Below are 72,089 nucleotides of genomic sequence, written 5' to 3' on the forward strand. Positions count from 1 at the left end.
CATTTCACCCTGGATACGGACTAAGGCAGCCTTACTTTAAACTTTCAAAGAGGTAGGAGCCAGACTTTCTTCCAAAACACTTTTGGTACCAGTTTGGCCGATAAAGTCAATCAGGCACTCCTCCATTCAGCAGGAAAAATTACTCAAATGTAGAAATAAACTAACTGATGAGGCCAACTAAAATAATTGACCTCATAGTCCCGTAGACATTCAATTCAAAGCTAAATTAAATATTTCTCAAATAACTTCATAACTTGATTATAGATCCAAATGCGTCCATCAATTTTGATAACTCAGGCCGGAAACTCAGTTATTTAAAAGCCGATGTTCTTCCCCTTGGACACAGCGATCATCCCATCTTCTGTTTTATGCTATATGGGGATACTTGTATCAACAGAATGAGCAACCTAGTGATTCCCATACTGCATCATTTATATATTATGTATTTATTTATTTAATCATTACATGTTTATTAAGCATCTATTATATGTGATTCTCATTCTGGGGACTGAGGATTAAATCATGGGCAGGATAAACAGAACCCTGCACACGACGTTTTCAGTCAGGCCAGGAAGATGGACAGCTCAGCAAATAGTAACCAGAACTGTAGTGAGGATTTTGATAATGAGTGTCAAGGTTGCAAAGGCGCACCCCGCACCCAGGCTGGGGTGGGGATGCTGGTAAGACGAGGCTCCCTGGAGGAAATGAAATTAAAGAGAGACTTGAAGGAGATTGTCAAGGACTGGGAGTGGGGAGCCTAGACAGAGCCCCTCGACTAACCGTTCTTTCTAGGTAGGATGTTCTGCATCCCAGAGTTTCCTACGTTCCGGAGATAACGTAACAAAGGTTAAAGCTCAGTCTCCCCACACCACATCCAGCCTTGATATAGGTCTGCTAGCCTACAATGACAGTTGTCATTATCAATCGTATTAACCACAACGTTGAAAAGTTAGGACATCGCACATCGAAATCCACAATTTTGCTTTCTTTTGAAAAACTGGAAACTCTGGAAATCACGAGCTTGCCTTCCCAAGTCATGGTTAATCTCCTCAGACTGTGTTTGAGCCGTCTGGTGCACCACAGCCCTGGCCATTCTTTATTAATCTTCAGTATTGAGACTGAGTGTCAACCAGTATTTCATTTTTCACCTCATCAGCTTCACTCATTTTAGGCCACTTTCCTGGCCTCTGTGGGCATTTTCGCTTGTGACCTACGCTTAAAGTTACTCCAGGTTTGGAGTCATGGAAACACCTAATATTTCATAGCCTTCTGGGTGTTTAGTTAAGCTGGTTCTTCTTTACTGCAAGGTGTATGTATGTGGATATAATACACAATATTTAATATTTAATTCTCATAACTAATACACAAGAAATATCACCCTGGATGTCTGTTTAGCACATTCCATTTTTCTTGCTTGTTCTTTGACCACATATTTACTTGGAATTTTGTTATTGTTCTCAACTGAACTGCACATAATTTGCTTAAACAAGACACACACTCAAATATACAAGGTGTCATTTTTAAGTCAAGGGACGTGCATGAATTATAAAGAAAATAAGATCTTTAAAAAGAAAGTAAAACATACTCAGGTTTCACCTGTTTGTACTTTGTGAATGACTCTCTTGATCCTGTCCAGGCAAGCCAGGTTCATTGAGGAATTTTGTGAGGCAGATAACAGAGACTCTCGGACTTGGATATTCAAATGAATATGCACTTCCACAATATGAAGGGCATCGCGCAAAGAGCAATTTGGTGAAGGCATCTGGACAACACCTAGGGGTACACACATATACAACCGAGCGAATCATAATACGGCGGTCTTAATGAACTCATTCACCATGCAGCACACTCTTTAGTGCCTTTTTGTGAGCCCTTAAACTGTGTGTCAGACGTTTGGAATTAAATTGAGAAGCACGGTGTGAGAGAGAAGAGGGACATTTCAAGTTTACACTTTCTCTTGATTGTTTAATAAAAGAGGAATGAGCGAGAGCGTTCCAAGGGAGAAAAACAGTTACTGGCTAGGAGCTCTGACTTCCTGATACAAAGCTGGTCTCTCCTAAGTGTCACGGACGATATTGGACTTGAGTACAAAGCACTATGAGCCACTAGACAGCAGTGAATGAGCAGCAAAGAGGAGTGAGTTGGGATTGAGGGGAAGAAGGTGGGGGTTTTGTCCTGCCGGCAGAGGTTGGGAGGAGGGCAGTTTTACCCACAGAGCACTCAGGGCGGGGCAGGGAGAGAAGTTTAGAAGGGAGGAGGCCAGATCTTCAGCCCTTGTGCTGGATAAGGTTGATAGACAGGCCGCAATCATTCCTGCCTCCTTTCTGTTTTCCTCCCTGTGCTGTGCTGCAGAGCTGAAAAGTTAAAACCTGCGTTTCCTGGAGTCTCTTGCAGCCAGGCTTCTGGCTAGGAGTTAGGTCTGCCTAATTAGATGTCTCTGCAAAAGACCCAAAAAGTAGAGGTGAGGCAGAGACTATCATCTCGATGTTGATTCTGACCCCGAGGAAGACCACGGAACGTGGGTCTTGAGAGACATTTGCAAAAGCCAATCTGAGCATTGTCATGGCTTCCTGATTCCTGCATTGCACCTGTTTTGTCTTAAATGGACTGATTCTAGAGCTGCCTTCTTGTTTCCTGCTCCTCCATTCTATTTCTGAAAGCCCCTTTTTGCTTAAAATACTGAGAGTGGTCTCTGTTTTCTGCACTGAGCTTAGACTGATACAATCGGACTTGCAGAATTTGCAGTTGACAGATGGAAGCCAGACAGTTTGATAGCTGCCTACAGAGGAGTAGGAAGGCTTTGGTCATTGTTTGGGATGATCTATCTATGAACAGCGTAATCCAGGTCTTTAGTTTACACGAGAATACTTCAGAAGAAAGGGCTGCCAGAAGTTGGATGCCACCCCAAATAAACAATCAGATACTGGAGATTGTGTCAGGGCAACAAAGAATTTGTAAAAAGGAAAAAAAAATAAGGAAAAATTACACTAAAGCTTCATGCACTTGGCTAAAATAATGGATTGGCAGTAAGGTAAAGGGAAATCTAAAACTGAGAAGCTTAAAAAAAAATTCCAAGCCCTAAGTTGAAGCTGGCAGAAGCTATTAGAGAACTAAATAAAAGCAATCTATAACAGTTAGGCTCTGGATTTCGTATCTAGAGGCATGACTTAAGTCTAGAGAAGTGAGTGATATGTGACCTGAGAGTAATAGGACTGACTCAAGAGTCAGAATCGTACTGAGATGACAGGTGGGAAAGTAATTCAGGGATCTGGCTCGTAACACATCCACTCTGACCTGTTACAGTGATCAGTCTGCAGAGACTGCCTGCAAGTCTGATATCACAGAAAGCGCTGACATGGTGCAGGCAGGGCAGGAGGTACGAAGACATTGAAAGGAGAGGGACCCTAGGAGAGGCCTTGAGGAACAGGAAGGGGAGAAGAAAGCTTGAGGGGAGAAGCATCACTTTTATTTCAAGAGAATTATTCAAATTTATAGCCAGAAGTCAACTAAAAGATTACAAAACTGAGTGACCTTACTCCCTCCAACAAGAGAGAATGTCCTCCTAAGCATTTATAAGGAGCTGAGGTAAATATTTTTAAAGGCTATAAGTCTGAGTTACAGCCATCAGATCTCATCCTCCCCACTGAGTTTAGGGATCTCAATTCCAAAGCGGCACCTCTGCCGCCAACCACAGGCCCTTTCCGTGAGCACAGCTGGCCGGTGGGTTTCCTGACCTTCTGGGGTGGGTCCGATCTACTGTGCCTGCCTTCCTGAGCACTATATTCCCACTTATTTTCTACAGACCAAAGTCATCTCCAAGCCTACAAGCAGCCATCCCATCAGTGAATTCAGACAGGCGTAGCTCTCCTTGTCAGCATGTGAAATTCTAAGTCACAGAAAGGTGCCCAATAATAAGACTGTCTCCTCTACCCGGCCTTACGTCATGGACCGCCTGTGTCAACACTTCATTCGCTGTCATCCATGTTCTTTCTGTTCCTACCAGTGCGTGCTACTGTGGTCATAAACCTGTGAATAATTCGGTGAATACTCCATTTCTCCCCACGTAGGAACAGTGCTTTCTTGTTTTCAGTCACGCTGAGAACTAATTCTAGTGTTGGTCTAGAAATAATAAGGAGAGATGGGGGCACGTCTTGAAGGAAAAGTGGTATTTTATGAAGCACCTGCTTGCTGTGAGCTCTTTGTATGGCTTCCATGCAGGGGCGCCGTTTCTAAGATTCAGGTGATCCTAGGGATACAAAAGTCTCAAGTGTGCGACCCACATGTCTTTATTTGGGGTCTCAAAGACCTTTCCTTCTCTGTTAGAGCCGACTTAACTATGAGAAACTTCCCAGCTCTGTAAATAGAGTGTCCTTGTTAACTACCATCGATGATCACATTGTGGGTCTGACTTCATTCTGGCCTGTTCCTCTAGGTGCAGGATAGGGGTCTCTTTAAACCTTGCCACGAGGTCCTCTGACTTTCACAGTATACTCTGCAGCGATAGTTGGATGAGTCTGTCATTACCTTTTGTCAAGGTTTTTGTAGCAATCAGCAAAATCCAGCCAACTCAGGAGCCTTCCAGTGACCGGCTGTCCAAGTGGTGCTTCCCCTTCTTCGGTACCTCATTGTATTCCGACAAGGCGAGCGCGCTTGTCACTGCGACACAGGTGTTCTCACCACCCTGCTTACACCACCAGGATCAGACTCCGCCGCTGTCCCGTCAGTGGGTGATCCAGTTCCAGGATGGCACCGCGAGGGACGGCTTTCTAGGCTGCTTTTCACTCTGTGTTCCTTCAGTGGCAGGTGCTAAGACGGGATTTTGGTCCACACAGTTATTTAGGGGGTGTCTCAGGGAGCATGGAGGTGTGATGAGGAAGTCAGGAAGAGAATGATGTGAGAATGAGGGGGTCCTCTTTGTCGGGAACTAAGCTCTGTGCCACCCCAGACCCTTTCAGATGATAAGTGGACCATGTCTCAGATACATCGCACAGAAGTGCAAGGAAGCCGGTGTATTTATCCACCAACTCCCATCTCTCATTTGTTCAGGGCTGCTCCTGGGACTTTAACTCCTTGAAACGTCTGGCTGTTTCCATAGCCAAAGAATGCAGGATGCCTCTGGCTTCGAACAGGACTATCTGTGCGTGCCTTTGAGGGTGCACTAAAGGGATGTGGGTGGGCTACTAATAATGTCTGCTCCTGCTAGGAAGCTCAGCATCAGTGAAGGAAAAGTTAGTCTCAGCCAGCTCATATTTATGAGCACTCTGGGGTCCTTCCCAGTATTTGGCAACACAAATGTTGCTTAGCTGATGGACTAAAATATTTAGCATAATTCTAGGAATCCCTACAGGGTCTTTCTTCACTACATGTACAACCTGAAGTATGGAGCAAATGAGCAGTAAATAGTCAGAAGGCATCTGCATCGGAGCTCTGAGTTACTCTCGGGCTGTGAGGATGGGCTCTTGCTTGGAGACTCTAGAGTCACTGAAAAATGGATGAGAGAAAGAGTAAATAAGTTCTTAGAGCAACAAAGAATGAATGCAAGTAAGAAGATGAAGGATTTTAATGCACTGTTTAAACTGCTACTGTCTTTAAAATATATGTTTCCATAGTATGCATGCGCATTTACCTGTGTATGTCAAATATATAAAATATATACATACATATATGATGCATACTTCTGTTACAAAATCATTTATGTATGTGATTTTATGCACCTTTCATAAATTAACTTTGTGTGCTTCTTATTAGACCCAGAGCATCTTGTTTAAGATTCAAAGCCCAAAATGTGATGATCTCAACTTTTTCACCTGCTGAAGATGTATGATCTACTAAATGGACTTAGATGGATAGATAAGTGGATAGATAGACAGACAGATGGATAGATAGACGTCATACAATTATATGTCATTAAAATATGAAAAGGTCTTATGGCGGTTCAGATGATAGTGAGATTACATGGATTTTAGCTGAGCATTAAGAGAACAATTAAAGATGGGAACAGGTTGGGGAGCAGATCCAGACCAAACGCTCCACGTGGAGCAAACAGCTTAGGCAGTGAGTTCGAAGAATATACCAACTAAAACAACCACCACCACGAGCCTCGTATTTCAGAATGTGCTGTCCTAGGAAACTGCACAAAATTGGAGCTGAAATAGGCCCCATGGTCGCATGCCTACCTCTGGTGTCTCTTTGAGGTTCACATGGGATAACAGATAATGTGTACAACTGTACATAATTACAGTAAAAGGTTAGTGCCAGTGAAATGGCCACAAGGGGTATTAAAATAACTAACGGCCGAGCGATGCTTCTTCGCCTCTTCTGCCTGGTGCCCCTTCTTAGCCGTTGGGGTGGAAAATCAGGAGCAAAGTGGGGTCCATCGCTGGTGGTTGTCCTTTCCTGGCTGATTTCCCTTCTGACCTTTTGGGGTTCAGGCTGTTCTCCGACGTCATTTGCATGCCCTTTTCTGCTCTCTCCTCGCTTTAGCACTCAGTGTTTCCACAGCAGATTAATGACAGCTAATAATATCTGATATATCTGGACATTGCCACCATAATGAGTTGCAGTCCCACTGGGTCCCAGAAGTGTCACCACTAACAAATTCGCCAGACCTGCACATAATTAGCATGTGAAGGGAGTGATCGCGCAGTAAATCTGTAGGGAAGATGGATAGCCCAGGAGAGGAAATAGAAAGGGGGGGGGTCCCCTCCTTATCACGCCTCACTAAATATATATTTCTTGGCAAGGATATTTTCTTGATAACAAACTGTGGCCGGGTTACCTTTACAGTAACATTATTCCTTCCATGGCTGATAGGCAGAATTTCATTATGTCACTGCTAATGTTTCACTATTTCTGCAAAATGTCACCATATGTAAATTAAGAAAGGTTAGGGTTTCCCTGGCAGTTTCCTATAAAGATGCACGGCCCCCTTTTCACAGCAGCCTCAGTGATCATTCCCACACTCTCTGACAGGCTGGAATACGGTGATGAATATGCGGAAACTTTGCCTTTAGGTCGGCAGGACTCAATGAACTGACATGCGTCCTCGCAGACGTAGCCTTAAAGGCTGCGAAGACTACATGTACTACCAGGTGAAACTGAAGAGAGAGAAGGGATCTGAAAAGCCGCCTTGTGCTTAGTCTAATTATCAACTTAGAGACCTGGTTCTCCTGTGACACTAGCGTTCACATCCATGTGAATTTCAGGATTTGTCTCAAACAGTCAGAGCAAAAATGGAAGTGTTTCAGGCTATGTGTGCTGTGCCCTGAGGGCTGCCCCTGATCTCTCCAACCCAGCCCGTGAGTCCACGCTAGGGGAAGGCTTCCTACTTGAAACATAAGAAGTATGGCTCTGGAAAGAAGCCTGGGGAGGGAGACACTTCTGGAACTTGGGTCAACCCTCTTCCTGCAAGAACATTGGTATGACCCTGAGTCCAAAGGCCAAGGTAGTTGCACAGAGAAGTTTTTAAAAAAAAACAAGTCACAGAAAAAGCATCCCTGCACGGTGCCTCCGGGAGACGTGCTCGTGGAGGTCTCCTCCTTCGCCTTTGATCTGGGGTGGGGGGCAGTCAGTCTTCTTGTTTCACATCTCACAGTGTTTCCAGCAGCCAGAGGGCTTTGGGGGAAGAGGGAGTCGCTCCTCAAGCTGGCGTTCTGGAAAGACCGTCCCAGGTACTCAGGAGAGGTTAGCAGGCAATCAGCATGTGTAACCGGATTGTTACCCTGTGAGGTGATGAGCAAGGACCCTGCGGACAGAGGCCCTCCTCCACCCCTCACCCCACCGAGCACCGTGACACTGGTGACCTCCTACCGGGTCACATGTAGGCTTTTTTTTGACTATCGTGTTCTGTTTCCACACATGGCTTCCACTTCCCTTCTACCTGCTAATTCTCAAATTCATATTGAATTCTCAAATTCTTCCAATTCGTGTATTAGTCATGAACTCAAGACCCATTTAAGCAACGGTCAATTGAATACCCGCTCCTGAATGGCACAATGGTGTCTTAGCCTTAATAGGTCTAAATCGAACATCCGATCTACCACTTTCAAGACATATCCTTCCTAGCCGAGAACGCAGACATGGAGCAAAGTAGAGTCGATAATAAAAAGATAAGAATTAATTAATTACATAATTAAACATAGATTTCATCCATTGCAGCCCCAACCCTGTTCCTCTTATATTGAAAAATGTGAAAATAACTCACAGCTTTCAGTGTCCAAAGCTCTTCTAGGTTCCATCTTTCCCCTCACCCTGGTATTCAGTCAATGGCATAATCTTATGTGGCAGGTGCTAAAAAATGTCAGAGCACAGAAAAAAGCAGATGACATTGGCCTGACCACAGCATCTGTCAGTAACTAAATTCTGGCCATGGCAAAGAGGTAGGGCTGAGGGGTAGGTTTCAGGACACCATAGGGTCCTCCTTAAGTATTGACATACACTAAGACAGAATGTTTTTATGTGTTTTCTAGAAAGTTTTCTTGCCTCAAATCACCAAGATAATTGAGTAATAAGCACTTTTATCTTCAATTCCCGTCCCCACCCACCATTCCCCTCACAGATGTAAACACTAGCATTGGCCAGCCTTCACAGCAAAAACAACGCTCTGTATATTGAGACGTCATTCTCCTGTTTGCCAGACAGGATGTTGTCTTCAGTTTTGTAGTGTGTTTAAGTCTTAGATGTCTTTGCAGGGCACGGACCAAAGCCGACCCACTGCATCAAGCCTCCCTCTGCGCTGCTGCCGCGACGGTTTCTTCCCCTTCTTGATTCTTTTTGTTTAAATGAAGTATAGTGGATTTACAATGTTGCGTTGGTTTCTGGTTTACAGCAGAGTGATTCAGTTATACACCTATACATATATACTCTTCTTCATACTGTCTTCCATTATAGGTTATTACAAGATATTGAATATGGTTCCCTATACACTAGGACCTTGTTGTTTATCCGTTTTATATATAGCAGTGTATATCTGTTCATCATAAACTCCTAATTTATCCTTCTGCCACTCTCCCCTTTGGTAACCATAACTATGTTTGCTATGTCTGTGAGAATGTTTCTATTCTGTAAATAAGTTCCTTTGTATCATTTTTTAGATTCCACATGTAAGTCATACCGTGTGATATTTGTCTTTCTTTCTGACTTACTCACTTAGTGTGAGCATCTCTAGGTCCATCCATGTCCTCTTCATTCTTTAGAGTAATAATGATTGTCTAGCTTGATGCTTTTATGCAAATTAAAAGAAAAGACAATAATACAAGAGGATCAACAATACAAGACAATCAAAGTCAGAAAGTATTCATGAGTCTGCTGTGAAACCATGCCGGCAGCCCCTGCAATGCCCTGCGTAAAGAGTTTTTGAGGAAATATAAAAACAATAATTCTTTGAAAATGTGTTTCCCTTTTAGTGTTCTGTTCAAATAAAAACATGATGCTTAAAATTATTCAAAAAAAGACAAGGACTTTTAAAAAAAATATGGATTAGAAAATAATTTATTTTCTTGCTGTAAATGGTAAGAATGGCAGATGCACAGGTAGACCGTTCAGTAAGTGCATCAACCGTAAGGTAAAATCACTGTTCCAAGTTCAGGAAAGAAGGCAAGTATCCATCATGTTCTTTCTGGTGAGGAAGGGAAACATCCACAGAAAGTGAACGAGCTAGATAAATTCTCAGCCCTTGAGACGATTTTGAATTCTTTGTAAATTGTTACCGATTATCTATTATTGTTATTATGTCGTCATAGTAATAGCTACCACTTACTCAGTGCTTGTTGGTGCCAAGTAGAATAATGATCACTTCATATTTTTTTAGCTTATTTATTCCCCTCACAGTCCTGTGAAGAGAGCTCTCCAGAAGCATATTTATACTTGCCAGTTTAATTTGAATCAGTTTCTCCAAACGAAAGTTTTTTAAAGATTCCCTATTCAGCCAGATTTCCATAATAGAAATTTGGGATCAAACTTGGCATCCTCCCCTACCTCATATCCCACCCAAGTCACCCCACCGCAAAGCCCTGTCACTTGCATTTGCTGTTTCTAGTATCTCTTCTGAATCTACCCCCCAGTGTTTCTACAACCACCACCCTGGTGCTGGCTGCCCCGGGATCTCACAGAACACCTTCCCCTTAAGTGTTCTTTTCACATGCACTCTCCACCGCTCTTCAGTGAAGCCTCAAATCAGCATCCCAAGTAGTCATTTTCCCCCAATCATGCATATGACCACGTAGCTCCCGTCTAACAGGGTGATGGAAGATGGGCGTTGGGAAGGTACCCAGTGGCTTGCATGATGGTCATTACCCTCACCATGCTCTTGACCACAGCCTCAAGAAGGCCACAGGATAGAGGTCGTTTTGAAGCAAACAACAACCCCCCAAAACCACACAAACAAAATGATAAAGAAAAGGTGCACAGTGTTACTCATCTCATCATGTAATGAGTGAACGTTCCCATGTTGAAAGCAATCACAGTGTTCATTGAACACTTGCAACGCATCAAGCCTTACGTGAATGAACTCATGTAAACTTTCCAACAACCATGTAAGGCAAGCCCTTTTATTAATCTTATTTTACAGGCGAGGTGAGCTTATTGTAGCTCTGACTTGTTAAGGGACCTGTCTAAGGTCACCTAGCCACTAAGTGACAGAACTGAATTCCAACCCAGAAATGTCCCTCACTCCAGAACCTGCGTATAGACGGTATGAGTGGTCCCTCAGCCCCGCCTGGCTCAGCATTTGATTTGATAAGGGTGACTTTGTCCTTCCTCCTTTACATCCTGACATGAAATTCACAGATACTATAAGCTGCCTAAAAAATGCAATGAAACGTTTAGTACAAAGCTACCAGTTTCATAGAAAGGAGTAATAAAGAGAAAGTATTTTATAGTAAAATAATATGCATTTTATTATGTGAATATTTGGGCACAACATTAGAAGACATAACAAAGAAGTCAGATGTTTACAGCTGAAATGCCGTGAATGCACCAGCTTCAAATGTAGAATGATCCAGATGGCCTGTGCTGGTGACTGAATGGTGAAGGTTCGCATTGCAGTCAGGTGACTTGATTTTCTAAAATGGCGAACAAATTATGGTCATTTTCCAGGGGAAGCAAAGTGACATCTTATCTCAACTTACGCAGCATTCAATGTAAATTAAAACTGAGTAAAAAAAAAAAAAAAAAAGAAACAAAACCCAACAGCAACAATAGCAATGACTTTTGTTCACATGTTACCTGTATAGCCTCCAGGTTCAGATGAACAGATTTCCATCTACATGAATTTCCAGCAAGACTAACAGAAGTCGCGTGATACACAGGCAGCTCCTCGTGGGCAGGACTGAACCGCACAGTGTGGTGATAACTACGTCTCCGGCTTCTACCCACTAAATGCTGCCAGCACTCCTCTGCTCACTGTGACGACTAGCAATGCCCCCACAGATACCCTCAGTGCCCCCAGGGGTGGTAACTGCCCCACTGAGAACCGCTGTCCTTCACAGCAGTCACTCTCACACAGACTCGTGGAACATGGGCCTCTTTTGATAAACATGAACCACATTTCTTATTTTCAACTTGCAATTCCAAGCTCATTAATGACACATACACAGCCATTGTATTATCTAAAATAATTAGCCTCTACTGTACAAATGGAACTCACAAGGAATTCAGCTTTAACTAAAAAATGATACTACAAAGGAAATGTACCTTTTATTCAGAAACCACCATTGCAGTTTGGATCCAAGATGCGTCAGTGGACTAGAATTGATAAAGTCTAATGATTCATAGATACACGCCACTAATAAAGATGGGCAGGTTACCTAGAACTTTTTGGATGTTTTAGGTTTCCAATTAAATATAGTTTTTAAACAAATGTGTAACTTGGAAAGGTTAATTATTTGCAGGGGCTCAGCCATGCTTGACTGAACCAATATCGTTCAGTTGGGTCCACAGAAAATTTCATTTAGCAAAGTCATTCTTTCATAGGTTACGTCTCTTTGTGTTTCTTACCCTGAAAAGCCATGAATCCATTGCCTTGAAAAGTAATGTTGTCTCTTGTTCCTGTTTCATATTTATAAATACATGTTTATATGTGTATGTATGCAATTACAGGCATGTGTAAGTACAACAAAAAGCCTTTGTAAATAATTGTGATTTTAGAGTACAGTGAAGGAATGCCAAGAGCTACTAAATGCTGAGAACTTTATATAATTGCTTCCTTCCATTCTTACCACAGCCCTAAAACGTGAGTATTAGTAACTCCATTCTGCAGATGGGGACACTGAGGCTCTGAGAAAGCACATCAGCCAGGAAGCAAGCAAACCACAGGGCCAAGCCAGGGACAGCCGACCTGACAGTCGGTCCTTTTCCTGCGAGACTCTGTTGTTGCGAAGGAACGCAGCAGTGCTTAGTGGGCCTTGGAATACGTCCCAGCTCATCTCACCACAGGTGAAATTAAAAGAAGTAGAACCCTAGCAGTGAACCCCCAAACCCAAAACCTGCATGGATGATGTCCAGCCTCACCCCCAAACGCCTGTAAAGCACCTCTGAAGAACCAGGATGCTCCAAGGGAGACAGTTTTCAATCTGGTGTTCTAGAGCCCAAAAGAGGATCTGAGATAAATGGGCCTGTCTTCAGAGTTCAAAACGGAAGATACTCACTTTTTAGAACTTTGAAAGCTTTGATTTAAAAATACAGAAAATGAAGAAAGCATTCAGATTCCAAGTTAAATGTACCCAATAATATATATAAAAGTTAAACTGAACGTGCCACAGAGTTTATGATTCAGTAACTGTTAGGAAAGCAGCTTTACTGAGCATCTACAAATGTTCCAGCTTCTGTTCATACTTTAAAACTGACTTACATCTCAGAGGAAGACTCAGAAGTTGGCGTGAGGTGGAACTGAAATCTACGTTTTTAGGTTGGCTAATTGGAAAAATGCAGATCTGTTTTACAAGTACTAACTAATAAATGCAAAGTTCTTAGAATAGCTCCTGGCGCATCGTAAGTGCTCATAACTGGTAGCTAAGGTTGCTGTTACAATTATGTAACGGGAGCTCAATCTGTGCCCCTTCTTGTTTTGGAAGATAACTTTTCCTGAGTTGAACACTTGTTGCTTATTTCTTCCCGTTTCAAGAATCCCTCTGTGTCCTAAAGAAAACAATGATCCTTTAAGAGACCCTAAATAGTCATACACTTTTAAACTCAAAAGCCAAACTTGGGGGAAAATTATGTCATAAAATTTAACTTATATTCTATAGACAAAATGACTGGCTGATTGGCAGGGGGCATTTCACAGAATTTTGGCAAGTTGTGAATTCTTTGAAAAGGATTTCAAGATGGCTCTGCCATCCCAGGGTCCGAAAATATAAAAGCACACAAAGTGGGTCTGTCTTCTGATGAAAGCCACACATAAGAAATAGACATAGGATAATATGCCTGGAATGTGACCTCATAGTGAAAATGCCTTCTTTTTCATCTCAAGTTTAATTTTGAAAAACAAAATGCATCATTTCCCAACAGGAAACCACTGGGGATGATGAGGGGCATGAAATATGTTCAGACAAATTAAGCGTGTTTAATCTGTTTGGACTCCTCCATTTTTGTTTTCTTCTCTCGAGCACACAGCCCTTTGTTCATAGCTGTTGCCCAGGAGGAAACGAGCACCTTATGTGCCTAAGAGATCCGTCATGTGATTACCTGGAGGAAATTAGCATGATACACAATGTAACAAGGCGAAAGGAATGTGCAGCAATTATTCAGGAAACCGGACTGGCCACCGTACAGGGCAGTAATTCCTTAGACATTCCACGCTCAGTGAGAGCTTGTTCTGCCCTCAGAGGCATGGAAAAAATTCCCTTCCGCGTAGAACCCCCGTGGGAAGTCCATGCAAATCAGTGTACTTCCTCTTCTTGTTCTGCATAAAGGACTTGAAGGGCGAGGAACGTGTGTCACGAGAGCACCCCAGGACCGTATCCGTGTTACTATGCACAGGAATAAATGGAACCTTTGCACCAGTAAGTAAATCATGGGAGGTATATGTTTTTTCTCAGCTTAAAAAAAATCATTAAGTATCAGGGCATTTTCTTGAGATTAATCACTAGCCCGAGTTTTGTTACTTTGATATGGAACACAGTCCAGTCATTAACTCTGAAGAAATTCTCTGCCTCTCGGTCATGGATACGGACCAACCAGTGGATGGTTGCTCCCTCTTGGATTCAGGGGTGGTGCTCCACAGACGCTGGTCTGGGCACAGAGTTGAAGACAAAAAACCAAAACAAAGCAAAACAAAAAACACCAGAAAATGAACTCCTAGCCTCACCTCGATTATTTATTGGAGTCAGAACTTAAGTAGAATTTACCAAGTAAATCTTTTATTAAGAATCTTACCGTGCTTTAGGTAGCTGCAAGTCCCCAACATTTTGTGAAGAGCAGATGTGCACCTGCCAAACTGCCCAGGCACCTTTTGCTTCAGCCGTCCCGGAATGATGCTCAGAGGATCAAAAGCAAACAGCATCACCTGGCTCTTTGCCAACTACGTAACCGCTGGGGGAAGAAAGATCTCTGTTAGGAAGGAGCTTATGACCAGTGACAGCCGTTCCCACAGGGGCGGACATACGTGTGTATGAGTATTTACTCATCAAAATACAGGTGCGGTGGAAGAGCTGTGATAACTTCAGTAGTAGCTAAATAGGAAGTTCAGTGAGAATATTGAATAGTCATTGAATCACATTAGGCATGGGGACTAAACATTAATGTTTCTATATCACAATTGCATTAGTTATTTTCTTTCTAATTACATATATCCACACTAGTAAAATTACTTAGACATTTTTCATCATTTTTAGATTAAGGATCAATGAATTAGCATTGTTTGATTTTTCTGCTGCACTGAAGAAACGGTTAATTTGGTTTGGGGGAGTATCGAACTACAAGATGAAGAGATAGATGTAAAGGAATCTTGACACAAATATGTTGATCTCACTTTAGAATCCGTGATTTCCCTCCCCGAATGCCACCAACCTATCTCCCATAGGACTTTCTCTTTTTGGACTAAAGTGTTCAGATGCAATTTCATACAAAGGGTCCAACTAATAATGAGAGTGGAGAAAAAGCTGAAATTGTAGGATTATTTCTCAACTGTCTTTACTAGAAATGACGGCTTCCAAAGGGTTCCTTCTGTTGCTTCCTTCATTGTTCAGGGTGCTCCTACTTAAGGCAAGAAAAATTAAAAATCCTCTCATTATTTCAGAGACAGTGTTACAAAAAAGAAAGTACATTTTCCATGAAATCTCTCTTGATTTTAGTGAGCTGCTCTAAAAAAAAATTGCTGATTGCACTAGCTTGGACTTGTATAGGATTTTATGGCTTCCAAACACTTTCTCATATGACCTCAAAAATCCTCATCCTCACTTTTCTGATGAGGACACTAAAACTAAGAAAAACGAAAGGGCTCTCCAACATCTGAAACCGTGGCAGACGATGGACTCAGTGTAGAGTGCAAAGCCGCTGAGATCTTTCCATGGAATCCTCTCACTAGACTAGGCTCCTCCTCTCGCCTTCAGGAAGACAGTGGTGGAGGACATGGTCTTTAAAAATCTCTCTTTAGAGTCTAAATCCTATGATGGACGCATAAAAGGAGAATAGGTCCACAAAAGCTGGAGGAAGAGAAAAATAGTTCAGTTTTTTTACACATTTTCAAAGAGAGTTGGGAGCAGACTTTTGGAAGAGTCATGTGAGAGCAAAACCGACAGACTCACAATTGACTGAGAGGCTGAAAGGGGCTTAGGAACCGATCTAAGACCAGAGCCATGACTAAGGGATCTTGATGAATAGGTGCTTCCCCTGCTTTTCATCATTTTCCCCTTGTATTAGCCATGACGTCAGTATGCATCTACCTCCAGGATAGAGAGATCTGCATCTTCAGTGTTTTCTTCCCCTTCGCCTCTTGGTGGGTTTTGTTTGTTGTCATGTCTTGATTCGTACCCTTCCCTCTCTGTCTCTGGAGTCCCGCTGGTAGTTCCTGTGACAGTCCGTAATTGTCTTTCACCTGAATGAACTATCCCCCCAATGCATTCTCTGCCTTTAGTCTGTAACCAGTTACCTTCCGAAAGTCTAGGTCAAACCATGTCATGATGGTTCCCAGAGCAGCGGTTTCCAAACTTGAACCAACAGGAGAGCTTTTTCCAGCAGGTTGCTGGGCCCCACCCCCATGGTTTCTGATTTGGTAGGTCTTGTTGGGCTCTAAGAATTTGCATTTCCAACAAGTCCGAGGTGGTGCTGAAGGTACTGGGCCCAGGACCACACTTGGAGAGCCATTCACCTGGAACAATACATCCTAATCCCTTGCCCTTACATTTCAAGCTACATCCGTCACTAAGTCAACTTATGTTCAAAATAATTGAGTCTAGTGGGCTGCTTTCCATTTGTGTGACATGCCGTGCAACTTAATATTACAACATCTACTGTTTAGACAGCTCCAGTGTCAGACGCCTGGCTTTAAGCTCTGCCTCTAGACCCTAAGAGCCGTTTGAACTGGAGTGGTTCACTCAATACTTTGCACCAGAGTTTTCTCAGTTGTACAAGAGAGACAATTGCATGTTCCCACTTAAAGAGAACATGAGCTCTTGATCCCTTGTGAACATTCAATTAATGTTTGCCACTGCTATTTCTTATGGATGTCAAGCTTTGGGCCATTCTTTTTTAGGCATCTTGTTTCTAATTCTTACCATAATTCCGTAATGTAGCTATTTTCATTCCTGTTTTAATAAATGAAGAGGCTGAGGCCCATAGACGTTAAATTTTAATTTGATTAATCTAGTTTAAAGATACATCTTTTTCATTTTAGTCATGTTGATCCCTTTATACCGCCTTCAATCTCGTCATTCCGCCCACTTCTCCCTTTCTTAGAATTCTGCTCCCCTCTCTGTGAGGCCAGTGCAGGAGACTTTCCTGAATTTGACCGTCCTCTGGATAGACTTTGGCTGCATTTCCACCAGAGCACCATTTTCATTCCGCCTTGCTGTTTATTCAGCCTAAAAAAGCATATTAGGAACTTTCTGGTGGCCAGTGTTCTTGGAAACACTATTAGGTCCCACAGTACTAAATCAAGTCTCTGCTTAATACCAATTCTTGAATGTCTGATAAATTTGAAAATGAAACTCTAACGAAAATCTAAATTAAAATTAAGCGTTACATGGCCTCTCCATTCACCATTTTGATTCTGATCATCTGAGATGAAATTTACATTGAAATAAGACAATGACTGAATTCTGCTACGTCATTTAACTTGGACACCTCTAGTTGAATTCAGTCAGTTCAAATTCAGCCCTGTGTCACCGATGGCTTGTGTTCACCCTCCTCAACTGAAGTGCAGGGCTCCCTACAGTGAAATGAAAGGGAAATGAACCCCAGCAACAGCCATCTCCCTTTCTGTTCTTGACATCCAAGCTTAGTACTTAAATAAAAGTAGAATCTATTGCCTCTGATTGGATGTATTTGTTAAAAGTGTTTCTTGGCCTGCTTTCTATACTAATGATTGCCTCTGGTTTCTGTCTTGCTTTTTTGGTAAAAAAAAAAAAACAAAATCTTCTAAACTGACAGTCATTTCCTTTGCTTTTAAAGCAGTAGAGATGTCATTTCTTCATATTGGCTGTTTCTAGGATACATGCCTTTGAAGCCAAATTTTGGTAGTTTTTATTTTCAAATTATTTTATCTAAAGAACTAGTTCAGAGCTCACTGCTGTCATAATGTTTTGCCTTTTTAAAAATCTACCTCGGATTTTCTACCTTAAAATTGTAATTTGAGTTTTTCAGAAAACTCAAGTGTCTTTACCATGGGATTTATTTCTGGGCTGTAAGGTGTATAATGTGAGCGTTATGTAGAATTTTTACCTTTTTTTTAAAAAAAGTTTTCTCTTACTTCCCACCGACTAAATTCTGAGTTAACATTTTCTATATCCATAGTAAGGAGCTCCCACAATAAAGTCGATGAATCACACACATAGAACTTTTATATCCTGAAAAGAGTAATATATAGTATCTTGTATTCCAATTAGATGGAACAAATATGCTATAATTTGTAATTATTATAGCTATTACCATTATTTTTAATGATTCCAGTCTTGAATTAAGGTTCTCCTTGGTTTATTCACAGTATTGTAAGAACTGTTATAAAAAATGAGCAAAGCTTTCAGCCATTTATAATAAAAGCTGAATGACTAAACAGACCTACATTTTTTTATTTGCATTAATGAGTTCATCCCCAAATATATATGCAATAATATATAAAATTAAGTTATAAATGTAGGGATGTGCTCCAAGTCACCATGAAAATCTGCATGCAAATGCATAATAATCACAAATCTACAATATTACAATATTAAAAAATACCCACAATTAAATTATCATGTGGAAATAATCATAATGTTATTGGAAACTCAATTATTGTGGCAACCCTTGTCGGGGAATTAGCAGAATATGGCAAAGGCAAGTCAGACCTGAATTCATCAAATATATATTATCACAATATTACATGTTCACTTCGATTCCATGCAAAGACAAACATCCTCTCTCACTAGTATCTGCTCAATGCATTTGTATTATTCATGAACAATTCTGTGATCTATTATACATACAAAACTGATTGTACGCTTCTTGCCGCAGGCTACGATGCAGAGACACAGAATTAATTTTATTATATACACATGCATGATAATTGTGAAGGATTCGGTCAAATACCAAACTCTGCTCCTGTGCCCCATTATCCGACTTCCCAAAAAAAAAAAGGTCTAAGGTCAGCAGCAATTTCTCTTCCTGACAGTGAAGCTCTTTGTCATTCAGAATAGAAAGTTCTTGGGGAATAATGAGCCCCGAGCTGTGAAGAAGGGTCCGTCCACTGCTCTCTACCAAAGCCGACAAAGAAGTTCATTGGGTGGAAACCCTAAAAACTTTGGTCAGGCAACGTCACTATTAGGACTGTATGGTTGTGGCTGGTGGCAGCTACACTGTATCTGGCCAGTTTCCCTGCCGGGACAACTGGGGGAGTGCCTCCGACACAGACCAGGACTGAAACAGGATTGAAAGGGAGCAGTCTGCAACTTTAAGAAGGCTGCTTCCTTCCTCAGCAACCGTCCTTCCTGCTTTCCCCACTTCCTCCCTTGCGCCCTTTTTAAATGTTTCTGTTTCCTTTCCTCACTTGTAAATTCCTTGATGCCCTTGTTTATTTTGATTTTTCATTTCTTCTGTCCCCTGAGCCTTGCAGAGGGCTAGGGACAGAGGAGAAAATAAATGCTTTTTCATAAGTATGAGATATTCCAGCACTGCTGTCTATCATAATCTTATTTTCTGGATTGCTCTATACCAGTACTATCCAATAGAAATATAATGCAAGCCAAATGCAATTTTAAACTTTCTGGTGCCTATATATATATTTTTAATGTAAAAAGCCACAGTGAAAATTAATTTTAATAATATTTTATTTAGCTCTATATATCCAGATTATTGTCATTTCAACACATACTCAATATGAAAAATTATGAATGAGATGATTTACTTTTTTGTATAAAGTCTTCACAATTTGGTATTTTATTCTTCCAAGGACTGCTCAATTAGAATTAGCCACAATTAATTGCTTGGCATCCACATGTGGTTAGTGCCTGCTGCCTTGTTGGACTGAACAGGTCTAAATGCTGGTAAATTCACTAAAATGAATTAGTTAAATCAGTTTAGGCGCATGTGTTCCAGGTGCACTGATTCACTTTTCAATTGATTTTCCTCTTTTTTTTTGGTGGGGGAGCAGTTAACTAGGTTTAGCTATATCCACCCCTCCTTCAGTTGATTTTCTATATGTCATGTGTATATGGCTTCAGATTCAGAGAATATTTATTTTGTCTAATTAGAGCAAATAAATATAGCTTTAAAATAATAAAATAATTTTTGGAAAAGGCTCTCTGTTGTTTTTGGCATAGACAACTCTTCTAGAAGTAGCAGATGGGGATGTCAGTCTTACACACAATCCCCCATTTGTATTATTTGAGTAAAATGTGTATATGGAAGAAAGTGAATTGTCAGAGAAAGTGAGCAAAGTTTGGAGTCAGACAAAAATCACGTCTCTGCCCATTGAGCCATAATTCTGAACCTTGGGTTTCAAATATATAAAGTGAGGGCACAGTATAGTTCTTGGATGTGTTGTGAGTGTTACTGAGTCCAAATTCATTCTGGTTGCCAGACAGCAGGCCAGTAAATAGGGAGACAAGGTGTTGGGACAAGGAATAATGACTTTATTCAGAAAGCCAGCAGACTGAGAAGATTGCAGACTAATGTCCTTGAGAACCATCTTCCCCAAGTCAGAATTCAGGCTTCTTTTATACTGAAAGGGGAGGGGGTGTGGTTGGTAGCTGCAAACTTCTTGGTGTTGAAATCTTTTGTTCTTGTAGCTGTCCATGTAGGTCAGGGCACCATGTTCCTGTAAACCTCCTACAAGGCAAATGTTATTCTGTGTTCTGCAACTTTTTAATCTCTCTACGAATGGAAAAGTGTTATCCCCTTAAAGGTCAGAGCCTTGAGAATGGGCTCTCCTATGTATTTCAGGCTCTAGGCAACATTTACAGAAGGTGCAGAACCAGCATGACTGAGCCCAGGAAACTGAGCACAGAGTTAGAGCCAAAGGAACAGATCTGGGGGGAGGGTATAGCTCAGTGGTAGAGTGCGTGCTTAGCATGCAAGTGGTCCTGGGTTCAATCCCCAGTTCCTCCATTTAAATACATACATACATACATACATACATACATACGTACGTACCTAATTACCTATCCCACCCCCAAATAAAAAACAACAGAAAATAAAGGAACAGATCTGATATGGAGTCAGGTTTGTTCTTTCCTATTACATGAAAGGTAAATGAGAGAAAATGTGCTTAGGATGGTGTCTAGCTTATATTAAGCACTTAATAAGTGTTAAACTGTTTATTTTTATTACTGGTTTTTATTCAAACTGTCACTAAACTGTCGCTCACCTCTTTCAGTGTAAAACTCATTATAAAAAGTGAGGATGGTGAAACCAGTCTTACTGGATCCCAGCTGGAAAGATGAATCATGGTGAATTGGGTAAATCTACGTGGAAAATCCACAAAGCACCATGTGCAGCCTGTCACCTAAGTGCTTTTTTTATGCCAATGCTGTTTCCCTCTCTACGTATCAACTGGCCAGTACAAATTTTTTTGAGGGATGCGTTTTTTAAGGATCTTCGTTGAGTCAGACCATCATAAAGAAAGATCTGTTGGAGGGTAATTAATAAAAGGTCTCCACTTTATGGTGGATGAGTTGGTAACTGAGAGAAGTTTGTGCAGAAGCGGAAGAGAGTCACCTTTAAGGGCACATGCCCTATTTTCTTACTGTTCTTAAGATGCGGTATACAGTGGAGAATGTCTTTGTTGTTTTTTAGAAGCACTGTTACAGTATATGTCAGATGAACACTCTTGAAACCCTCTGCACATTTCAAATGCAGCAACAGTGTATATGTCTTCGGCCTCTTCACCTAGGACCACATGTAGAGTATAGACAAGTACTGACTGAAAGAAGAAATCCAGCTTTCAAAATCAGATGACTGAGAATTTTGGGGGAATTTCTGATAAGAAATTCCACACGCCAAGGACTCATTTAAAAAGTCCTTAAATAATGTTTGTTCAAATTAGACATCTTTATCATTTTTTTAATTTCCTTTAGTGTGAACCTGTCATCCCCTCCGTCCTTAAGCTTTCGGCTCTCCTGTGTGCTTGACAGAACATGCATTTGAAAAACAAATGTGCAGGGGGAGGGAGTAATGATGAGACCTGGGGTCCAATGTTAAAATCTGTGTGAAATCATGGATTTGCCTGTTGTAAATCAAAGCTGCTTTTTCCTGTGTTTCTTAGAGGCATGTGCTTCAACGGGCTTAAGCTTGGTTTGTTGTACAGCATTTATACCAACACGCTCTAAAGCATCGCTGCTGTAATGGGCATAATGAGGCTTTTCCCGACAAGTAGCAACAAGATGACGGCAAAGGTGAGGCTCAGGGAGGAGACTTTAGGAGCTCTTGCCTGGAATTTATTGGCTCCATAACTTTCTGAAAAGCTCATTCACTGCTTCTCTAACTTTACACAAACTTTGAATATATTAAGAAAACCCTGCACATGAATTTTTTTCAGTTTTCTTTTACTGAAAGAAAACAGTGATAGTAATGGAACCTCAAGCTTCCTCAGCTTGCTTCCCAGTTATCTCGTGTGCCGTGTGCACAGTCGCTAACGTCCTTCCAACCCCTTCTGGTCTGTGAGCACGTTCGCATTTCACGTTAGCCTTGAACGCCTAAGGTTTCTTAATAGCTCCAGACACACTGATGTTCGGGGAGAGGACACACCTGGAGGTGCACAGCATAGATTCCTATCAGAGAGGTGAGGCAGCTAATGAAACATTCACATCCGCTGAACGATATTTGTAAACCCTGTGTCTAGAATGTGGCTACATTTCCACTAACATGCTGTCACACAGCTTGTTTGAGTTGGCGTCTTAGGTTTCCTGGTTTTACCACACAAAACTGTCACGCCAGGATTCTTTCTTCCCGCCCTTCTATTGGGTCTTCTCACTAACAGTCACTTCCATATACAGTCAGCTAGTGGTAACAGGAAAGAAAATTAAAATGCACTTTTATTGTTGGCCAGAGTCTTCTCTTCTCCTGGAGGTCTAGCCAGCACTGTGCTTAAGAAATATAATGAGTCACAAATGGGAGCCACTTACGTAATTTGACATTTTCTAGTAGCCGCATTAAAAAAGGAAAAAGAAACAGGTGAAGCTAATTTTAATCGTGTATTTTATTTAGCCAAACATATCTGAAATATCGTTGCAACATATACTAGTATGAAACAAATATTAATGAGATATGTTACATTTTTTTGCTAAGTCTTTGAAACCCTGAGTGTGTTTTACACGTGCGGCACATCTCACCCGGGACTCGCCGCTGTCAAACGCTCATGAGCACGTGGCTGCGCCGTGGCTGCCATCTTGCATAAGCAGCTCCCGGCCACCTCGGGCCTCTCTCAGCCCGAGCTGCGGAACGCTGCTACTGGTAAACGAAACAAAAGCTTTCTTTCCACCCAGCCTCACTCTTGAATGCTGACTGACATTTGAACAAAGAAAATGTCCTTATATTTAAGCATCGGAACTATTACTTTTCTAATAACGCGCAACCCTTGGGTCACTTCGGGCCATTTGTCATGATTTGCATTAGGTGTTCTTTGAGACACAACATTAATCCAGTAATAATTAAAATGATATACTGTACTATTAACATTCTCAGATCTTTAAAGCCAAGTGATCTATGCCTACAGCACTGCCCAGGCTGGCTAATTAAACAGCACACAGTTGTAAATGGCGATTGCAAGCAGTTCCCTGTTTAAAAATACAGCTCTGGGAAGTGCAGTTTATAGTGACAGAGGCAGTACTTGGACTGGTCAGCTTTACATGGAGACCGAGGAGGCACCCAGGGCAGTTTTTCCTTTAGAGACTGGTATCCTCTGTTGTTGCCAGTATGAGGCTTTGGCCACAACTGGGCCTCCCGTCGAGCGCAGGGCGTGGGGTGGGGAAGCCAGGCCCCTGTGGGGCCGAGGCGGGGGTGGCAGAGCGCTGGCGTGGGCGCGTCCCCCTGGGCCTTCACCCATGAGTCAGCGTTCCCCGGCAGCCATCCGACAGGAGCACACCGGCTCCCTTCCACCTTGCAACCTCTCACCTGCCGTGATTCGCCCCTGAGCCACGGGATTTGGGTGTGTAAACTATAAAAGGGCTTGTCTCCATCTTCTCCCTGCCTTCCCTCTTTCTGCCGGAATTAGAACTAAATGTTTTGCCTCTTGTTTCGCTTCCCCTGCGTGTTCCGCCACTGAACATCCAAGTTAGTCACTTCTCAGATTTTTTACACTAACCTTTCCTTGCTTTGAAGGGCAAGTGGTATTTGAATGCCCTTTATTCTTCGAAAGGGAACTAAAAATGCAGAGGTAGCTGCATTACCTGAGAGGGAGCGGCAACCTCTTTTGTCTATTTCACTTCCTTTGAAGATGCCCCAGGGAAGACTTCAGATAAACTGCGTCAGCCCTGGGAAAACCCTGGCAGTGAACTCAGTGACACTGCCTTCTCCGTGTCCAAGTTCCGTTCACCCTGTAATGATCTTTACATTATCCAGTATTATTTTCCCTACATCAGCGGTGTGTAACCTGGTCTGGCTACAATCACGGCGCCTGGCACAGAGTTAGTGCTCAATGAATGAATGAATGAGTGAGTGAAGACATGAATGTGTTACTGTCAACTCAGACTTTCTGGTAATCTCTCCTGAGTCTTCAAGTTGAATTTTGACATTTTATATATTACATCAAGTACTGTAAGGAAAATTAGACGGTTGTCCAAGTTGTCCAACGTTACTGGTTTTGGTTCCCAAGATTAGAGGGCGAGTGAAAATATATTTCCCTAAGTCAAGTATGAAGTAGAATTAGGGATAAAATACTGATAGACCAGAAAAAAGATCAGATCTATGGTCCAAGGATGAAATCATTGAAGAGGCAAGGTAGCCGTTTGCTCAAGATAATAATTCCTCTAGGTATCTAGGTATCCAGAAATGTTATTTTTAAAACATCTTATTTCTTCTGCCTGACAATGCATATAACTTGCATTTACCTGAAGTGTCCATTTACTCTGAGTAGTGCTGTAGAATGATACATACTACACTGCAGGGTGTGACGCAGCCAGCAATGTGCTGAATAAACCTCGGGTGTGTTCTAACACACAGCCCTCTAATGCCTCATCTTGCCCAGAGGAGGAGTGAGCTGGCCACCAAACAGAAGCCCTGCAGTCATTACAGGAGTAAGACAGGGTCAAACTCCAATCTTACTTTATAATTTCCGGATGATCCTTTCTGATCAGAGTGGAACCCACTGCAGTAGTTGAAACAGTCAGAACTGTCAGCGTGGCCACGTTTAAGTACCAGAGGATGTGGTCACATCTACAAGTGGCGCTGACTGTGGGAGAGCCTCCTGGAACAGGCGTTCCCTGCCAGCTCCTTTGCATGGTTTAGCAAAGGAGAATCGTGAGATGTCCACTAGGGCTTGAGTCAATCTGATTCGGATGGAGATTGCCGTGTAATGTATGACTTAAAGTATCAGTACCTAGCAGTAGGAGTAAGAAGACTGAGCAATAATATTTAGGGCCTGGCGTGGTGAAGCACTGACGGGTCCATTACCTGTTAGGGTCTTCTCTAGGATGTCCTATGTGGAGTTAGGTCCCTTCTGAAGTATCTAAAACCATCAGTTGTGTAACACCAAAAAATATATACAAAACAGGTTTATAACAATGCCCCAATATTCAGGTGACGAACACATAGCTTCTACTTTTTGGCATTAGCAAACTATTTCCGTGTAAATGGTTTAGCCCAGTGACTAAATAAATAGTTCATTTTTCAAAGCAGATATGACATTGCACAGATGTAGGAAATCCAAAGTAAAGCAGAATGCATGTATTACCATGCCCTAGTCTATTGAGATACTTCCTGTTTGGAGCTATATTTTGAAACTATGTAAGAAATTTAATCATATTCTAAGTATCACTTTGCCTAATTTATACAAAATAGCATTTATTGGACCTGGTTGTAGACTGTTACTCGTCTTCATTGTGCAGTTAGTTTTTATACAGGGCATAAATAAAATTAGCACCCATACAATTAGGGATCCTAAGGGAAATACTGATCTGCACTTTCCTTAGAAATCAGATGAAACAAAATAAAATATGTATATACTGTGAGTGGTACAGCTAGTCATATGCATAATCACGGGTGTAAGACATTTCATTTTACAATTATCCAGTTGTCACCATTTCTGATGACATTCATTGGTCTGTCATATCATCTCTTGCCCCTTCCACCCTCTTTTAAATATCATCAAGTATATACTGCATTCAGACGATGCTGACTTTTCTCAATTAAAGTTCTTACAGAGATGATAATTTTCTCCTGCGTGAGAATTTGAACCTCTAAACATTGACTAAACTCACTTGGACATATATTTCAAAACCATGACTAAATGTAGTGATATATTTTCAGTATAAACAGAAGTTCAAAACAATCTCAATATCCCATAGCCCTAACCATCAGTCTCAGTAAAAACAAATCAATAAAAAACAGTATAGCAGAACAGCAAACATAAATACTGAAACCTTATTTGTAGATGGTTGCTGTAAATGTAACAGCTACCATATATAGAGAGGGGTACTGAAAATCACTTGATTTTGTAATAGGTGCCCCGCTTCCTGGGAGTAAGGTAAGCTGAGATACATTATTCAACAGAAGTCGACATAACAAAGCTACTTCCTAATGTCTGACACTTCCAAGTTTATGCTGAAGAGGAAAATGTCCTTTTGAGTAATTGAACTCAAAAATCTAATGGAATTGAAAGATGCTTGATTGTAACCAAGTGACATCAAATCATCTTATTGATTCAATACAGAATTTAGTTAACTAAATATTTTATGTACATGAGAGCCGAAAATCGAAACATGAAGTGAATTGATTGGATGTTGTGGAAAAATATAGATCAGAACATTATCGTGATTGGCTATAGCATTTTGGCTCTAAAGGCAGACATGGGCTGCACCAAAGCCATAGGCATGCTGCCGTAGAAACAGAAGCCCCACTACTGTTTCACAGAAGTTCTGCCGTAACCCGCTGCTCTTCTACATGCATTACTTCCCTTTTATCTTCATGTGACAAACCTACAACCAAGCCAAGAGTATGCCTCATAGCCTTACATGCCGCGTACTTACGAAGGAACCTTCAGAAAGCAGGTCATGTAATGGATTACTAGGGGGAAATTTTTAACTTGACATTGAGGAGTTTTTCTATAAGGAGTATTTGTCTCTTCTCCTCTGACTTCGGACCGTCCGTCTCAGAGACGTGCCTAGGGAATCTCAAAAGATTTTTATCTGAATAAATAAACAAGAGAACAGATGAATCAGCTGCCCAGGCTCAAGATGGCAGCCCACGTGCTGTTTCCCGCTTGGAGGCTGATGAGTGGAAGGACCTCTCGCTCTCGGGTGATGGAGAGTTCGTCCTCCCATCCCCACAGCCGCTCTCAGCCTCCGTCCGTCTTGTGGGCCTCCCCTGTATGATGCCCACAATTAACAGGTCAGTGAGATTTTCCACTCTGTCTCTTCCTAATTTGTTTCTCCCCTTTACTAATCAATTCAATTCTCCATCCAAGCCATACAAGTTCATATGATAGAGGTAAGAAAGGAGGAATATGAAAACAACGGAGCACTGCCTTTAAGCCGGGTGTGTGCCATGTTTTGGGACACATTGCCTCTCTTCATCCTCACAACATCCATTCGAAGTGAGTGTTATTATGAATCCCATTTTATACGCATCGATGTGACATCAAAGCGACACAACTTGTGAGGCATAATCATCAAGGAATTTTGTTTCGATCTTCCCCATCCTTCAGTGTGTTCTCCGCGGGCTTGTTCCTCTCCTGTTCCTGTGACTGTGGTGCTAAGAGGGGCATTACGCCCCCCTTCCCCCGGCTTCGTACTTATACTCCTGCTGATCCGGATGCCTGGCCCTCCAGGATGGATCAGTCGAAGAGAAAGGGGGTTGGGTGGAGGGGAAGCGAGCAGGACAGTCTTGCTGGATGAGCGCTGCAGTGAGCTTCTGCTGGTTCTCACTGAACCTGGCAGATATTATGGGGGACCCTCGTGAGAGTCATCTTGAGTCCCTCCCCCTCCACTGCTGAGGATTCCTTCTCAGCAGTCCTCTTGCTGTAGGCAAGTGCATCCCTTCCTGCAGGCCACGTGCCTGCTTCCCCAGGACGTGGGAGCAGCTCACCGCCTGTTGCTGGGCTGTCCTCTTGCCTCAGACCCTGTCTTACATCATTACCTGCAAGATTGAACTTGATTTGCCGCACTCACCGGGATGACCCTTGCACCTTAGGTTAGAGGTCTCTTCCGTGTTCACAGCCCCATGAAATCTCTTGCCTACTGTCATCATTACATTTTTCACATAGCATTGTCATAAAATGTTTGTTGCTTCTTTGGATCTCAAACAGGATCTAAGATAGTCCCAGACCAGCTCTCCCAGGTGAATAGCCCACTTCTGGGAGAAGGAATGGACTCACGGGACCCAGGATGCAAGCCAAAATTATTTTCAGTCTCTTTTTGATGACAGATCTAGGTGATCGGAACAGTACTGCAAAACTGGTTTTTCCACTTTTTTCTTTTTTTTTTTAACAAATCCCACTTCTGTGGGCCAGCACATCACTTCGGTATGTGCCATCTATTAACTGGATTCACAATGAAAATCATTCCCTTTTAACATCCATTTATGTTTTAAACATCATGAACAAATGAATACACAGTTAGTAGTTTTAGAAATGACAGTATGTTTTCTAGCTTTTGTCTGACAAAATAGAACTGTGGTTTTGGAATGTGATTCACTTCTTGAAAATCAGCGCTGTCTTGCCACTACTGTTTTCCTCTTTCAACAACAACAACAAAAATCTTGTAACATGACACATCTTCAGAGCATCTGAAACATTATTCCACGTCCATAACAAACTGGACAAAACGGCAGTGGGTCCTGGCATTCCTCAGATGAAGGACCACTGCCTCCTGGAGGTTACGATGCGCTTCTCGCCTCTTTGTTTCTTTGAGGGAGAGTCTCCGTCAACTCTGTCAGCTATGATCACAAACGTGATTCTTTCTTACAAATCCTTTTTTTTTTCCAGCTCGGAACACACGTTTACATTTCCTAGAACTCAACCAGAAAAAAACATGACAAAACTGTAACTTGTTTCTAATGTCTTGGGAACATATAGACATTTCTCTGCGTGTACTTATGTTGTATGTGTTCAACGTTCTGAGCCACGGTGAGTGATTTACGGTTAGGGGTGTGTGTGCTGGGTATCTGTTTGTTATGTAAAAAGCCAACATATACACTGACAGTTTGTGTCAACTTTAACCAAAGTATAGACAAAAGACACATAACTATCCAGGAATTAAGTGGGCAAGTTAAGCTCCCAACACATGCAAATAGCAGATGTAAATAATAATAAATATAATAAATTAAAAAAATAATTACTAGTAAAACAAAAACTAAAAGGACATGGGATCAAAAACAAATTAAACACCTCCACGGCCAGGGAGAGAACAGAAACATAAAGCGTCAGGAGAGTAAAAAGCCTGACGCAGACAGCTGCAGCTGACAGTTTGTCTCTCGAAAGGGAAATGGAAACTAAATGGGCTCCATAGAAATAAAAGAGCCTTCTCATAATTTGAAGCCTGAAAATGCGACAAAACTTCATTGCTAACCTCTGTCTGAAACTGTGCTTTTTGGGAATCATAAAACAAGAGGCAGCAGGTACAGTGTTCCTACCAGAAGTGAATCCAAGCTGCCCTCTGCTTCCATAATTGGATGTGTGATTTCTCCAGCATCTCTTTGAGTCAGAAAACCTGGTTCTGTGATTTGACCTGGTTTGGGATTAGAATCATAGAAGAAAAGTAGAAAATTGTTGGATAGGAAGGAGTTAGAACAGAGAGGGAAAGTAAGGACTATGGGAAACTTCCACTCAAGACAAACATACAAACGAAATTTCTAAGGCATGTGAATAATCTAAGAAAGATAAGGAAGGAAGTTAACAAGATCGGTGGGGATAAAAATTTCTTATAGATTAAAATAATTCTGTAGCTGAGTCTGGCAAGTCTTTTAATGTATGTTTTGTATATTCAAAAGGAAAACATGATTTCTAAATATGAAACAAAAACAGGCGTAAATGAAACAAGAACAGATGGATATAATACTGCTATAATTTGAAACACAGGAAAAAGTAAAAACTTAAAATAACAAAATAATAATAATAACAGCTAACAATGAGAGCACAGCAATCCAATAAGGTAGGAACAATTATCCTCATTTAATTATGAGAAAACTGAGGTACAGTGAAGAAGTAGCTTATCCAAGGTCACACAGCTGGTATGTAGTACATTAATCTGATCAAGGATTCATCGAATTTTTTTTTCACAAAAATTTTTTAAAAGCTTTTAGTAAAACAGATGATATATACTCTAGTCTAATCACAGTAGACATGACAATTATTGAATTGAAAGCTTGTGCTCTGGAATCCAAAAGAACACAAGACAAAAAAAAAAGATTTTTAAAAAAGGAACAATGAAGAGGAAAGAAAGATCAATTGAGCACGTCCAACATTTGTCATATAAGAGCTGGAAGAAAAGAGTACAGAATGATGGAGAGCAATATTTTTAAAGTAACTGTTATTTTTTGGCTTTCAAATTTAACTTTAATAAGCCAAATAGTAATCTTAAAAATCAAAGCATCTGCAAATAGTCTTTTCGTGTATAAGCATCACTATTTAAAAATTTTATTTTTAACTTATTTTTCCAACTTTATTGAAGTACAATTGACAGATAACATCATGTAAGTCTAAGATACATGTGTATATATTGCAAAATGATACCACAGCAGGGTTAGTTCACAACCTCCATCGTCTCCCATGACTACTGATATTTTTTCAATATTTAAGAAATACATAGTCTTCAGAACAGAATGTTATTGTAAGTACCCAACAGAAAACAAATAAGTAAATCCATTATACAGACACATTGCAGCAAAACTGCAGAACGTATGGGAAAGAAAAACTAATCCTCTAAATCAATCAAAGAGAAATACATTACCTATAGTAAGAGAACAATTAGAATCAACATCATTCTTCTCAGCAATCAGAGAAACAGAAATGAAGGAACTGTATCTTAAAATTTGCATAAAAAGAAAAAATAGCCTCTTGATTTAGAAAGTTATTCAAGATGAAATATCATACAAACGTAAGAGCAAGTTATGTTTCCTCTTCCACGACCTTTTCCTCCTCCTTTTCCTTCCTGAAAAATTCAATCCTAAAGCCATTAGATGGAGGTGAGCAATACAGGTGTCCACACCAGACAAGGGGCGGGGGCTGGAGAATGGAGATGGGTGACCCACGGTGTCAGGGTCAGAGCAGAGTGAGGAGAGGGGGACACAGGGCAGGGGAGGGCAAGGTGGGCAACTCAGGAATATGGGCCAGGACCCTAGCAGGGCCAGAAGACTCCAGCAGAGTAAGAAGTGTGCCCACATGGAGAAGTGAGCTGGCTGGGTGTCAGTGGAAAGTGTGTTGAGGAGGGCGTCCACATTGGGTGATTATGGGAGGCTGGTTACATTCAGAGGAATGGATCACATAAGTAAATCTATTAATTCTAATGGGAGCTGTGTTTCTCACTATTAGAAAAGAGTTACAAACATGGAAAGAAGGAGGTAAGGACGAGCCTCATGGTTTGGGCTTGGAATGAGAGCTGTACTCGTGGTTTTCTAGATAGATCGATAGATGTAAGTATTTTTATATTCCTAAGTTAGGGTTTGATCAGAGAAACAGAAGTACTAGGAATAATACAGAGTAAGGAATCCATTGTAGAGATTTAACCTCATGCAGTCATGCGGAGAAATTGTTCCTGAAAGGAAGAGCCAATCCATGTGGCCAACTTCACTGCTGTCTTATTTTAAGAAATTGCCACAACCACCCCAGCCTTCAGCAGCCACCACCCTGATCAGTCAGCAGCCACCAACATCAAGGCTCCACCAGCGAAAAATTCTGGCTCACTGAAGGCTCGGATGATAATTTGCATCTTTTAGCAATAAAGTATTTTTTAAGTTAAGATTTATACATTGTTTTTTTAGACATAATGCTATTGCACACTTAATAGACTATAATAGACTGTAAACATACACTGGGAAACCAAAAAATCCATGTAATTCACTTTTTTGTGGTGATCTGGAATTGAACCCACGATATCTCCCAGCTATGCCTGCAAAACTACCTGTATATATACATAGGTCCTCTGTCTACACAGATAGATGTAGATTCAGATACAGGTTATACATATAGTTACATAGATACATAGAGAAGGTGTCTGTTTCTGCTTGTTGTGTTCCTGTGGTCTCTTTATGTGTGCATGTGTATATATTTATACCTGTATCTACAGCTGTGGGTATCTCCTATGACAAGCATAATTATAAATCCATATGAAAATACTGGCTGATAACACTTAATGGGGACCTGAACTTTGTTCATCTCTAGGAAAAAAATGGAACTATATTTTTACCACATATTATGCACAAGAAGTGTGGATTTTTGTCTTAAATTTAAAAATGCTTTATCAATGTATTACCTAAGCATACGTATATGTACACAAACTTCCTTACACATAAATAGGGTAGAATATTAACAATAAAAAATCTGGGCAAAATATGCACAGGTATTTTTTTGCACTCTTCTTATTCTTGGAACTTTGGAGTTTGACATGATTTCCAAATAGAAGTACTTTAGAAGACATTAAGGGGGAATAAATAGTAGCCACAGACTGGGAAAGAAAAACAATACAGGGAACTAAAAAAAGACTATTTCCTAGAAAATGTAAAGAAATCTAAAAAGTCACTCACAGAAAAAAATGAACCCACTATATAAATGAGCAAAGTATCTGAACAGGAAATTCAAGCAGCAGGAGAATGCAATGGTCAATAAGCATATGAAAAGGTGGCCAATCTAACTAATCCTAAAAGAATTGCAAACTAAAAGAAGAAAGCTTTATTTTTATCCCAGTGATAAAAATTGCATGGTTAAAAGGAGAATGCCAAGAGTAGTTAAAGAAAAAAGAGAGAGAGAGCAAGCCATGCACTACTAGTGAAGAATAAATCAGGACAGCTACTTTGGGGAGCAATCTATTACACACATGTGCAGGAGGCAACTCATTATTGACAAGGGAATGTCTCAGACATTGAAAAGTGAGGGGAATGCCCTTCTGCAGGAATGAAATGCTAGTAGCTCTCTGGGTTGACCCTCTGGAGCAAGTTTTGGAAGCACGGCTGTGTTCTGTACCTTTCTGTGGCAGCTGGTCGGGACAGCATAGATGCTTTGAACCCCTGGCTTAGTCACTGGATCCACACATCAAAAAGATGTACATCAGATAACCAGATGCAAGCCAGTGACTCAGCAAGCCACTTGGTCGTCTCCAAGTACACAGACCTTTGTTTGCTGGGGTGAAGTTTTACACCAGACTATTTCAACACTTGTGGTAACAGAATATCAAAACCCCTCTTGCTGAGACATTTGCCCAGAGTGGTGAGAGGTGGGATTTTGATGTGGAAACTTGATTAAAATAATAAGTTTCGTCATTGCTATTTTGTTTTGATAGTTTAAGCAAAAGTGGAAACTAGTAGAAGGTATTGTTTCTTTGGAAGTAGCACTGGTGACTCAGTATTTTAAATGCGTTTGAACACCTTGAGGTTTTCCTTTTGTGACAATTTCTTACTCTGTAACAGACAAGGTATTTACAGAGTTCTTGTTGCAACAGCCCACAGACAGAAACTTCCCCTCATTAAAAAAAAAAGTTTGCTACTGAATATTGTAATCCTCATGCATGTCTGTTTCATCCACACTAGCCTGAGTTTGCTTTCAGGTGTGCCTTCTTGGGGGTCATTTTATTCAGATGAACTCATATGAAGTGTTATGTAATTATTTGCAACTCACTTGCGTCAAACGTTCATTTGGTTCAGTTGCAAATTTTATTGAGTGCCAACAAGGTAACCCGTCTTGACCCTGGTGCTGGATATAATAATGATCAGCGTTTATTGAACATTTATTATGTGCCAGGCATTGTTCTGACAGCTTTATGTGAATTAACTCATTTATTCTTGCCAAGAACTCTGTGGGGCAGACGCTATCATTATCCCATTTTACAGGTGAGGAAACAGTTGCCGAGGGAGGTTAAATCATTCGTTCTAGATGACTCAGTTAGCAAGTGAGGAATCCAAGATATAAACCTAGTTAGGCTTTCAAGAATATACTTGTCGCAGCTATGTTTTTCTACCTCTTTAAAAATCAATCATATTTCATACCATCAATATAAAAAATAGGTAGATTTTCAACCTAGCACCACAGTATATAATTTTAATTCAGTATACCATTTTCACAATTACAGTTTAGTGCAATTATTGACCTTCAGCATATTGTGATGAACAGCTATCATCTCCTGCTGAATCCTCTTACTAGTGGGGTAGACTGGGCGGGGGGGAGCTGTTCACAGTAGAAGGCACTTGAGTATCTTTGGCAAGATTTGTCCCAGTGTCTGAGTAACAGCTGGGTTTCTGAGAGATGGGAGAACTAAAACAGAGAATTTTAATACAAGTAGATTAAAACAATCCTCTTCAAACTGTGCATAAAGTAAAACAGCATGCGATGTATTGTTGAAAATTTGCAATTTTTTAAGAATTTGGGGAAAATTATTCTATACTGAGGAGAGTTTCAATTATTACTATGATGCGTCTGTGCTTTTTCACAAGAAGCTGACAGCTTTAACATTTAAATAAAGTAGTTGAAATACCTAATAAATAAAATTAACTGTGTAGGAAGCATATTCTCTTGCCTAATGAAAGGCATTATTGAAAAGTGATGAATGTTATTTTTTTAAAGAAGGAAATTATGTAGATTAAAAATTTAACACAGCGGTAAAGACATGCAAATAATAGTCAATTCTTTGGTTTAACGGAAAGTTATAGTTTTGAATTGAAAATTAATTGTGTTTATGTAGTGGTCAATTAAATAAAAATCACTTAAATGAAAAAATAATTACTTTAAATATAGGACAATTAAGTATTAAAAATGAACACTTTTATAGAAAACATTTTGTTATATTTTATACCTGTGATCATATACAGAACCCCCCACCCTCTAAAACAGTCTGTTTTTAAAGGTGTCTTAAAGGAAATCACGACTTTAAAAAGTTTTGGTTTGGACAGAGAACTGTATGTACAGTGTGTGCATATGTCTTTACTACACTGTCTAGCTACTTGGTGTATGTGGGTGTGTGCATGTGAGACAGTGTGTGTGTGTGTGTGTGTGTGTGTGTACATCTGTGAAAGCATGTGTTGATATTACTGTTTCCATGTTGGAAATTCCCACCAGGACAGACACTCAGCAAAGGCATTTGGCAATGATAGAAGGTGTTTATTCAAAACCCAGCTCAGCCATTCATTAACTTGTGCCCATTTTAAATTATTAAACCACTCTGAGCCTCGGTTTCTCTGCATGTAAAAAGGGGAAAGATGAGATTAGTAACAGCAGGGCAGCAGCTGACACAATGCGTGGCCCATTGTACAGATGCAGTAAGTGACGGCCATGATTATTACTGCCATTGTTACTCTTGGCATTACTCAGTTACCTGTGGGTAAGTGCTTGGTAAGACTTGGAGAGGAAAGACCTAAATACTAGGGTTAGACTGGATACGCTCAGGGTCCTTCCTTCCTGAGCTCTGTGACTCTCACACTGCCTCTACCATCCTCACCAGCCTCAATTGTTTACTGGAATGGTTAGACAGTGCTTTGTTTTTACAGATTGCTTTCCAACTTTTGAAATTTTTGGTCTTAGAGCAACGTGTTACTCTTTCTGTCTTGCAGGTTAGGAGGCTGATGCCTGGCGCGTTGAAGGGATTAACCCGTGATCCTTCGGCCAGTGACGGACCCGAGATCAGATGCAGGGTTCGTTCTCTGAAGCTCTGCCTTTCCTGCCTTTTTCTGTCTGGTCTCTAAGCCAGCAGCAAGCCAAGCACTACGTTGTGCAGACCGAATTTAGCATCCAAAGCAGAACATATCGGTGGGTGAAAAGTGGTGCTGTTACTCATGATGCTGTGACAAGAGGAGTAGATCAGAATCTAAAGAATAAGGTGTGCTTTCAAATTCCTCTTTTCCTTAAAAAATAGCTTGGGAGTTAGAATATAATTAAAACGAACAAAACCCTCTCTAAGTAGCATAGAAAGAAGTAAGTGATACCAGGAGTAGCTGTTCAGACAAGAGAAATAGATTCCTTAGGCAGAGAGACGGTGCTTCTGAGATCCCGGTACCTAGAATGATAGAAGCTCAGTAAAAGTTTATTAAATTGACTTGGATTTCTTTGAATTGCGATATTTAGGATTTCTTTGAATTGCGATATTTACTAAATGAGGAAGGAGGGAAATATAGTCAGTGTTCATATGGAGTCTTTTCACTCGGCCAGTGGAAGTAATAAATGTGTGCTCAGTACCTGCCCTCTTCTAAAAGGACAAACTCAGAATATCTTCGTGCTTTAAGGATGTAAAGCACAGGGCATTCCAAGCTACGAATAATCGCACTGTGGGTGAGGATTTGGGGCAAGAGGCAGAGATAATATGCATTTCCTGTTGGAGCATGAAATGTTCTTGTTGCAAAGATCAATCCATCAACAGCGGGTTGATTTCATTCATATTGGTCAAAGATAATATCATTGAAATGACGGGCTCAGTTCAGTCAAAAGGGTCCAAACTGTGTCCTCGGACATGCACAGCTGCAAGTTCTGTATATGCTAATTAGCGTGATGTTTCTCTTTTCATTTATGGCTCACGCCCGATGCCGTTGCTAAGTAGATACGTTACAGCGTGCCCCACGGGACAGTACAGCCCTGTGTTTCCCACGAGTGCACCTTGAATTTGTTTGGAGGTGGGAGTTGCCACATTTAGTGCCTCTGAATGCACTCGACGTGATGTCACATGTAGGATCTGTGGGTGTGTCGGTTTGGTGGATAAAGAAACCTAGGTGACACATCACAGCTTCGTAGTTGGCTAGACACACGCCCTTCCATGTAGTGGGCTTCAGGGGCTGGGGCTGGAAATATTTAGAGAAAGATCTTTGAGGCAGAGAGATGGTTCAATGAGATGCTAATCCTGGCGTCCAGGGCTGGTATCTAATACTTCTCATTAAACCCTCCCAGGCTCCACGGCTTCATCTGCAGCCTGCGGTGCTTTTCCTCAGGAGAAGAGGTTTGAGTATCAGAGAGGAAGTTGATACCGGAATCAAGAACGTTGACTCCTAGATGGAGCTGTGCCACCGGCTAAATGTAAGTCTGTGGTCAAGTCTCAGAGCTTTTCTGGGCTTCCTTTCCTCATCTTCCAAATGAATGCTTTGCATAGAGTAAATCTAAGGTTCTTCGTGCCTCTAAATGACATCTCCTGGTTCACTTCCTGCAAATACTTGTCATCTTTGCATGAAGGAAGGTGTAAATACAAGTGTCCAAGAACTCTCATTTTCACAGCTAGTGGAAGGAGGAGAAATCACTACACCCCAAAAATCTCTTAAAACACAGGCTGCTGCTGAGTTTCTACTCCTCCTTCCAAACTTTACTGTGAAATTTTGCCTCAGTCCTCTTCTGATTTCAACCAAACTTGGTTGCCCTGAAAACCAAGACGCTGGTCGTTTTCAAAGGTCTAAAGGGTTGGAGAGTTGTTAAGTAAAAGGTCAACTTTATTAACTGCAATTATATGTAACTTGACTTAAGAAAGTGCTTTAGTTAATCTGCTAGAAAGATTCCACATTCATATTCAAATTTACTTAGAGAATGTTTTGTATATGCTAATTAGTGTGACGTTTCTCTTACTTGTCCAGTGACCAGTTAGAGTCCAAAGACTAAGGTGGAACGTTTTGTCAGTGGCGCCCTCCAGTAGCAGTGAGAATTGTGACGTTTTCCTAACTGCTCTGTGCAGTGAACTGTGGCTGGGAGATCAGACATGTGCACATAAACACGGAGCTCGGAGGGGGCAGGGCAGGGAGAACAGGCTGTCCTAACAGGACGCAAACACACGCGGACCTAGGACGACCAGTCACTGAGGGTGAGAGGGAAAGGCCTCGAGCAGCAGGCCGGTCATAGGGAAGGGCACCCATCCATGCACTGGCCTCGGCTAACAGACTTCCTGTTAGCGATTAACTAAGAGGACCCCATGCAGGACGTGGCCTCAGTGACTTCTCAAATCCCAGAGTGAAGCATTTGCCAAGTGACAAAGGTCTACTAGTGCTCACTGAGGATAAAGCCTGCTGGTTGACAGTTTCCTACTTTTTCTTGAGAAATTACGTAGCTCCTCTGGGATAACTGTTACTGAGCTTTTGATAAAAATATTAAAATTCTATTTAGATGTACAATGTTTTAATGCAAATTTTTAACCATAAAAACCAAACGCTCCATTCAGTTAAATTAATAGAATTACAAAAAGATGTAATGATAGCAATTAAGTCTTGAAAATGCAAATTTTATAGTCAAGGACAATTACCTCATTTATAGTATGTTGGAATGGTGCCAGATGAAGGTAATTTAGATCCCCCCAGCTCACAGTTACACCGTGATGGATATCTTCATTTCATTAGTACAACAAAGATGGGTGAGAAGTTAGACGATACATAAAAAGAGAACTGGAGAGTGTTTGACCTTTATGGTAGAACTAGAACCAGCATTCATTCACTAATTCATCAAGTATTTAATGAGTACGATTATCTAAAATGTTAGTAATATATTTCTTTGCCTTGGATTTAAAAAAAAAAAAAAAACTCTTCTATTTTCAACGTCCGCAAAACCCTGATTTCCAGGCAGATCAGATTTCTTCTAAGTCAGGATGAGTCTTTGGTGCGCGGTGTACACCTCTCTGCGCCGCGCAGATGCCCTGGTTCCGTGGTGACTGGAGGGATACCAGACCTCTCCGCAAAAGAACAATGGGTTTTTCACTAATTATCTTCTCTTTAATTCGAGCATTCCTTAGGTAATTTTTGGTGTCTTCAAATCATACAGCTGTGAAATTGTACTACCTAAATAATTACGTTTGACATTTTAATATTTTACTATGTATTTTCCAATGTTCTTTATTTTAATGTTATCCTGTTGGCTGCAGTTAATTTGCATAACATTCAGAGCACATTATCCTTTCCACATTACAGGAAGATAAGCAACTTTACCAAAAAGAGAGAGAGAGATTTCATAATAAGAGTGTACGTTTTTCAAGCATCTATGTTTATGTTTTCTTAATGCAATTTCCCCACTTGTATTCATAAAAAACCCTAAATAGCCCATAATCTCCTTCCTCCCCTCTAGAGGGCACTAGATCACACTCCTGCAGATACAAGGAGTCAAAGCTAAGCCCTACTTGCTGCTGGTGAATTTTTCCCTTGAGTCATTATCTCTGGAAAGAAAATGATTCCCATCTAAGGGAACGATGACTGTGAGAAGAAGGCAGTTGTTCCTTGCTGTCCAGCCCCTGGAAAGAGGGCGACCAGTGTGCTCACGGTGACAGAGGGAGGTGGTGCGTAGTGGGCAGACTCAGGGGACAGACTGCCCACCTTCCTCTGGATATGGATGTTGGGCAAATTATTTAAACTTTCTGTGCCCCAGTTTCCTCATCTGGAATATGAGGCTTATAACATCTACCCCATAGTGTGTTTGAGAGAATTGAAAACAATAGTATTTATAAAGGACTTACACAGGGACAGCCTACAGCAAGCACTCAATGACTATTAGTTATTATTATTTTAATCACCCCTATGAGTCAAATGGACAGAGACTCTTTAGGACCCCCAGAGAGAGAGATGCAATCCCCTTGCACGGAACAGATCCTGACTCAAAGAACTTTTTCAAGAAATTTATGTTATTGATGTAATAAATGTCAGAACAGAAGGTAAATCTCTTCAAGTTCAGAGTGACATGATAACCTCATAATTTTACTTTCTTGGTCACTTTTCAGCCATGAGCTCCAAACCAAGACATCTAAAGTTTATTGTAATGAAAGGTTTTAGGAACATGTGTATGTACTGAAGAAATGAATACACATGATAGAAATGTGGCCCTTCTTCAGTATACAGAAAACATTTTTTTGTTCATTTTGTCTGATTTCTTTAAATGCCATTTATAGTAAAAGTCATTAGGGATTTTTTTCCCCCTTCAACTTACTTAGTAGCTAGAAGGACCAACAGGGCTTTCGTGAAGGTCAGTCTTTGTTTCCAGTAATGATGCTTGCGTCTTTGTAGGTTCGTTTTCTTGGTTAATTTACCTGCTAGCGTAAGAATTTTGCCAAAATACCCATCTTGTGGGTGGTGGTGGTAATACGCTTCTCTCCTTTCTTCTCCTGATGTTTGTATTTATTTTTGAGGTAAATTTATCAACATCCATCTCTAATGTTCTTCAGTTCTGCTTAGATAGCATTCACAAACATACATGCTGGTGGTGAATCTCCAAAGCATGCCATATCCAAGAAGCATTGTCGGAAATCCTATGCATTTTTGGCTATATAAGTGTTCAAAGAAATCTTTAAAATCAGTTGGCCCTGATGCTCTCACCTGTGGTAAGAATTCATCAAATGAGCCAACTGATAGTGTTTGCCATAACCTTTAATAGAACCAACTTTGCCCTGGAAACCCATTCAAGCTAAAATCAACAAACAACCTTTTCCCTGGACTGCATTTCTCAAACTGTCAGATTTTCAAGTGTCTTGTAAGCATTTCAAATATATTTGTATTGCTGTATGAAACTGGTTGCATCATTATTAATGAACTAAACAACTGTCTTAATAAACTGGTTACGTAGCCAGTTATTGCATCTTCATAATCAAATCAAGTATACTTAAATCTCGTGGCGTTCCTGTGGTCTGCCCGATTCCCAGTACGACACACACCAGTTTTTGCAGATCTATTCAGAATGTACAGGCAAGATGAAAACAAATTCATGTATGTATTTTCACCATTTGTAACGAGTAAGTCTGTGTGAGGCAATGGTGCCTAATACAGCCTTAGCGTCTTGACATTAAGGTGGAATTAGAAGCTAAAACTTCATTGTCCGGTTCAAAGGGAGAAATGAATTGATGTCCTTACCTAAAATGGTTTCCTATGCAAAGCCACCAAATTTCTGGTGTTAGAAAAAACAAAGGCACATCTGACACCCTGGCTGCTGTTTCTCAGTTGTAAAATCCCGTCTGTGATCATAATAGGATATTGATTAGTTTGGATGCCATACAAAGCTGAATTGCATTTCGTGGCGGAGCACTAAAGGTCACTGTTTGATTACTCCATAACTTTTCAAATACAAGAAGTGCTATTTAAAAGTGTGCTTGAATGATTGGGCTGTGTTGTGAGAGAGAGATGGTGGTGGCATGGAGCTTCTTTTCTTTCATAAAGATAGATGTTAAATTCATGTATCAACTTTACGTTTGACATTCTGAAATATTTTATATACTAGAACATAAACCATGAAATTAAATTATGAATGCAGTTTGTTCATGTTATGACCCATGTGATATCTAACCTATGAAACATATAATTCACTTGAGTTTTTTAGGTATTAATTGAGTTTGTCACCAGGGTCATCTTACACTTAATAGCATTTATTTTCTGAGGTTATAAATGTAAGGCATTCATACTTTAGAATATATAAAATATAGAACTAGATAAAGAGGATAAAATTACCTATAATTCTGGTTACTTTCATAATTTTCTCTTGCTACTTATCAAAAACTATAAAATCTTTTCTTATAATTATTATATTTGGTACAAATTTTGAAAGTAGATCATCTTATTCTAGTTTTTACTGATTTTCCTCCTTTCTATTATACTGGGGATGTACCCTTACAAATACTAAATGTTATTGGAAAATTAATTCTTAACGACTGCATAGTATTCCATGTTATAAATACAGCATATAATATTTAAGCTGTTGATTTGTGCTCATAATGCCTCCCCCAGATCATGCTGTTCGTATGACCTATTGTTTGATTGTAAAGAGCCGTGTGTGGTGGAGAATGACTATCTCCTGTGGTCCCACTGCTGTCTTCTGACATCATCACTGTATCCTTCCACTCACTTCCCTGTTTGATATTTCAGGTTTGTCTCTAATCACTGGCAACCTTGCTCTATCCTGACCCTCACCATGTGCCCAAACTAGTATCTTAGACGGTCCGATTGGCCTCAATCTGACTCGACAAGATGAAGACATCCATTGCGTCTGTTGCAAAGATGGGCTAGCAGTGCTCTAACACATCATTAGATTTCAAAATATATTTATTGAAAACATAAATGGCTTGAGCTCAAAGGCTGTTACTCTTTAAGGATCATGAAATATATATTTAAACAGACCAAGAATAAAGCAAAGAAACCAGTTAAGACACTACTGTAATAGCCCTGAGAAAGATCTTCCAAACCTAAGCTGGACAGTGTAGTAGGTATGCAGAGAAAGTAAAAGAATTACGAATTATTTTTAAAGTAAAATAATTGATTACTAAGACTGATTGAAAATATTAGGCATTAGGAAATGCAGTGGTCAATAATGATGCCAGGTGTCTTGGGTGATCCTGTTAAAACCATCCATGGAGGTGGGGAGCAGGAGGTTAAGGACATGTTTTGTGGGAAAGATTTGATTTATCCCATTTGGGACTATTGACTTTAAAATACTTTGAAGTCCTTTAAGTAGTTATGTCAGGGAGGCATCTGGATATTAAGGTTTATATCTGAGGAGAATGGCTCTGTTTGAAGGTATAAATCGAGTTTTGTCTACATGTAAATATCCAGGGGCGAGAAAATGAAAAAAGAAGTGGACTGAGGGGAAAAAAAAAAAAGAAACACTATGTTTAAAATGATGAGCGAAAAAGGAGATTCACAAAGGACTGAGGGAAGGTGTGGCGGGGGAATTAGGAGAATCCACAAGTCTGATAACCTAAAACTCAGGAAGCAGCTCCCGGATGACCATCAGCTGTCAGTGAGACCCGTGGTCTAGCAAGGTCACAGCTGGAAGTGCCCGTTTAGTTTGAGAATGAAACGGCCACCTGAATGAGACCAGTTTACCTCGAGGAGTGGCCGGAGGAAACACTGCTGTGCTGATTATTAGATGGGAAGCAGGAATTAAGGACTGAAGTCTTTTCATAGGGAGCGTTCCTCCTCCTCTGTCCATATCGGGGTTTAGATGAGCAGAGAGAAGGTTCAGGTTCAAGGAAATACAAGGTCAAGGGGGTAGCAGTATTTGTCTCCCTTCGGTTTTGTTTTACAATAAGAAGAATTTCGACCTGTCTGTATGTCCGAAAGAGTGAGATCTAGCAGAGAGGGAGAGTTGAGGGTCATGGAGAAAGATGTGACAGACGGAAGGTGACACTGGCCTTAAACAGGAGAGAGACAGCGTTTTTTCCAGCTCCTGTACTCTCCGCCCTAGTTCAGCTCACTTACTCATAACTCATATATGTGTGTTGGTGTGTGTTGATAAAGTACTTTTTTATTCCTCTGGCAATTATCTGTACTGAAGAGAGTTTAGTTTTATTTCCTAAATTTTTAACTATACGTCTACAGATCCAAATTAAAAAAAAAGAAATCTTCGTATTGTCTTTAAAGTAAGACATTTAAAAAATACCCTAAAAATAAGTCCTATCTTTTCTTCAGCATAATTTTTGATCCCCCATATTGAACCCCTAAGCCTCGTTCCTTCTACTTCCAAAGAGGTGAGGCTGCAAGAACAGATTGCCTCCAAGACTGCTTATACAACGAATGTGAGCAGTTCTCATACAACAAACACGTTCGGGGCAAGGGAATACAAAGAAAGTTAGCCTGAAAAATCTATTGTAGTTGATGGACTTCTTACCATGTTACTAAAAACATCTATACTATAAAGACAGAATGCTGAGCCCACAATCATGAATTTGAGAATATTCTCCAAAATGGGCATCAAAATAGAAGTTCTATGAGACTCAAGGAGAAAGGGCTCTGGGAGGACCTGTGTGGGGAGTCAAATGGGTGCTGGATGTCTACAGAATTCCAGACAGTTTCACTCACTTTTAGATAAGGGATCTAGCAGTGACTAACGAGAAGAGAATTTCACTGCACAGCACGTATGCATCACGACTGAAGTATTTCCTGTGCTTTGATCATTTAATATTCCGTACGTGATTGAGTTCATCCCGACTCTTCTGTTGGTAACATTCATACAGCCTGAGACAAAGAACCGGGTCGAGTATTGCTTAGAAGTATTATCTGAACCTGGGGGACCCATCGAATTCATTGTCTTCGTGGTCTGTGGGCACAACAGAATACATCCATGTTTTCCAAAATTGCATGTTACCATGTCGGGTGAAACAAGAAGAATCACACGTGGGTGCATGCACGGGCGTGCGCTCACACACACAAAGGGAAGAGGAGCCATGGAAGAAGCTTGTATTATCATATGTAAGATCAGTTGGCACAGCTTATGGGCCCTTTGATGGCGTTCTTTGTCTGATCCAAGTCCAGGATGCCTTGATGATGATGACGTTGGTAATAATGCCAGTAACTGTAACATCAGCCTGTTTGCTCAACGTGCTGTGGAAAATTTTGTAGGAAGGTTGTACTGTTCAACATTGATTTAGATAGACATGCCTTGCAGATAATAAGGGACCAGTATACAGGTACTGATTTGATTTGAAAAATAAAGTCTCAACAAATATGTAAGTAAGGAAAATGTCAACAAATACATGAATCAGAGGCCTGAGCACAGTGTCTCCCAAGGTGCGTGGAGAGGCGGTACACCCACTGGTCTGAGGCCTGAGGAGGCCGCCAAGCCACGTCATCAGGGAGGCCGAAGAGCGCTCTGTGAGCTTTTCTGGGCTGACTCGTGGCAGGTCACGTGGAGAAAGCAGTGGGCATTCGGGAGCTGTTTGAACCGTGGGTGGGAGAGTTCGGAGACCAAGAAGGGCAGACAGACGCACGGAGAGCAGAGGTGGTTCGCGTGGGAAGACCTCACCTGAAAAGAGTGGCAAGGGTGGCCAGGGAGCAGGCGGTCCCATATGAAGTTTAAGTGCATACGATGTTCCTGTTTCACCAAGACAGTAGATCGAGGACCACGGCAGCTGACAGCGGATGTTCGCCCAGCGCTCCGCCCTCGCCGCCCTGAAGTGTGCTCTGTGCTAAGTCAGCCTGAGTTGTTTTCCTTCATGTGAGTGTTACTCCTCCTGAGCAGCTCATTAAGCTCCTTACAGAGAGATGTTACTTCTAGATAGTGTATCTTCGGAGCTGTTTGCACATTGCAAGGGTCTAATGCTCCCTAGCTGGGTAGTGGTATCACTGTTTTCTGAAGTGGTCCCTCTGGGGCCATCCTTTCCAAAGTTCCCGAAGTCCCCTGCTTCCTGTCAGTGTGGTTCAACCTACCTGGCGAAGAGAAGGGTTGCAGCAAGCTTCAGTGTTCCAAAGGAAAGATCATTTATGAGTCGCATAAAACGATTGCGACCTAAAGCAGGAAAAGCATCAGGCATGCCCAGTTTTACCGAGAAACCTTTTCGTCACTTGCTTATATCATTTTTAAAATATCTTCCCAGTGGGTATCACATTTATAAAGTCTTGAAAAACTTCACGCGGTTTTGCAAAGAGGACTCAGACTAAGCGTTTCCATCCCCCTTTTGTTTGCTGGGCCCTGTTGTTCCCTCTTTTTGCAGTACTTTAATGAGCAGGAAATTATTCACAATTAATGATAGCCAATCACTACAGTGGGGAATATACACTTAGGAAATTATGACAAATAGCCACACACCGTGTGATCAGGGTATACAAATTACACCATAAGCAGAAAGGAGCTATGCTTGATTGGAGCAATTAAATGTTTTCTTTTAAAAAACGTAACTCCACAGAGAATATTTTAGAAAATGACTTTTTAATCATCTGTAGAACTGCTAAAATTATTGTCTCATAATAGTTTTAAAGTACGGCATGTTTAGAATTAACTGTAATCCCTTTGCCTGGCCCTGGGAGTCTCCCCCCAGAAACCCGTTTAGTTGAAACCTATTTTTAATCACAGACTTAACATCAACCCGTTCTCCTTTTGGATAAAATGACAGTCACTTCCTGGGATTAGAAAATGTGACGTTTTGGCTACAGCCAGATTAGGGAACAGAAAATTCTAAACAAGTACACTTTGTCACCTTGTAGTTGGACTGACCCCATCGGATCAGAACTTGGCCAAGGGTTGAGGGGAAGTTCTGGGGAGCTTCAGCAGAAGACCTCCATCATTGCTACAGGATTACTCTACATGGAAGCTGAGATGCTACCTGGTCACAAATTAAATAAAATTAAAATTTTCCCATTGTCTTCCATCAAAATAGTTTAAACCCTTAATTTGGATTTTTCTCAATTTTTTAATATATACCTACAACATATGGATTCAATTTCGTAGTCTCCTTTTTCAAAAGATAATAAGTTGCACGAATTTTCATAATTTGACTTGTTTTGGCACCCCCTGAATAGTTGCATGATTCATTTAATTAAACTAATGCCATGAGAGAAATTTGTCTTATCTCTGTTTAAAAATACTTCTCACCTTGATTATTTTGAATTTTCCACACTTTCCCTGATGCCTAGTTTTTCCATCTTGTCTGTATATTCACATGAAGATAAGCTTTCCCAAATGCGCATCCACAGCCCACCTGAGCTCACACGACTTCGGGGGGAGCTGACAGTGGGGTTATCATGAATGACCTTTTTTCCCCGACTTTTCATGTATTCCTTACCTTTTTCCTAGGCAGCGTGGCTTGAAGAGATGTGTTCGTTGTTGGCGCAGCAACCTCATTCTGGATGCGTGAAGGGAAGCTGTCTTTCTCACCAAAAAGACAGCTAAATATAATCACTTAAGGAAAGCTGATGTACCTTACAGAAAGAAAAGAAAGTTTCCAGACTTTAAATTTAACAGCGCTATCTCCAAAGTCTCTGAGACCAGGAATCTGGCCATCTCTATGGATTATACAGATCTGTTGCTTTTCGTCCTTTGTTGGTTTCTTCACTTTCACCATCTTTATAGCTTCTACGTTTCCAAACTGAGTCCTTGTCTTCATGTGACGTGTAAATAGTAAAATGTCCATTTGACCAGACTCGAGTGGGTGGGTGACTTGAATCGAAACTAGAGAAATCTCCAAAGCAGATAACGTCTAAACCGTTCTGAATACGATCTTTGATCACATTAAATAATTGTAATCTCCTTGTCTAAAAACTCTGGGATCTAAGCCCAGGGCAGATCTTGTTGTTAAGGAGTCAAAACTTAGACAGATATGATAAAATAGCAAAAGGCTAAATATTCTGTGAGTTCTCAGCTCTATTCTTTCATTCTCATTAGCATCTTTAGTTGTTTCCAGTGAGACCCCTTTGCAGCAGACACAGAAAGACGACGTGTCGGTGCGCTGATGTGTGGTACCATTTGAAATCCGCACGGGCTTTCTGTCCACCTGCTGTGCTTCGTGCCAGTATACGTTTCTATGATTAATTTGATTTTTCTTCAGTACATCCGAACGGTCTAAGTCATTTGTGCTTGTGCATTTTGTTCTGTGGATCAAAGTGGACTTCTGCTTTCTAAGAAGTGGGCTCTTTGGGAATTTGAATTCCAGACTCTCTGTCACAGATGACTATGGATCCTGATTCCTTCCTTGACATTTACAGTCCCACACGTGCATGACCCCAGCCTCCCTCTAGAGAATTCGAGCAGTCTGAACTTGGATGAGAAAAATTACCTCTTAATGTTTCGCTAATACATGACAAAATTTTTTAGCATTTCCTTTCGTGTTTCATATCAGAAAACCGTGGTGGTGGCAGCAGTACTTACGGTTTTGTCACCAGTGAAAAGCACAGGTACATTCCTATCACCTTGTCACCGATCTCCTGGAACGTGACTCATGCTCGGCGCACCTTCAACATTGTGATGGTGATTCGATTCCACCTTTTGATCTTGTTATGTAATAAACTGGTGAGGAAGTGTGTGCGTTGTACTATCAGAAAGGCCTTCACATTCTGATAATTTTAGTATAATTCGTTTCCTTTGTAACCTTAAGTACTTTATTTCTTTAAAAGTGTTATTCTGAGAATGGATTCATGGCTTTCATCCGACTGGCAAAGAAATCCATGACTCAAGAAGGGTGAAGAAACCCTGCGTCAGGTTACGTTAAAAAGGTAGATCACTAGTTGGAAAAACTATGTTTTACTCTCTTCTACAGAGTTTCAGGTACATCAGGGCTGAACTAAAGCTTATTGCTATATCTGTATTTTCCATCAGATTTATCTTCATGTTTCTATAAAATGCGTTAGTGCATCACTTGGTGAGAACAGGTTGCACCTCAGTATGTGTCTGCTCCTAAGCAAAGGTGCTGAGAAATACACAAGCTACAGAGCTGCAGGCACGCCGAGTTGACCAGGTTATGACCCGCAGTACAGCTGGAGCACAGTCATCTTCTACATACTCAATACATATTAACAGTAAGTGCAAAAGAAGAGAGGACAAAGGAAAAGTCAGACATATGGACCCCAAATGCTGGGTGAGCTTGCATGGAAGGATGAGGTCTGAGCTGGAAACTGAATACGGTTAGAATTCCAGTAGACAGGAGTCAGCCCTCGTGGTCAGACGGAGAGAAGGAGCAGAGGAGAGACACGAACAGTCAGCCTCCCTGCTCCCAGCCTGCTTTGTTTTTCATCATAGCTCTTAAAACAACCTGGAATGTATGTATGTATTTAATGATCCATTGTCTCCGATTAAAATATAAGATCAGGAACTTTGTTTTGTTCACCAGTGCACCCTGAGTACAAAGAAATAGTGCCTGGCACATAGTAGTTGCTTGGTAAAAATTTATTGAAGGAAGAAACGAGAGAGGGAGAGAAAGAGAGAAGGAGGGAGGATGTGACAGAGAGGGAGAGGCAGTGATTGTGTGGCCGGAGAAAACGGACCAGAACAGCCTGATCAAAGCAGAGCGTGAGTGTAGAAACATGAAACTCCAAATGGAGTGGTTAGTACTTACTGCACCCGTAAGAGAATTAACCTGTACAACCGGTAGCTGGGAGCCAGATAGAAGGCATTCTATCTAATAAGCTAATTAACACCAAAGTTCCCAATTTTAGTTCTGGGAACATAGCAGGGGCTCAAAAAATGTTAGCTCTTCTTTCCTGATATTTAGATGTTTACGTTTTAAACTTAATGATTCGATGACACAAGCCTCACTTTAATTGCAAAGAGTGTTTCATTAAAATATGTGTCAATTTTAGAAAAATTGAAATAAAAAATTCTTTCCCTTGAGAACCTTTACCGCATAGAGTCAACATGACTGGCTTATGCTGTTGAGCAGAGCACTGGGTTGTAGAGTTCCTTAGGTTCCAGCCCTCAGTGGCTCATTCAATACATTATTGAACACTTACTAAGACATTAAGACCCAGGCACAACGTTTAGTTCTTCCTACGGCCAAACTTGTTCAGAGATGTTCAACTGAATAAAATGCTGGCATCGCAGAACTCTTGGACATAATATAAACTAATCCTTTCATTTCTCAGGTTAAAGATAAACAAAACAAAAAACCTCAGAGAGACATGACCCTTGTCTAACTAGAACGTAACTTTTCCAGTTCACAGAGATGCTCTTTTTGCCACGTTCTCTGCTGGTATCTTGAGCAAACGTTCACCAGTGTGACCTCTAAGTGTCACTATTTTAGTGACCCTTTAAGTGCCAGTTCCCATAGATTGGAAGTGTTCAATTAAAAATTTTAAATGAAATAAAGGAATGGGGGAAGGAAGGGAGGGAGGGAGAGGAAGGAAGGAAGAATAAATGAATGGATGACTAGATCATCTTTTCAAATACCTGTGTGAGGTCACAGATCCACTCTGCTGTAGAGTTTACCATCTCTCATCTTAAGTGTTTGTAATCATGGGCGGTGGAGACAACTTCAAAGCTTTCATTTCCCATTACTTTATAAGGAAGAGAATTAAATTTTATTTTTGAGGTTTAAGAGGTTAAGGATTAAAATTTATAAATATGTATAAAGAAGCACTTCTTATAATTAAAATTTTAGATCTAGGGATGATAACAGATAATAGGGATAAGAGAAAGGTTATAAATTTGAATTTTAAACATTTTAATTGTATGTACTAGCTCCACTGGTTTTACCTTTTCCAACCCCAGTTCTGTCGTTATAAAGAATAGATAATGTTGATATATACTACCTGGGCTATAGGATTATTTTAGACTTAAATGTCGTAACACTTGGGGAAGTGGTTAATTCTTGGGGAAGTGGGAGTGTTACACATACGAGCAGTAGTTGTTACTGCTATCCAAAATTTTCCGAAGTACCAAATGATGACCCTAGGCTATGTATAAGGATTAACCTTGTATCTGGCAGAATTACATAAATAATTACCAGTCACTAGACTCCAGGACACTGTGCTAATGTTAATTATTTGTATTCACATCTCACCCAAGTTACCTTTTTGGTCTCTTGATTAACTCCATAATCGAAAATATTAATGATGGCAAGAGAAAAGAGCTTGGAATTAATTCCAAATCTCAAAAACTTGGACCCAGCAAAATTTCAGTAATGAATTGCAAACCTAGGGTTTCCTTCAAAGAAAATACGGGTGGATTTCATTCGTTATTGTTTAATCATCTCCAGCCCTGTCAACGCAAGAGTTTGGAAATGAAAAACAAGCTGGGACGGGGTGTGTGGATGGGGACTGTCCGGAAGTGCTAACATCTTGAGGACTGCCCTATCAGAAGAAGCTATGGCATCTCAGTCCAGCTTCTGCCTTTCATCATTTTAACCTGGTGATGGAAGCTGATTCTCACACAGGCTGTAAATTGTTACAACCTTCGGACTGGAACATGCATGCTCTCAAATGGAGTGCCCTGCTACAGTGAACCGATTAAGTCTCCACCAAGAAGACAGCATACCTACTATATTTTCCAGATCTTCAAAGAGCAGCTGAAGGATCAAGTAACTACGAAAAGATTTAAAAGGGCGTCAACATGAGCAAATCAAATAGATCTGCTGTTCGCAGCCTCTCTTCACCATCCAGTGCAGATGGGGGCTGGAGAAGCTACAAGCCTGTACTCACACGTGCACCCTCGCGCGCGCGCGCGCGTGTGTGTGTGTGTGTGTGTGTGTGTGTGTGTGTGTGTGTGCACGAGGGCGCGGGTGCACGCACATGTGTGGGAAGGGCTTTGGAACAATTTACAACTGCCGGTCTTCTGATGAATGAAGGCATTAGAATAGCAGATGTAGAGTGTGGGGCTAGAGAGTGAAAAGCTAAGCGCTGCCTTGGAGCGCCAGGAAATGGAGCCAACATGGTGAAAACCATCAAGTCGCCCGGGCTATGAATGTTTCAATGTACAATAAAGCACTTTGATCGCTGCCTTTAAAAAAGAAACCCAACTGGTAATGTTTGCAAGTGTTTCCTGAAGGCCTCACTGAAATACCACCAGCAGCTAACAAAGGGGAGAGGGTTAGTCGTTGGCAGCGATGTGGGGGAAAGGCGCTAAATGACTCTGGCAAGTAGCGCGCTAAGTGAGAGGCCTGGGTGCAGTGCGGGGCCGCGACATGGAGGACTCCGTTCCTCCCTCGGGGGAGTGTGGAATCCAGGAACGGTTGTTCCGCTGCTTCAACCTTCTGAACTGCAGCAGAAGACTTTTGCCCCCAGAGCTCAGTCTTCAGTTCTGACCTTTCAATTTGCAACTTGAGCTTTCCGGAATAATCTGTTGGACAACGTAAAAAAAAAATGACATTCTCCTACCTACCCATAAAATGTTTGTCTTGCGTTAGGGAAGGCTTAACCCAAGACCCTGAAGAGAAGCGAAATCACGGTTTCTTCCTGATAGGGTCGGTCCCTGGGTGTGATGGAGGAACTACAGATGCAGCATCCCCAGTCTCTCGTGCATCATTCCTCGTTTAGGGGACCAGTCACCTTTACTCACTGGACCTGTTAGTTTCTCTCTGTGTACCATAGCTGTGCCCTCACTTAAGGGCACGTTGCTTATAAATTCGTACTATTGTTAGCTTTAAAAAAAAAGCTAAAAGAATGCAAGTGACAATCTCTCATTACTACTAGGGGAGATGTTATGCAATCCTCAAATTTATGAATTATGGAGACCCCCTAGAGAATAATACATTTAAATGCTTATCCAGTCATTTGACCTTCATACCAAGGAAAGGACCAGTTATTATTTAGGTAGGCGAATGTCTTTTAAGTTTTTGATACATTTCAATGACGTTGACTCAGTCAACAGACAATCTAACCCCATTTCCCTCCCAACATACAGATTTAAATGGAAGGGTATGCAAATGAATTCCTATTTCTCATGAACTAAATATTTTAAAAGAAACAAAAACATTTCCTCGATATTTTGAAATGCACACATGGTTAAAATTCAAGACTATAACTTTAATGCTTCATCCTGTAGGTTTGTTTCTAAGCTATTAATTTGCTATCATGTTTTGGGGGAACTTGTCAAGTTCAATTTTTTTTTCTTTTCCCCATATCTGCAAAATATGCACACATTTGAATTATGACTTTCCTACAGGAACTAACAGCTGTATGTGCAAATCATGCATATAAATCAATTACCAAGGCCTATGTACTATAAATGCACCCATTAATTAAGCAATGTCAGATGCTATGAACCATGAAGTTCATTACATCTTTAGCATTCAAAACCAAGGATTATTTGAAGAAGAAATACTAAGTTTACCTAATAGTTAATGAAATTAAGCCGGGTTGTTGCCAACATTTTTATTTTATGCCTAATTCAGTGTTTAAATGTTTATGAATAAAACACTAACTGCTGAAAGCAGATATGTTGAAATGTAATTACTGGTAAGTTATAACACACTTGAGGACTCATTATACCAGACTTGGGAGTTTTAAGATCACCAGTGTAACACACTCTCCAAAAAAAAAAAGAGTTTTTATGGGCTAAAAGCTGGAAAGACATAAATGCTGTTGAATTTGTCCTGGCTGAGTGGAAATTTTGATGATCGCGGTGGTATGATTTATGAGTATAACATTTTCCAGTCATTACGTGGTCGCATTTCAGCATTGTGACATGATTTGCATATGTGAATATCCCAGCAAATTAGCTTCTGATGACTGCTGCATCTGCCTGGATAAAGAAGCCCTTATCTTAAAATCAATGCAGCTGCTACTACAAAAAAACCTGCTTGGAACAGAAATGTTCAGTCTTGTTTCCCTTTGAAATCTATCGTCAGTGACTTGACACACATGGGTTCAATTTCAGGGATAAATATATGCCTGAAATGACTAGGTTTACACATCTGTAGACATTTTAACATCCCTTAAGTTGTCTGCCTTACAAAGACTTCCTGGATGGTTCAGAGAAGACTGACACCTTTTCCCACACCCCTCCGTCTGGGCTTGGAAACCCCATGACTCTCTTTCTGTCTGCCCCCCATAAATTGCCTCTCCGAGTCTCCTACATGTAAACCATCCTTATGTATGACCTAAAGTGTACTAACTTGTGTTCACGTATACTTGTGAGTCTGTTTTCTGTATGTCTACACATACAGTACCTAGATTCCTATGTTAGCTCTTTGCAAGTTAAATAAAATGTTGCTACTCAATTCCAGAATCTTGGAAAATGCAAGATATTTTCCCTTCAGACATGTGTTTGAAGTACGTTTTGCATTTTATGCACACCATCAAATATCTTATACAGAAACAATTGTATAGAGAAATCATTCAGAAGAAGCTAAGAACATAATCAATCTTCGGAAATGAAGTATATCCACAAGTGATTTTGCAAGTTTTTTTTTTCCGCCTGCCACATTGGTCAAGTTTGGCTGTCTTTAGTCTCTGAATATGTGATTATGTCATTCCTAGCATGGTGTCATCTATTTCTTTTGCTTGTATTTTCCAAGCAGAAGCCCCATGTTTTCCTTCCTCATTTTCTTTCTCTAAGCATCGAATTTAAGTCATTCTGTTTTTTTCTGGTTTTCACATTGTTTATGAATGTTTGCTTACTTTGGGCTTAAGTAATGTTGACATAATTTTTAGAAGCTTGCATCATTCTCTTGTTTTATGACTCTTGGTGTTGTCTTTTGATATTCTAGAAACGTCCTTGAGCGTCTAAATGCATCAACTCATTTCATATGTACTTAGGTTGATTTTAATAGTCTCCCCAATTCTTTGTCATTAGATGTAGTCCAGATTTTAGAAATATATTCTTTAAAGGTTTGCATCATCCCTCCTTGGATTTCTGTAAACAGGATTATATTTGTTCTTAGTCTGAGAATTTTGAAATCTACTTTCAAAAATTGGAGGATCCTGTTTGCTCAATTCACTGTTAAATCTCATTATTTTCTACTCCAGAGATGGATAATCACTTCCCCCCCATGATTCCCAGTTCCTGTGTGTGACTCACCAGTTCTTCCTCATGGAAAAAAATCAAACAAGTCACATTTTCTGTATTTCTTAAATTAAGAGAACCATCAGTAGACAGTAAAGACAATGAAGAATTTATTAGATCCTAACAGACTTGGAAGTTTCGGAGTTGGGTTGAAATGTATCAGCCAATTCTGTTATTAGAAAGCAGGTCCCAGAGCCCCCTTCTGCCCGCATGAGTCATCCGGATCCAACAGTATCATCAGTTCTGGTATTTCCCCCATTCAGTGTCATCCCAGTCATCACAGGCTCCGTTCACCTGGATGCTGAGGCTCTAATGAATCTGGAGTGTACTCCCAGCGAGCAGACATGCAAAACGGGGGAGCGGAACAGGAAAGCAGGGAGAACCACGATTGAGATTGTCAGAACGTTGAGGATTGCTCCAAGGGACTGGTGCTTCATGCTGCCAAGACCTACGGAAGAGACTTAAACTGTGTCTCAGAATCACCTGCTTGGAAGATGAAAGAAGGAAGCACATGTCTATCATGTCCCATCTGCTATTGTTCAAGAGCGGCTCCTTCATTTCTCCAGTGAAGACATACAGGTGGCCAATAGGTACCTGAAAAGATGCTCAGTATCACTAATTATCAGAGAAATGCAAATCAAAACTACAATCAGGTAGCACTTCACAGCAGTCAGAATGGCCATCATTAAGAAGTCCACAAACAATAAACACTGGAGAAGGTGTAAAGGAAAGGGAACCTTCCTACATTGTTGGTGGGAATGGAAATTGGTGTAGCCACATGGAAAACAATATGGAGGTTCCTTAAACTAAAAGTAGCATTATCATGTATCCAACAATCCCATCCCTGGGGGCATATATCTGGAGAAAACTCCAATTCAAAAAGATACATGCACCCCAGTGCTCATAGCAGCACTATTTACAATAGCCAACACATGGAAGCAACCAAAATGTCCATCAACAGATGACTGTATAAAGAAGATGTAGTATATTTATACAGTGGAGTACTACTAAGCCATAAAAAAGAATAAAATAATGCAGCAACATGGATGGACCCGGAGATTGTCATTCTAAGTGAAGCAAGCCAAAAGAGAAAGAAAATACCATATGATATCATTCATATGATTAAAAAAAAAAGAAGAGTTCACTAATGAACTCATCTACAAAACAGAAAGAGACTTGCAGACATAGTAAACAATCTTATGGTTACCAGGGGGAAAAGGGATAGGTAGGGCTAAATTTGGGAGTTTGAGATTTGCAAAGGTTAACCACTATATACAAAAGTAGATTTAAAAAAAACAGTAGTCAAAATCTTGTTCATTGTCTTTGTTACAGTTACTTAAACTGGAAATGATGTTTGTCTCTCAAGTTTGTCTGTCTCACTGCCTGTTTTGGTTCCATAGAGGCAATAATTATACCTTTGACCCTCGAACAACATGGGAGTTCTGAGTGCTGACCCTCATGCAGATGAAAATCCATGTATAAATTAGAGCTGGCCCTCCTTTTGCCCAGTTCTGCCTCTACAGATTCAACCAGCCACAAATCGAGTGTACTATGCTATTTACTAATGGAAAAAATTCACGAAGAAGTGGACCCACATAGTTCAAACCAACGTTGTTCAAGGATCAACTGTACTGATATTCTTGTATTTTTTGCTTTCTTCCAGCCATAACTTTATTTCCTTAAAACCTTTCCTCTTATTTATTAGATAAATCTTCTTGTTTGGGACTATAGTCTCTTTCCAAATGCCTGGCCTTTTTTCTCAAATCGCTGTGCACATGTAGGGAGACCTGCATTATGTACTTCATGGGAGATCAAATGGATTATCTCAAAGAGTCAGTGGCTCTCTGACCTTTCAAAGATAATTTAAACTATTCTAAACCAGTGTTTCCCTATAGTGGATTTTAGCCTGATTGCAAACTCAAGAAACTGTTGGAAGTGGCAGGAGTCACAATCACATACGGCCCAAAGGGTGTTGTGCTGATAGGAAAACTTCTTTGTCATACACGCTGTGGCAGCCAGAAGTCACCCAGGATCCGGTGCATGTTCTTTGCCTGATCTGACTGTCCCCTTTAGGGGACAGCTGTAGTAGTGACCCCACTTCTTGCTGATAAAAGTTGCTGTTGCCTTGGGCTCTTCCATGTGGTGGGAAGGAAGTCAGACATAACTCTGGACCCAGTTTTACCCTCAACCCTTGAGACTGGTTTTTCGTAGGAAGTCCTTTCCCTCTCGCCTCATCCCCCATTATATTTTTACAGAAATCCCTCAGCCGGTGCTGTTACCTTAGCAAGCGTCAATATTGACATAGGCCTTTTCCATACTTTTAAATTGAATTTATTATTTTCATAGAGCACTTTGGAAAGACAAGTTAGACATGTGGACTTCATCTTGATTTCTGAAGGAAACTTAAAATAAGTTATTTACCTGTCAGGTATTTAGTTTACCTAAAGTGGGTTCAAATAGTTAGCAGGTAAATTTAAAGGAAAAGGAATACATATCACAAATTTAAACGGGTTGAGATTATTGCCTGATTTTTAAGGAAGCAGTTCCATCCATCCTGGTGAATTAAAAAAAAAAAATTCTGAAATGTGTGTGGTTCTCAATGCACAGGGGCCAAGTAGCTTGGTTCATTTCAGGTTTCTGTCCACAGACCCAAACGCCAGTGAAAAGGTAATGAAAATCTCAGAGGTTTAACCAGTTTTTAGAAAGTCTCTTTAAGGAGATAGAGGGAGTTTTAGTGATTAATAATGGAATCATTAAAATAACCCCCCAAAATGTAACGTATTTAAGCCATTAACAGACAGAAACCTTCACAGTCATCACACACCTGTTTTCTAAAATACCGAAGAAATTATCGCAGCATTGCAACTGGTAAACTGTATTTTCAATCACAAAGAATTATTTTGAGAAGTTGCTTGAAATCAACATGTGGCGAGAAATATGGGCCGTTAATCATAACAGATGACACATGGTTTTGATGGCAAAACATTTGAAATGTTTAATCAGGTGACATTATTTGAGGAGGAATTAGGTTTCTGAACGCTCGGAGAGGACTGAGGTCCATCATAGTTGAGTTAGAGCTTGTGCGGCTGTAAATCAGAGAACTAGGCTTAACCATCACCTGGAACCTGCTTCTGAAAAACGTCCTTACCTAAGTCATACCATGGAAAATAAATACCCAAGTCCTCCACCATTAATATTTCTAATAGCCACACTGTTAGAGTCTTGAGGAATTTGCAATACCTCTTACATTTCAATATGATAATGATTCATTTTCTTTTTGGTTCTGCCAAGCTTAAGAAAGGGTTTTATTTATTATTTATTTATTTATTATTTATTTATTTATTTGCATGTTAATTATTCGTGAAATGCTACTTTTTTTACCCTAAATGATCAGTAACGCTTTAAGTAAGATGTGCATTTTATTTTCTAGTCATCTCATTTTATTCAGTGTTTCAGAGAATGTTTAAATATCAAGGGAAGATGCTATTTTAAATATTAAATTAAAACATATTTGCAGTGAAAATACACGTTCCAAATAAAAGCTTGAATTAAAAATTACATTTGCTTCTCATATGCATAAAATGCATTTATGTCGTCTGGATAAATGTCCCTTTCAGTCCAACTGAGGCCTTTCAACCAATGATTTAGACCCTCGTAGGTGCTGCAGTGAACTTCCTGTTTCAGAACAGAGGGTGGACAGCGGGGCAGCGGCATCGATCAGCAGGTGGTAGAATGGAAGAAGTAGATGTCCGCACACCACCACGTCTTGTGTCGTCTTGACAGCCTGCTTGGTGCAACAGCCACAGCAAACACCACAACTTAGGCGACACAAACAACAGAAATTCATTGTCCCACAGTCAGGAGGCCAGGAGTCTGAAATCAAGGTGTTTGCATCTTTGGTGCCTTCTGAAGGCCACGAGAGAAAGCCTGTCCCAGCCCTGTCTCCAGCTCCTGGTGGCTTGCTGGCCATACTTGGCACTCTTCTGCTTGTAGAAGCACCACTCCCATCTTTGTTTGTCTTCTTATGTGGGATTCTCCTTGTGTGCGTGTCTCCAAAGTCCCCCTTTTTGTGAGGACACCAGTCCTGTTGGACGAGGGGCCCGTCCAGCTACTGTGTAGCTTCAGCTGAACTACATCTACAAAGACCTGATTTTCAATAAGGTCACATTCTAAGGTACAGATGGTAGGACTTCAGCATGAATTTTGGGGAAGACAGTTCAACATATAACACTGCCCCACTCTCTGACCTTGTGACTGTGGGCAGGGCACTTCATTCTGAGCTTCCTCGTTGGTAAATGTAGTGAACCATGGCACCCATCGCCTTGGAGTATTTAATTTAATACAGCCTAATAGGACCCAGGCCATACATTCAGAAGCCATCTATCTGCGTTTCACTTACTATGAACTGTAGTGGTGCAGTGTCTCCTGTCTATAATTTGATTTCCGCATGGTTGCAAGTTTCATTTAATTTTAACGTTTTTCTTACACAGGAAAATGTGTAAACACTTTAAAAAGAAGGAAATACGACTATCCAAGTATATTTCAACAAACAAGAAATCATTGTTAATGTCCAGTTTCCTTTTTCAGATGCATTCTGGATGTGCTCACATATCTTTACATAGTGAGCTTGGTGACTCAGTAGTAAAATCTCATCTGTGATATATAATGAAAGTTTAAAAGTTATGGACTAGCAAGACTGTGTTTATAATTTTTCCTATTGCATATTTATCAAGAGGAAATGTTGTACATTGTACATATTAAACTTCAAAAAATGAGGTCAAATATAGCTTTGAGTTTACCTGTCAAGCAGGTATATACTTTCTATATTTTGAACATGTTTAATATTTTTTGATTTTCCTGAAAATGCGATACCCACAAGAGTTCAGTTACTTAACAGAACTCATTTTCCTACGATGCCATGAGAAGCCTCATTAGTTTTTCTTTGATAATTAGCTATAACTGCATCAAAAATTATTAGCTGTAATGAAGCAAAGGGTCTCTGGAAAGTGAACCCTCATGAATACTTATTGTGAGTAAATTGAATTGAAAAAGCCTTGATTAAGCAATATACACCTAATTTCACATAAAAATGCTGATTTCTCCCTGAAGAACAACTACAGACTCCATTAAAATGGGAGCATTTCATATGAATATCAATTAATCAAAAAATGTATTTATATGATGTCCCTGACTAGAATAAAAAGCATATACAATCTCACACGTATTCAAAAGTCGAGTGAACTAATATTGATATTATGCATCAAAACAGCAATCAAGTTGTCACACCTCAGTGACACAGATTCATCAAATAAAATATGACCCTTTTGGAGAATTCTCTTGTTGCAGTCTTAGAAATATTTTTTTTTCGTTTTATAGTCAGATACATATATTCTCAGTCATTGGGGAAGTCATCAAGGTTGGTAATATTTTTAAAAGGAGCTTGGATAAGAAAAAAGGAATGGAAAGGACAGAGGGCAAAAGGAAAAGCGAGAGTAACTGAAGCACATGCTTCCTGGTGTCCCTGCCGATAGGCTAGCAAGTGCTTTCTTAATAAGCATTCTAAGCACACTTCGGCATGTGTGTTTCAACAGCAGCATCCTTTTGGGGATGGGCCTTCAGGGAAGTTTTCGGATAAATTTCAGACCTGATTTTCATTACACATTCACAGGAGACCCTGCGTGGTGACGAGACACATGCAGGCAAATAGTGAGAAGGGTTTGTGTGACAGAAGTATCTGATGGACTCTCCCTCCCTAGGTCCCTAAGCTAAGAGCCCCAGTGACAGTGGCTGTGGCTCTGCAGTGGCCCTCTGTCCCATCACTGACAACACGCTGGCTCCTCTGCTACCTGCGGGTAGTAGATCCAGCTCTCCTGCCCACGAGGCAGGAGGAAGGCCAAGCTTGCCTCTCCAAGATCCAGCCGTCCTCGACTCAAGTCTGCTTCCTGGAAGCCGTGCCTCACCAGTGGTTAGCACTATACCAAGTATTCAGTAGATCTGAGCTGTTCAAACCAGTCTAAAGTTGGTCATTTAAGGACAGAGAGAATTTAAAAGACAAGGAAGGAGACGCTGCATTATTTCACTGGTCTTGATATCTTCTTATTTAGTGCCTGACTTACCAGGTGTTTGCATTAGATTGTCTTCTGTTCTGATACTTGGACGGGATCAGCCTCCGAGAAAACATTTCTATCTGTTCTTCACTGATCAACCGATGACCATTAGAATTTAGCTGCTATAATGTATAAATACTATTCAGCATATTTTTAATATGTCTTGTTTTTTTCCCACATATCTTGACTCCTAAAATAGATTGTAACTAATTAAAATAGAAATTTTGTCTTACACATACTTGTAATTCCACACCTTAATTCTTGGAGTGTAGTATGAGGTTTACAAATAATATGAGTTTAAATAGTTCACGAGGGGGAGGGTATAGCTCAAGTGGTAGAGCGCATGCTTAGCATGCAGGAGGTCCTGGGTTCAATCCCCAGTACCTCCTCTAAAAATAAATAAACCTAATTATCTCCCCCAGCCAAAAAAAAAAAAAAAAAAAAGAAAATTAATTAAATAGTTCACCAAAATAACCATAGCTATAGTATTAATTAATACTTCTTAATGGAGTAATTGCAGAGGGGTCCAACCAGTTCTAGATGAGGATTATTTAAAAAACTTAATATAATGAAGATTAAACCTGTTCAGTATTTCTCAGTATTCCACACTAGGAGTAAATCTGAAATAATTCTTTTTATCCTAAAACAGTTTTCTTCAAAGAAACCAATATTAGCATAAATGGAAACTGGGACACACTCACTGTCTAAGAGGGGCAGTGACTGGCTGCATGTTGCCCAGCCTTTTTACTGAAATAGAAGGTGTTTTCTTTTAGCATCATGAAAATCATGGTTTCCATGTTAAAGCTCTATGCATACAACTGGAAAAAACAGAAACCAAGCCTGAGATGTCGGAATAAAGTTTTTTCTGTTCGTTTGCCATAAACCAGCATTCTGTGGCTCATTTAAAGGAGATCTGTTGAAAAAGAAAATGGACTCAAATGATTTTCAGATGTGAGTAGATTTCCAGGTACTCACCTGGCCTAGGGACCACTCACACCTCCTTTTGCAGTCTCTTTAATGTTGCTACGGCACCATGCTTCAGTGGTCATGGCCTTCCAGGCCGTTCTGCAGGATTTTCCTGGTTCAGGTCAATAGAATCAATCATATTAACTCCTTGCAATGATGTAGGTGCTAAATGAAGCCCCTCTTGAAGGAGAAATGTTATCTAGGTGTTATAAGAAAAATGTTAGATTAATGGAAACCAAGGGTTGGAAAGAAACTCATGGGTCATTTACTTCAGTCCATGTTTCAGTTGTGGAGTACCCCCCACCATGTATTTGCCAAATTCTCATGATGTATGAGCTAGAAAACCTTTAATGCTATCATTTATGTTCAGGGGTAGGAAATAGACGTTTTTTCTGTTCTCACGGTCTGTGACATTTTCCATGCCACACTCAATGAAATCCACTTTGATTTAAACTCAGCCCCGGAACCTTGGAAGAAGGCCTAAACAGAGCCATGAAACTGGGCAGCTCTGCTCCCTGCAAGGCTCTGAGTACCTCCAGTTTCCTAAAGGCATAGAGCGTCTCAGTTGAGAAATAGAAATGGGTATCGATTCTGTTTTATTTACTTGATGTGACTTGAACGCTTAGGGCTACCGTGACCTCAGAATTTCCATCCCATTTGAACTACCAGGTTTAAAATTCCATCTTTAGAGAATCTTTTGTTTCTGTCAAACTATAGCCTTTATTTTTTTTTTACAAAGTGTAATAACTATGGAAAGGTGTAACACATAAAGTTGCTAAAATTTACTATATGAATATATTTATATATGAATTTCTCCCTTACAGAAATAACTGGCCTCAGCATTATGTAAACCCTCCAAACAAAGAGACTGAAAGAAGGGGAGAAGATAAATCTAGGAAGGGCAGGTGCCTATCGGAAACACAGTGAATAGGAAATGGAAACTGTTTTTAGGGCTGGCCTGACCAGATGGCCTGGAGCAGGTCCCTCCCCTGCACCCTGGTTTTTATAAACCAAGGGCCCAGGTCGTACTGTCAGCAGCTGTTGCTTAATTGTTCTCACCATCCGCCGGAACGTTATGGTAACTTCAGACAGTGTTGAATGGGATGTGTAATTCCCACTGATCACAGGCTCAGACACACTGCGACCTGGCCCTGGCCCCTGTCTTTGCTGGACTTCAGTATCTGCTGTCTGTCCGAGAGCAAGTTTTCATTAAGCACATAGCATATGCCAGGTACCAGGTGGGGTTTGGATGAGGTTCCTGAAAGACTGCAAATGACTCTGCCCTCATGTGGCTTAGACCCTAGAGAAGAAGAGGGACATTCAGGAGGTCACGGGGAGCCTGTCCCAAGGACCGCTTCCTCTCCTCTGGCCCCCAGCACGATGTGGAGGAGAGTTACCTGGGAGAAGGGCTGGAGAGCCACGGGAGCACTCCAGGGGGAGGGAACAGCGTGCCATGGCCTGAAGCAGAAAAGGCAAAGATGTTTTGAGGAGATAGAAGAAGCCCAGAAGAGTTAGAGCAGAGGGAGTAACTGGTGGTGTCACAAGGGACGAGTCTGGAGACCCAGGTCATGGAGGGCTTGCGTGGCAGGGGTCTGAGAGCTTCGCTTAAGGGAAACATGCCGATCTTGCGTGACTTGAAGCTGTCTGGTGACAAGATTCAAATTACTTAATTTTTTTTAAGTGTCACCCTGGCTACAAGTTCCAAACTGAATTAAATAGTGTAAAACAGCACGTGAAGGAAGGGAGAAGAGATTGGATTAGTCACCAAAGAGAATATTCAATGCCTAAACTAAGGTAGTGACAGTAAGAACACAATGGACACGTGTGCTTTTCAGCAACTGAGGGGGCTGGTGAGCCACGGATTTTGAGTACTGGGTGAAAGGTGGAGCCATGTTTTCATTTATTTATTTTTATTGTTTGTATACATGTGTTTTATTGGAGTGTAGTCAGTTTACAATGTTGTGTCCGTTTCTGGGGTACAGCATTTTGAACAGGGAAAAGGAGGGGCAGCTTTGGAACAGGAGGCGGGGAAATCTATAAATAACAGTGGGCATTCCTTCAAGAGGAAGTGTTGTGTGGCCACGTTGGGTTTTAGAAGGCTGTGGTTTAGAAGAGAGATCTGGGTCCCAAATGAACATTAGGGGGAAAGTCCTTGAATTGCATCTGAAGCTACTGGAAAGGACAAGCTCCCTTTGGGGAGGGAGTTCGGGACAGTAAGGAAGAGTCCACCAAACCAAGTCCGGTGAACTTCAATATTTAATGCCTGAGTTGACATGGGAAAGAAACAGCAGAAAGATGTAGGGGGGAAAACCCACAAATATTTGACATTAAGGTTCTTTAGAAGCCAGTGTATGCATGCGTGGTGAGCGGTCATCTGTTTCGAACATTATAGAGAGATGAAATTGAAGACTAAAAAGTATCGATTGCCATGGAAAGTTGTCATTGGCAAACTTGACAATATATGTGATTAATGAGGACCTGTATAAAAATCTCAAATTCTGAAGGAATATTGCAGATCATTTTGCCCTCAAACTCTTCTGTCAGATGTAGAGACAGGTTCAGAGCATCCAAGTAGATCTCCTGAGGTCACAAAGCCATTTCAAAGCAGAGCCTGGGCCAGATCTTCCCTACAAGGCTTTCCATGATGCCATGGTCACTGATGTTTTCTTGTCCTGGGGTGTCAACTTAAATTTTTAATTGAAATAGGCCTCCAGTTGCCCAGATCAATAATAGGGTTCAGTTGTTCAGAACATTAAAACTTTCTTCTCTGAATATCTATAGGAGTTAGCATATAGATACTTGAACACAAGGATGCCAGAAATGCTCTGTATCAAAGGGTCCACCAAAGGAGATGAGAGGTGTCCAGTCCAACATCTGTGTCATCAGGCATGAGGAAGATGTCTTTCATTTTGACATTTTAAGAAAGCCACCAAATGGCTCGGGTAAAATTACAAACAAACACACTGTGAAACGTCATGTCAAAACCAAACAAAACAAAAAGCTCCAGAAGCCGCCTTACAGTGGCATGTGAGAAAGTATTTGAAAATGGTTTCATGCCATTGCTTTTTTCACCGTGGTGAGATGAAAACAAACAACATGATTTTGTTTTTTTATGTGTTAACAATGTACTCTCGCAGGCTAAGACCTTGTATTCCAAGTCAAAGCCTAGGGCAAAATTTTTATAGCTGAATTATAAATCCCCCAAAATAGAGATTTATAATGGAAATTCTAGAAACCCGTACCCAATAGATCTGTACTACCTGGAGCCCGTCTAGTGAAAGGCGGGCTCCGAGACTTTCTTCCAGATAACTTTCCTAACGAGATTAAATAATGAAAGGGTGTTCGGATGAAATATTTAAGATACAAACCCTTTTTTGGTACCAGCACATATTGCAGGAGGCTCTACGCACTGAAAAACATAAACAAAAGAACCCGTTACAGTTGGGTAGAGGAATGCAAGATATGAAAAATTCTTTGGGGAAATGATGGGTTATTAAGGTATGGACTGTAATATCATCGTCAATCTATAAAACTTTTACAACCTATTCTTATTTGCACAGAGATTACATCCCCAAAGCTCAGTGCCAAAGACACATGTTAATAAGCTCACAACTTTTAATTAAGCAGTATGTGAAAGCAGATCCCCATTAAGCTGTGATTTGTGGGCTAGTTCATTGCAGTGGGCCCCAACCACCAGACACGTATTCAATACAGATCAAGCAGTCTGCATGTTCTCCAGCTTAATGTGAGCCTACCAGTGATGTTTCATTGCCAGTTCAGGAGAGAGGTTCAGAGACAGTGTTTTCCCCCAAAAGACTAAGACAGAGATCAAAACCTAATGACCCCATGGTGCTTACTTAATGAAATGACTCATCGGCATTGTTTATTTGCATAACACAATAATTACTCATACAGTTAATTATCATACATCTGATGATCTGACCTGAGGGGTTAGGGTTTTTATTATCATAAACCCATAGAGGGCAGTCCCCGTGGTTGGTTTGGGTAGTTGGGAGCAAGATTAAATTCCCATTTACTTCAGTTTGGTTGGTTATTGGACAATTAGTTAAGCGAAAAGAAAATGAGGCTGAATCTTTCCTCCATAAGGTGAGTTCTCCATGGATGAAAGTGTTAATTCTAAAAAATAAAACCATGGAACAATGAGGGGAGAATGTGATCTCATGATTGGGAACATTAGTAAAAGAGGGGAACAAACAGAAGAAAACACTGGTATATGTGACTGCATGGACAATAAAACTTTCTGCATAGAATATAACCATCAAATATCTTTAAAAAATGATGTATGATATCCTGAGCCTAAATATTTGAGTTAGTTATTTAATCACTCAGTTGACTCACTGAATATTTATTCAAAATATTTATTCAAAAGTCATTGTGCGCCAGACCTTCAATAGCACATAGACATGCATAGATTCAGATGATGTATACATATATTTGATAAAATAGCTTGTACCCAGTGAGTGTCCATATGAATAGGTACAATCATATGCATATAGTTACTCCTGACCAATCATCAAAATCTTATCCTTCACTTCTGTTGATGCTTTGGATTGCATTTTAAAATTTCATTCACTGTATTCTTCAGCAACAGATTTTCTAGTTTTTTGCTTTTCCTTTTTTGTTGTTGTTGTTTTTAATGATTTCTGTATCTCTATCAATCTCATTTTGTTCATGTATTGTTTTCCTGATTTCATTGAAAGACCTTTCTGAGTTCTTGTGGGTTAGTGCGCGTCCTCAAAGCCACTATTTTGAGTTTTTATTGGGCGAATCACAAATCTCTCATTTTGGGGGGTCAGTTACTGGAAAATTTTTGTGTTCCTTTGGTGCTGTTGTGTTTCCTTGATTTTTTTCATCTTCCTTAAAGTCTTGAATTGCTGTCTTTGCATGTGAAGAGGTAGTCACCTCCTCCAATGTTTAGTCGTTGACTTCAGAAGAGAGTACTTTCTGTCTGCCTTGCTAAGGCTTCTCAGGCTTTCTTGGGCTTCTTCCGAGGATACCCCTGCTCCACGCTTTTTCTTTCCTCTTGGTGGGGAAATTATTAAGATTATATGGCTTCTCTGATCCTGCAAATTCAGGCAGGACAACCTCTTCCTAGGGTGGTCTTGAATGCTCTCAACTTTGTGTGCTTTTTCCAAATCCTGTAGAGTTAGACCAGCTTTTCGCATCACTAGCCAGCTGCAAAGGTTTGCACTCTCCACCCCGTGGGTGAGCACCTGGCGTGCTGACTAGGAGGTGCGGGGTGCAGGTGAGACAGGTGGAGCACTGCGGGTGCCCATGGGCCGGTTGAGGGGGTTCACAGGGGAGGTGTCCCCAGTGATTCACGGGCAGGGTTTCTGACGGAGGCTGCGACGTGTTTAATAGGATCTGGGTTCCTTTGAGTATCTCCAAGCCCTAGCGGCTGCTCTCCCCACCTCACCCACCCTCAGTATCCTGGCCGGGCAGGAAGGAAGCGGGCCTTATTGGCGGCAGCATACACAGCTGGGGCAGCTGGATGCTCACTCACACCCTCTCTCTTCTCACATGATGGGCAAGATCACTGGCCAGGAGGGTTTGTCCCGGCACTGCGCCGTGCTGCCTTGGGGAAGGGATGCTGCATGTAAAGTGGAACTGTTCCTCTTAACCCTCGTACATGCAGCTCATCCTGGATTTTTTTTTTTTTTTTTGACCCAATTTGGCGCTAGAACTTCTCCAGTGGACTCCAGGACTCCCACAAGGTATGCTCATCCGTGGATATTGTCAGAATTCATGTTCACTGGGGCAAAGGTGGTCAGAAAGTCCTAATTTACCTTTTTGCCCATGCCACGTCTCTAAAGCCTCCCAGCGCAATTGACTGAATCTCTCTTTCGTGACTGAAGTACGGAAATTGATAATAAACTCTATCAATAAGATCATTTTTATTTTTATTTTACTAATGTTATGCATGTACTAATATACTTTTTAATGATGCGTCATTGTTCAGCAATTAAGTAAAGCTTTTTTAGGGACAGGATAGTGTTCTTAGTTTAGTGCTGTACAGAACCTGCTCATCTTTTCCTCCAGTCCGTAGTTCTTGTGTTTGTACGAATGTCTGTGTGTGGATAGAGGGCGTGTTCTCGACATCCCTGTGGGCTAGCCACCAGTCTCATATATATGTATTCAGCTCATATAGACTTAAAATGGTTAATAACTCATAGTCTTCAGTTATTTAGAATAATTTAAATTGCATAGGATTTATTAGTTCCTTGATTATTTTATTTCAATAAGAAATCCATCTAGCCTAAGTAATTTTCTTCTGAAGCATGTTGTCCAAAATCCTTTAAAAATGTTTGCTCTGTTTATTAATTTAGAAATTGAACCTCTCAGAGATAAATTTGATACTTGGAAATATTACCCTATTGAAATATGTTTATCTATCACTACAGAGCTATGGATATTAAACTTTTATATGTTATGTCTCTTCTTTATCTGTGGTTATACCACACTGCTCTGATCTCCAGTGTTGTATGCTTGCAGTTTTTCTCTTTTTCCTCACTCTTACCAGAGTGAAAACTAATATTGGGCTTTGTCACTTAAAATTTTTTAATATTTATTTATGTTCCTATTTTCTGAATGACTTTCAGCTTTGGAAGATTTATTCTTTTTTATATTTTTTTTCTAACCTTGATTTCATTTGTTTAAATAATAAAAGTGTTTCTATCTGAATGTAGCTTTGGCTACATCTCATAAGTTTTCATAAATAGCATTCTAATTGCTTCATTATCATTAATTTCTTAATAACTTATGATTGCAATTTTTATTTCCTCTTTGGCCCACAAGTAATTTAAAAAGCTCCTCAACATGTATCCTTTTAATACAACTTGCATAATTTTTAAATTGCTTTTTGTGCATTATTATCTGACTATGTATTGTACAACTTCTGTTTTGTGTGATTTAGTAATTTTGTTCTCTTTTGTTGGAGAATCCTATTATATAATATAATTTTATAAATGTGCCATGAGCACAAGAAAACATGATTTTATGTTGACATTATAAAACATTAACATTCTTGTGTGTAAATTACCCTGATTTGTTGTATTGTTCATGCCATCTGTATTAGTGGGTAGCTGGAAGATTGTCATAATTACATTCATGCCTTTTAAAAATACAAATTTCCAGGAGCCACCCATGGCCTCCTAAAACAAAGTATTAAAAGATTGTTTCCAGGGTTATTAACTATTAAAAGTATTAAGTTCGCCTCATGACTCATAATGAAGCTGGGTTTTGTTTGTTTTTGTTTTTGTCTTGTTTTTCTTCTGTTTCACCTGTACGTATTCTTCCCAGCAGCTGTTAGGAGGATTGCTCCTAGGGAGAACTTTTGGTGTGCACACACTTTTGAAAGCTTGTTCAGTGGCTGATCCTCCTGCAGCCGGCTGTGCGTAAAAGCCTGAGCTTGTGGTCAGTAAGAGTTAAATTGATCTGCGTAAGAAATGACCCAAGAGGTAGGGGCCGGAGGACCCTAAATGTCCCAGGAGAGAAGCTCATCAGATTTAGAGGACTCTCTAGTGGGTGGTTGTGAGATGCAATTTTTTTAATAGAGGGGTCAGTGTTTGCTTCCAGTGAGAAGGTGCCATTTGAGCAAGGACAAGGAAGAGGCGAAAGGGTTAGCTGGTAGATCCCAGGAAGGGTTTAGTGGTGTCCGTGCCAGCTTTAACAGACAGCCTGGAATGACCCTTTCAACTGAAAAAACAGGTATGTTTGGGGAATAGGAAAAAGCCAGACCGATGGCTTAGTGAATTCAGGCAAGAGCGCGCACGGCTGAGCTAAGGAGATACTGACTCGGCTGCCTGTGACTTGCGGTCATCCTGAGGGCTCTGCCTTTTATGCTGACCCAGCGGAGAGTCTGCGCAAACGAGTCACGTGTTTTGACTTATTTGTAAAGGGTCACATCAGTTAATGCATTGAGAGTGGGTCAGTGAGGTGAGAGTAAAGACAGGGAAATCCGTCGGAGAAAACTGCAAAAATCCAAGAGAGCGATAGCGGTGGAGAATTGGGTGATAGTGAGTCAGATTCTGGGGTGACTTTCAAAGTACATGCAGGAGTTCCGGAACGGTTGCCGTGGAGCCCAGGGGAGCGGTACGAGTCAGGGTGGCTGTTCGCGTCTGACCCAGCTCCCCCAGATGAATTCCCACCTTTCTGTGACCGTGCTGCTTGCTTTGATCCTGTGAGTGGAAGAGACATGGTTCACATCTTCCTAGAAGCTTAAGAGCCTGCCATGCTGCCTCATATTCCTTCTCCTCTGCTGGGGCAGCCGGCAGCATGCTAGCGGGTGGTTCCGCCATCTACCTGAGCGCGGGGTGAGAACGATGACAGTGCTGTGCAGAGCCTGGGGGGCCTGTGCAGGACGTGGAGCAGGTGCAAGACATAACCTTTCCTACTTAAACTAGCAGTTGTTCCCAGCAGTAACTTGGGAGTTGTAATCTATCTAATGAGCTCGTGTCTAGGATCTGAAAACATGGAAAAAACAGAATATTAGGAGCACGTGTTGGATACTCCCGGCTGCACTTGACAATGTGCTACAAAAAGGGATGAACTTAAAGAAAACTATTTGCTGATTAGCAAATAGAAATGAGGGATGAAGGGAGTGGAAGAAGGTTGGTTAGAACTACTTTTGCTGCCACCACAAAGGGGACCATTAAGAAAATCAGGCTATGTGCTCACATCAAGCGTAGAGTCAGTTGAATAACCGAAGTGGGACAATCAAGGCCAATCAAAGACAAGCTGGACTGAAAATACACAGTCAGCTTCGGAAGAAAACAGAAACTTCAGGACATTAGCTGGTGATAATCTGTCTCTTGGAGCTCAGCTGAAACCCCTTTAAGCTCCCTTCCTGACCAGGAAACTCTCATCCCATGCGGTCAGCTCTGGACCAGGTGAGGCCTGTTGTGAGGTGGCCTTTTTCCAGGACGGGGGTGGACAGAGTGCATCAAATGTTCAGATACTGCAGCTATTCTGTCCCATCATGTAATCCCCAAACCACAATTCTGTGTCAGTGAATTAGCGAATACTATTTGACATCTCTCAGAGAGGTTGAGTAACTTGTCCAATGTCACACAGCCAGTAAGTTATAGAGAAGGATTCCAACTTGGTCCTAACTTCAGAGCCCAGCTCTTAGTCATTATGCTGTACTATCTTACTCATTCACTCATTCCTTCATCCACTTGTCTTCTAATTATTGAGTTCTTATTGTGACTCACATGTTGGGGAGGTTATATTTAAGGAATTTGTATCATTTTAGGAAAGATTTTCCAGCTCATCCCAGGATTTTGACAGATTAAGGAAATCGATCAGAGAAGGGCCTCTAAATTCCAATCTATTCTCATCCTGCAAATGTCCTCGCTGTCCAATGTCAAGCAGACCCTCCATCCAACAGATCTCCGTGTTCCTGCCACGAGACCAATGTCTCACTAATTAATACAGATAGTTGATCCTATGTAAAGCATTGCAGGCATTGGTAGAGTAGGCAAAAAATTAAATTTTGGGTTAGTGGCACTTTTCCCGGATCCCTGAAGGGAGCACCAGTTACGTCCTCACCCTTGAGTATATCCGCCCTTCCCTGCCCCCAGCTCCTCCTCAGGTGCAAAAAGGAAAATATGTGTAAATGCACTGTATTCAAAGTAAAAGATGACATCGTTTTTATATTAACAAAATGATGAGGCTTACTTTATTTCACTCAGTCAGCTTCTATCTAGTTAGGGCCTACTGTTTGCCCAGGCGCTGAGATGGAGTATCTGGCAGGTTCTCACGAGGATCTCAAAGCCAGTTACGGCTGTTGGCAAGCTCCTGGAAGGAGCTCCCCGTGGTGATGGCAGTGAGAGTTCTCACTTGCCGTGGTGATTTTCCCGTCCCTGGAGGTGTTTAAGATTACGCTGGATGCCCAGCTGGAAGTGATGAGGTAGAAGGAATTTGTGTTCCATGTAACGGGACCAGATGACCCTGTACACAAATATGTATATACTCTGTGTGTGTGTGTCTGTGTGTGTGTGTGTGTGTGTGTGCGCGCGCGCGCGCGCGTGCATGCGTGCGCACGCGCAGATGTGAGTGTGAATTTTTAGTGACCACAAAAGACCATTTTGGAGATAGCTCCTTGAACAGGCACTTACAAAATGGAAATATCGTAATGCCATCCAGGCTTTTTCCTGCTTATCCAACCATTATCAGTTGATTTATTTAATATAACTGAGGACCAAGAAAAACTGGAAATATAGCTTCTACTAGAACGCTCTCAAGCTGTGATTGTTGAAGTGATAAGTAATTTGCTTTTAATGCTAGTGCGTACCACTTAGCACCATATTTAACTGAAGGATGAAAATCACTCATTTTTCATCTACTTGCTTAACTGACACTCAGTGTAATCTATCTATTGTCACTGAGCCTAATATAAGGAAAATTTAACAGAGCTCACTTTTAAATGTACAGCAAGCATTTAAATTTTTGATTCCTTCTTATTTATATTTTTATTCCTTAATAGAATTTAATTTCAAATGGAGACTCTATTTAGGCATTAAGAGCACAGTGGGTACTAGCAAAAATGATCTATTAAAATATTTTTTATTTACTGTTTTCAATTATAGCCATAGCTTTTACTGTGTATTATCTCTGTGTGAGAAAAAATATCAGTATGAACAACACAAGTCATCTAGTAACTATAATACTAGAAAAGTTATCCGTGAGATAATTGGAAAAATATGCACAGTTTATAGATAAGTTTATAGATAAAGCAAAGCTTGTTTTACTTACAGATTTTTGAAAAATGATTATTAGCATTATACTGAGGAAAAACTGATGACTGAATTTACAGATACGTACAGCCCCACAGAAACCTACCTTGAATTTTGAAATAACACTCTGCTCTGTGTGTACATGTGTGTCCACCGGGGATGGTTTACTGGGGACTCTCATGTGAGCACGCTGCTCCTGTAGAG

At 40.7% G+C, this 72,089-nt stretch overlaps 1 long non-coding RNA gene across 1 annotated transcript; it reads left to right on the plus strand.

The window, feature by feature from the left end:
* Window positions 1-35,182: 35,182 nt before the first annotated feature.
* On the plus strand, window positions 35,183-47,661 carry LOC105101033 (uncharacterized). Its single transcript, XR_838251.3, has 4 exons — window positions 35,183-35,306; window positions 35,536-35,801; window positions 36,860-36,985; window positions 46,418-47,661. It is a non-coding gene; the product is annotated as an uncharacterized LOC105101033 (long non-coding RNA).
* Window positions 47,662-72,089: the final 24,428 nt, after the last annotated feature.

This window comes from Camelus dromedarius, chromosome 19 (assembly GCF_036321535.1).
Source record: "Camelus dromedarius isolate mCamDro1 chromosome 19, mCamDro1.pat, whole genome shotgun sequence".
In the NCBI taxonomy this organism is placed as follows: domain Eukaryota; kingdom Metazoa; phylum Chordata; class Mammalia; order Artiodactyla; family Camelidae; genus Camelus; species Camelus dromedarius.